The sequence below is a fragment of the Lactuca sativa genome, chromosome 9, assembly GCF_002870075.4.
Source record: "Lactuca sativa cultivar Salinas chromosome 9, Lsat_Salinas_v11, whole genome shotgun sequence".
NCBI classification, from domain to species: Eukaryota; Viridiplantae; Streptophyta; class Magnoliopsida; order Asterales; family Asteraceae; genus Lactuca; species Lactuca sativa.
The window spans coordinates 202619494-202691582 of record NC_056631.2 but is presented as its reverse complement, the minus strand read 5'-3'; the positions used below and the strand labels follow the sequence as shown (position 1 = coordinate 202691582).

At 36.9% G+C, this 72089-nt stretch overlaps 2 protein-coding genes across 3 annotated transcripts; one reads left to right on the top strand and one right to left on the bottom strand.

Annotated features, from left to right (window-relative positions):
* Window positions 1-36390: 36390 nt before the first annotated feature.
* LOC111903170 (CBS domain-containing protein CBSX1, chloroplastic) lies at window positions 36391-39055 on the bottom strand. The gene is made up of 8 exons (XM_023898955.3): window positions 38635-39055; window positions 37792-37879; window positions 37642-37706; window positions 37515-37563; window positions 37093-37145; window positions 36875-36990; window positions 36723-36780; window positions 36391-36646 (listed from the first exon to the last, which is right to left on the bottom strand). Exons 1-8 carry the CDS (start codon window positions 38836-38838, stop codon window positions 36566-36568), a joined length of 714 nt encoding a protein of 237 aa, XP_023754723.1. The 5' UTR covers window positions 38839-39055; the 3' UTR covers window positions 36391-36565.
* Window positions 39056-53689: 14634 nt separating this feature from the next.
* LOC111903168 (filament-like plant protein 4) lies at window positions 53690-58166 on the top strand. 2 transcript variants are annotated; one of them, XM_023898953.3, is made up of 6 exons: window positions 53690-54045; window positions 54711-54843; window positions 55045-55186; window positions 56160-57420; window positions 57490-57550; window positions 57683-58166. In XM_023898953.3, the coding sequence occupies exons 1-6, from the start codon at window positions 53756-53758 to the stop codon at window positions 58076-58078; spliced, it is 2283 nt and encodes a 760-aa protein (XP_023754721.1). In that variant the 5' UTR covers window positions 53690-53755; the 3' UTR covers window positions 58079-58166. The 2 variants fall into 2 exon arrangements, with proteins under 2 accessions (XP_023754721.1, XP_023754722.1); XM_023898954.3 differs by having other exon boundaries at window positions 53693-54045; window positions 54740-54843.
* Window positions 58167-72089: the final 13923 nt, after the last annotated feature.

Genomic DNA, 72089 nt, shown 5'->3' with positions numbered 1-72089 from the left:
TATATCGGTGAGATGTGTTGTACGGTTGCGCCCCCGGGTGGTCGTAGAATGCCTGGTAGCCTGGGTTTGGGCCATAGAACGCTTGCTTTTGGAATGGCAGTTAAAGGGAGTATCCCGAGGAAATGGGTTGAGGTTGGGCTGGAGGTTGATTCGTTGGGGTTTGCTGCCGGTTGGTGCTGGTGGTAACGATAGGTTCACTCCATGTGCCCGATGCAGGGTAGAAAACCGGCGAGGGGGTTACCATGGTTTGCGCGACTAGTGGTAGCGGAAGCATCGGATGCGTGATCATCAACGTCTGGTTCGGCAATGATGTCTGGGATGGCGGTTAGGCGTTTGGTATTTGGTTTACCAGCAACGTTGTCGGAGAAACTGGTAACTGGTGTTGCATTATCGGTGTGAATAATGGTGGCATTTGGGGTACTGTGAATGGTGTCGTTGTTTGATGGAATGTTAGTGGCGTTTGAAGGGGTGTGAAAAATGGTACCGTCACCTGAGTTGGCCTTGACTGCTGGGATGAAGGTTGCGCGGTAGTACTAGAATTTGTTCCCGACGATGCGGGTGGCAGCAAAGTTGGTTGCTGACTCCCCGGTGGTACTGCCGTTACTATAGAGCTTCCTTCGCCGGTGTGTTCGGCTGTCATAGGTGGCGGTGTTTCTTCCAATGGTGCCATGGAGCGTATGGGGCTGGCTTGGGCTCCTCGAGCTTCGTCGTTGCCGTCGGACGTCATTGATTCCGCTGAACGGTGCTTTTAGTTTCGTTCTTCGTCAGACGAACGGATGGCGCCAAATGATGCGACCTTGCTTCGCATCCTCTTCAAGATCTTCTAATGGATTCTGAATGGGTTCTGCAAGATCAAAAGAAGGAAATGTCGTCAGCCATTTCCCGGAAGGAGGCTCCGACGGTCAAGTTAGGCAGGATTTACGGTTTGTATGAGAATTGTTGAGATGACATTTCTTCCCCTTCGAGATCGTGTTCTTGCCCTTTTATACTTAGCGACCTTGCTCGTCCGTACGAGACAGGATCGCTTTTTGAGGGACAAGGTCAGAGGCATTGATTGGAGGATTGTGCGCCTCTTTTTGTCAGAGCGCTGCCATTGGCTCCGACGGTAATGCTCTTACCATTTGCCTTGTCGCCTGACTGTATCTTTTGTGTTAGCGTACGGAGCGTCCTTGGCGGGCGCGAGTCTTTCATCGGGTCGCCTTTCTCTTAGAGGCACTGGCGGGGCACTGAGCTTGGCTCGACCAGCGTGCCAGGTTCCGTGGCCGGGTGCGACTCTTCCGTGCCGGCTTAGACACGTCATCAGGTAACTTTGTGTGACCTGAGGGTTCTTTTATGCTATCATTGTGTATTTTGATATCCTGCATTATGTCTTTGTTATTTATGTTGTGTATTATTCTGAGCTTCATTGAGTTATGACCGGAGGGTCTTCACTGAGACACATTGACCAAAGGGTCTTTATTGAGATATAGCCAGGAGAGGATAATAAGATTTGTGTGGTATTTTGGGGAACTCATTAACCTTCGTGCTAACCGTGTTATTTGATATGTGCTTCAGGTACATCTCAGGATCGCAGGAAGGCGCCAGATTGATTGTACGCTCAAGGTCAAACTTGGTCAAAAGTCAATGGTTAACGGAAGTCAAAGTCAACAAATCAAACTTTAGGCTGAGTACGCCTGACGTACTCAGGTCGTACGCATTGCGTACTTACCAACCAGAATCGGGACCCCATACTAATACGCGCAACATACTCGAAGGTACGCCCGACGTACCAGACCAAATGGCACTTTTCCAATAAGTGCTTAATCTCTTAAGTCCTTTCATCTAACACTGAGATCTAATCCCACAAGATCATTCTAAGTTGTAACAAACCAAATTTTCCAATAAATTTTTTCATTTATAATTAATAAAATTGTTTCCAATGAACATAAAATACCAATAACAATTGTTTTCAAAATCCACAGTATCAAACATTTTATTCATAATAACAAAGTGTGCCTAATTAAATCGCTGGAGAGTGCATGTCGCACCATCAAGCTAGGCCCTTGCCCTTAGGCTCTAAAATACCTGAAACAACCAACAAACTGTAAGTTATTTGTTACTTCCCCATTTTCACGGCCAGAATAGACTGATTTTTTTATGTTTCGTTTTAGAATCAGAGTAATCGTTTAAAGAAAACTGTTGCGGAATTTGTTCCCAAAACAAAAGTTGATAAGAATTTATCAAAGCATTTCTTTAGAGAAATGTATTTTCATTAAATAAAAAAATCTCGGGATGTCATGTTCCGATACAGACCAAAAGCATAAACAGTATAAAATAGACCTTACGACAGTTATTTTTAAATACTGATCTATAATCCAAAATCTCTCGTCAAGTCCACCAACTTATACTCTTATGCCATTACCTGTAATGCAAAGAAAACTGAGTGGGTCAGACTTGGGAGCCTGGTGAGCATATAGGGTTTTCAATCCACAATAATATAATTATTAAATTCAATTATCAATCAATCAATCAAATTCCCCATCCCCATTATCTCCTTTATTTCTTAAGGATTTATCCTAAGAATCAACTACACTTCATTCATTCGTTCCTAAGGGTTAGCCTAAGGAATTTATCCAAAGTCCATGGCTACCAAGGTTCATACAACAAGCACTACGTCCCATAGTCGCCAAGGTTTATACAATAGGCACTACGTCTCATAGTCACCCGGGTTTATACAATAGGCACTACGTCTCATAGTCATCAGGGTTTACACAATAGGCACTACGTCGCATAGTCGCCAGGGTTTACACAATAGGCACTACGTCACCATGGTTTACACAATAGGCACTACGTCACCAGGGTTTACACAATAGGCACTACATCGCATAGTCACCAGGGTTTACACAATAGGCACTACGTCGCATAGTCGCCAAGGTTCACTCATAACATCTTTCATCTCACACCAACTATTTCATCTACCCATGTTCTACCCAGCATTTATCTTGTAGATATAAAATACACATACAGTTTTAATCATTGAAAAACCGATATAAAACATTCATTCCACCCATCTCAAATAAACGAACAATATATAAACACATAGCACGTATTTCATAGCAAATACTTCATATCTATGCGGTAGAAGAAAGTAACTACACACTCACTTGATTAGACGATGCTCGGACAGCACTACGACTCTTCGAGTAGAAATGCTCCGATGAAACCGGGATATCTTCACACACCGGGCTTCTCGCGGGCAGAGCTTCAGCTCGGAAACTATTTTCTTCTCGGGATCTTCGGGCTACGGGACTCGCTTCGGGTCTCGGGATGATACCGGGGCTTCGGGGGTATTTCTTTGCACGTAAATCGATGCAATACAGGATGATACCGGTGCTCCCAACTCGTGGGCATAAACTTCATTGCATGCGTCATCGTCCACTTGCTCTGTCAGGCTCCAGAAGGCTTCAGAAGTCAGTTCATGTCGTGGTCTCTTACAGTTTTGGAGTTTCACGCCCTGAACTTCAGAAATTTATAACTTTCGCATACGAACTCCGTTTTCGACGTTCTTTATATCGACGCGTAGGTAAAAACAAGATCTACAACTTTCATTTAGACTTTGTCGGCTAATTTTGAATTTAAATTTTATTATATTATTTTTAGTAGGTCGGGACAGGAAAACACCGTTATAAACTCATAACTCCTTCTTACGTCCGTTTTCATCTGTCTTTCCGTCGTTGCACTACTATCGATGAGATCTTCGATTCTCATTTAGAAAGTTTTGGCTAAATATCGCTCGATCGCATGTTCGAACTTTGGGTTGTACACTACTGAGTCGAAACTTCGAAAAAGCATAACTTCCTCATACGAAGTCAGATTTGGGCGTTCTTTTTATGCACGCTCTCGGTTTAACATATTCTACGACTTTCATTTAGATTGCTAAGGCCAAATATCTCTCTAACGTAAATTCACTATTTACGTCGCGCTGTGTCGTGTCGGTTCTGTCGCGAAACTTCGACAGATCATAACTTCTTCGTTATAACTCGGATTTCAGCATTCTTTATATATTCGGAAACCTTGTCACGACCACTAAAAATTAGTTAATATTATTCATTCTAAATATTATTCTATCAAAAATTCGTTTATGACACTTATTGTCTCTTAATTTACTAGCCCTGATCTACGAGCGTTACAATTATCTCCTCTTTAGGATGATTACGTCCCGGAATCATCAACGAAAATAGGGCTTGTATAATGATTCTATACGTTATCTTTCCATCCTAAGTAATAACCGTGATGCTAAATCTTGCACCTGTTCTTCATACTATGTTGGACTTTCATTTGTAACCTTCAAGTTACAAAATAAATCCTTATTGAGGACTCCTTCTTCTTCTTAGGATAAGTACTTTCCTTTATCTATTGTAACAGATCGATGGGTCATTTTCTTGTGACCTCTCATCATATGATGCAACGCTTAGACTCAAGTCTCTTAGAGTCAAATTCCATAATGGAATATACTTTCCTTCATATTCTAATGTGATATGATCACATTTTAGCATGTAGCATTTCTAGCTACTAACTTCTTTAACAAAGAGCGCGATACAATTGATCGCTTTGATTTCAATCTTCCGGCTTAAGTCAGATGCTACATCGAACTTGGTTCTCTGAACCACGTAACAAACTCATCGTAGTCGGACTCAATTTGATATGACCACTAGGGTCGGAATAACAATCATCTCATTAGTCATTACCGAAACGATGGTAACGACATATTTGAAAAAAAATGAGACCAATTACTAGCTTCTTGGTAACCTTGTGACTTTCCCTGATCCAAGCGGGAGTCTTGTGCTTCCAGTAGTATAGATCTCTACTACTATTCACACTTACTCATACTCGTCCCAAGTATTGTCTCGCAGTCCCTAAGTCCTAAAACCACAAAAAAAATTTAACACATAAGAATGTGTCCAATTAATTATAAAAACTTTCCTAGACTCTACTAGGACTTCTTCCATGCGTATCTTCAATCATCAATTCTACTTCAACTCGGTTGGTGATGGACATTCCAGATGATAGGTCAACTTCAAGAATTACACCAATCGTTCCATCATCCTACAATTCGAAGGTGTACTTCAGACGTACCGTACTCCTCTAAACGTTCCGTTATTTTATCAGACATATTCTAAAGGAAAGATACCACTCATACGATATCTTCTTATATGTGTCATTCACTATCATAAGCCTTTCATTTCCTCCATTTACTCAGTTCTCTACGAGTCTTCACCATAATGTTTTGTACATCCAAGCAGACGTTCGATGTACCGGGCGAGAATTTAAGATAAGAAAGCTTTATTTACGATAGACATATAAATCTCTTTATCACTCCGAAACGTTTACATGCTAGTTCTAATATCGTAGTCGTACGTTTAGAATCCTGAACACATAAGGTTTCCAGACCCGGTCGGCAACAGACCATAGATCCGAACAAACAATATCATACATGGAAAACATATAGCCTTTAGCACATAAAATCATTTTAGGCATCTTTCCTAAAATATACTAGTGCTTGTGTCTTAAAATATGGTAGACACTCATCTCACAATCATCGCTTAGCATTCTAAGTTTAAGTCTACAAATCCTACAAATTCCTAGTTCGCTTAAACTAATGCTCTGATACCAACTGTGACATCCCCATTTTCACGGCCAGAAAAGACCGATTTGTTTATGCTTCATTTTAAAATCAGAGTAATCTTTTAAAGAAAACTGTTGCGGAATTTGTTCCCAAAACAAAAGCAGATAAAAAATTATCAAAACATTTCTTTAAATAAATGTATTTTCATTAAATAAAAAAATCTCGGGATGTCATGTTCCGATACAGACCAAAAGCATAAACAGTATAAAATAGACCTTACAACAGTTATTTATAACTATTGATCTATAATCCAAAATCTCTCGTCAAGTCCACCAACTTATGCTCTTGTGCCATTACCTGTAATGCAAAGAAAACTGAGTGGGTCAGACTTGGGAGCCTGGTGAGCATATAGGGTTTTCAACCCACAATAATAAAATTATTAAATTCAATCATCAATCAATCAACCAAATTCCCCATCCCCATTATCTCCTTTATATATTAAGGATTTATCCTAAGAATCAAATACACTTCATTCATTCATTCCTAAGGGTTGACCTAAGGAATTTATCCAAAGTCCATGGCTACCAAGGTTCATACAACAGGCACTACGTCACATAGTCGCCAAGGTTTATACAATAGGCACTACGTCTCATAGTCATCACTACGTCACATAGTCGCCAGGGTTTACACAATAGGCACTACGTCGCATAGTCGCCAGGGTTTACACAATAGGCACTACGTCGCATAGTCGCCAGGGTTTACACAATAGGCACTACGTCGCATAGTCACAAGGGTTTACACAATAGACACTACGTCGCATAGACACCAGGGTTTACATAATAGGCACTATGTCGCATAGTCGCCAAGGTTCACTCATAACATCTTTCATCTCACACCAACTATTTCATCTACCCATGTTCTACCCAACATTTACCTTGTAGATATAAAATACACATACAGTTTTTAATCATTTAAAAACCGATATAAAACATTCATTCCACCCATCTCAAATAAACAAACAATATATAAACACATAGCACATATTTCATAGCAAATACTTCATATCTATGCGGTAGAAGAAAGTAACTACACACTCACTTGATTAGACGATGCTCGGACAGCACTACGGCTCTTCGAGTAGAAATTCTCCGATGAAACCGGGATATTTTCACACACCGGGCTTCTCGCAGGCAGAGCTTCGGCTCGGAAACTCTTTTTTTCTCGAGATCTTCAGGCTTTGGGACTCGCTTTGGGTCTCGGGATGATACCGGGGCTTCTGGGGTATTTCTTTGATGAGAGAATGAGCAACCAAACTTGGCTGCCCCTTCAACTCTATTGATATGTCTTTTTCTCGATTTTCACGTCATGAACCGTGCTCCCACATCGTGGGCATAAACGTCATTGCATGTGTAATCGTCCACTTGCTCTGTCAGGCTCCAGAAGGCGTCAAAAGTCAGTTCATGTCGTGAACACTGATTTCACGTCGTGGTCTCTGACAATTTTGGGGTTTCGTGCCCTAAACTTCAGAAATTCATAACTTTCGCATACAAACTCCGTTTTTGACGTTCTTTATATCGACGCGTAGGTAAAAACAAGATCTACAACTTTCGTTTAGACTTCGTTGGCTACTTTTGAATTTAATTATTAGTATATTATTTTTAGTAGGCCGGGACAGGAAAACTCCGTTATAAACTCATAATTCCTTCTTACGTCCGTTTTCGTCTGTCTTTCCGTCACTGCACTACTATCGATGAGATCTTCGATTCTCATTTAGAAAGTTTTGGCTAAATATCGCTTGATCCCATATTTGAACTTCGGACTGTACACTGCTAAGCCGAAACTTCGAAAAATCATAACTTCCTCATACGAAGTCAGATTTGGGCGTTCTTTTTGTGCACGCTCTCGGTTTAACGTATTCTACGACTTTCATTTAGATCGCTAAGGCCAAATATTGCTCTAACGTAAATTCACTATTTACGTCGCACTGTGTCGTGTCGGTTCTGTCGCGAAACTTCGACAGATCATAACTTCTTTGTTATAACTCGAATTTCGGTATTCTTTATATATTCGGAAACCTTGTCACGACCACTACAACTTAGTTAACATTATTCATTCTAAATATTCTTCTATCAAAAAGTCGTTTCTGACACTTATTGTCTCTTAATTGACTAGCCCTGATCTACGGGCGTTACATTATTGCTTAGTGAGTTCCCCATGGCATACACCACAAAATCTACATAATTGCATAATCCGTATAAGCTCTATAAGCTACACATACCACATTATCCATGCATACAAACATATAAGGATGTCATGGAAACCTTCCAAGGTCTTATACCGAGTGCCACTGGAACCCTCACGTGGTCTTAACTGCCTGTCATGGGAAACCCCCACATGGTCTTCACTAACTGGCACTGAAACCCCCACATGGTCTTGACTACCTGTCATGAGAACCCTCACACGGTCTTCACTAACCAAAGAAATATCATACGAGCTAAACATGCAAACATACTAAGATGTCGCGGAAACCCTCCAAGGACTTATACTAAATGCCATAGGAACTCCCTCATGGTCTTAATCTACTACCACGGGAACCCCCCGGGGTCTTCCATACAAATGTCATACCGGCATACCATATAATTAACTAACAATCCACATAGTCATATAATGGGTCGGCCTTGGTGCCTTGGACCCACGGGTATGGTGAAAAGACTCACCTCTCAAGAAATGTTGAACTGATAAGATAAGTCTCAACTCCCAGCTCCAACTCAACTGCCCACAACCATCATGTGACTAATTTTTTCAAAATCCCGAAATACCAAAGATACCCTCAAAGTCGAACTTAGTTAATCATGGTCAAAGTCAAGGTCAACAGTCCATGTTGACCCCAACTCGTTGAGTGCATCTAGCAACTCGTTGAGTTCCTTCAGTGTTCAGAAAACCGGGAGAAACCCTAGCCAACTTGTCGACTTCACTCAGTATCCAGAAAGCGAGGTAACCCGATCCAACTAGTCGATTTTTCCCATTCTTAACCTATTCAACCCTTTTCAGTCGAATCTAAAGCCCCACACTATAGATGCAGTCCCCTAGGATTAACATAACACATCAAGTTGCTAATTTTACATCCATGCAAGGAAGCAAAGGGATAAAAACGATTTAAACATGCTTATCAAGGGATTTAGAGCATGAAGGAGGGCCAAGACTTGATAAAGTTGTCAACTTTAAGTCCACAAAGGCCTTGAGATAACCAGATCCGAGGCCAAATCTTCATATCATGCTCAAATCCAGGAATAATCCCAAACTAGGCTAATAATGGCCATAAACTTTCATAAAAGAAGATCTAAGCAATGAAAGGCCAAAGTTTCGACTTTATACCTTGATGTAGTTGCAACACTGGAGGAAATCCCCGATCTACTACCTTCTACTCAATTTATCCTCTTCAAGCTTCTAGTTCCTTTCAAATGAGCACCAAAAATCACTCTCCAAGATCACACACACACACTCAAAATGAGAGGAAGTGGGTAAAATAAGGTTTCTCTGGATGATGGGGGCGATAAGGGAGGCTACTAATGAGGCTTAAGTCCTTTAAATAGGGCACAAGCCCCAAAAATTATGGTTTTTCTTTCCAACTTCTACTCGTCGAGTTGGGATCCCCAACTCGTCAAGTAGAGTCCTTAACCCACGTACAAAATGATCCCTACACAACGAGTTGGATCTCCCCAACTCGTCGAGTTCTAGTCCAAAACCTTAAAAAAAATGAGAAATAAATGATACCTGAAACAAGAGTTACAAATCTCCCCCACTGGAACTAGACTTCGTCCTCTAAATCTGTGGTCGCGAACAAATCTGGGTAATGCTCCCGCATCTCATCCTCCAGCTCCCATGTCCATTCTGATCCCCTCCGATGCTGCCATTGCACCTTCACTAGCTTCACCTCTATGTTACGAAGAACCTTAGTTTTCCTATCCATGACCACAACAGGCCTCTCAATGTAGTTCAGGCTCTCATCCACCTGAATGTCATCTAAAGATATAACTGCAGCCTCGTCAGTGATACACTTCCAGAGCTGAGACGCATGGAAGGGGTTGCGAATCTGGCTAAGCTCGTCTAGCAGATCCAAATGGTAAGCTGCCTTGCCCACCCAGGCAATAATCCTGAACGAACCAATATATCGGGGCCCTAACCTGCCCCTCTTCCAAAACCGAATGACACCGTTCCATGGTGACACTTTCAGCAAGACGAAGTCTCCCACCTGGCATGTGCGATTTTTTGTGCTCATTTGAAAGGAACTAGAAGCTTTCAGTACATCCAACCACATCCTCTGTCGGATGTTGAGGTTCTGTTGATGCATCAAATACTTCAAACTCTTGTGATCAGTAAAGATGGTGCACCGAACTCCGTACAAGTAATGCCTCCACATTTTGAGGTAAAACACCACTAACCCCATTTCCAAGTCGTGAGTGGGGTAATTCACCTCATGAGGCTTCAACTTCCTTGAGGCATACGCGATCACATGCCCCATCTGCATAAAAACTGCCCCTAAACCTGAGATCGATGCATCACAATACACTACCAAATCGTCCAACCCCTCAGGTAGTAACATAATCGGTGCCTCATATAACCTCTGTCTCATGGTCTCGAAAGCCAACTGTTGGTCTGGGCCCCATCGGAAAGTCAAATTCTTCTTGGTCAAACGGGCCAATGGTACGCCGATCTTGGAGAAATCCTGGATGAATCTCTGATAATACCCCGCTAGAGCCAAGAAGCTATGGATCTCAGATGCATTCTTTGGTACTTCCTGCCGCATCACTGCCTCGAACTTGGCTGGATCAACCAAAATAACCTATTGGTTGATGATGTGCCCCAAAAAATGCATCTCTTGCAACCAGAAATCCCACTTTGAGAACTTGGCATAAAGCCTTTCCATCCTTAGTGTCTCATATACCTCTCTCATATGTTGCTTATGCTGCTCCTTGGTCTTAGAATAGACCAATATATCATCAACAAAAATGATCACATACCGATCCAACATCGGCCTACATACCCTGTTCATGAGATCCATGAACGCTGATGGGGCATTGGTGAGCCCAAATGGCATCACCACAAACTCATAGTGACTGTACTGAGTTCTGAAAGCTGTCTTTGGTATATCCTCCTCTCTAATCCTCATCTGATGGTACCCGAACCAAAGATCAATCTTGGAGAACCAAGATGCACCCTGAAGCTGATCGAACAAATCATGTGACAACCCGAAATTTCCATTCTGAACAAACCATTTCAATCCAATAGAAGTTAGAACGGTTACAGTGAAAACTTAGATTTCGAGTATAAGTTTGGCAGTTTTCAGGATTTTACACTTAAGAAGATATTAGGAGAGTGGATGCACTAAGGTTTTGTGCAACACTGTTATTCCAGGACTCTAGGACATTAGAGTTCATTCCAGGAATAAAAATATTTTCTACCAAAAATCTCAGGACTATAAATAGAATTCTGAACCAAATTGGTTCATTAGTTGAATTCCAATTAGAGAAAAGTCAAATTCTCTCTCACGGATCTTCGGGTTTTTATCCCAAATCATGAGTATACTTCTCTAGTTGTGTTTTAATGCTTGTTTTATGCCTATTAATATAGATTGTAGGTCTAATATAAGAGATCCAAGAGTTTACCGCCCAAGAACGTTCTTGGGGAGTAAACTCCATTTTAAGTTCCTTGAGGGTTCCAATGACCCTCAAAGCTTTACAACTCGAACTAGGAGCCTCCAATTCATGCTTTATACCACAAAACAATTAGGAATCATGGCTAGAAGGGAGTTTACGGCCAAGGAGCTTCTTAGGCCGTAAACTCCAAGTTTTAAGTGCCAAAATGCTTTGAAACACTTCCTAAGGCTTAGATTAAAGTAGGACAAGTACCCTAAAGTGTTTATAGCCTAGAAAACATAAGAAAACACAAGTGTTGAAGAGTTTACGGCCAAGAGTAGTTCTTGGGCCGTAAACTCCTATTAAGGGGTCAAAGGACACCCTAACTCCTTCCTTAAGCCAAGAGACAATTTGGGCATGTACCTAAATGAGTTATGGACTAGTTAAAACACTTAGAACTCCATGAGTGAGGGAGTTTACGGCCCAAAAGGTTCCAGGGCCGTAAACTCCATAAAATGGTGCCAAATGTGCCATAAACTCTTCTAAAGACAAGTACCAAAGCCTAGATTTGTTTCTAGTTAATTTAGAGGTTAGAAAACACCATAATCACCCTCCCAAGGGAGTTTACGGCCGTAAACTCCAAGGGAATATGGTCTTTGGGCCGTAAACTCCCCAAAGGAGTTCATATGGTACCCAAACACTTGTATAGCCTTGAAACAATTCCCCACTATAGTTGTAGTAATTCTAAGCTTCAATTAGGGACCCTAAGGAGAGTTTACGGCCAGGAGTTTACTCCCCTGGGCCGTAAACTCCAAAAAAATATGGTCATTTGACCATGAACTTCCATTAGGGGCATTGCACTCCTTTGTTGCAACCCATTAGCATCCTAGCACTTGACCAAAAGTGTTTTCCTCGCGTTTAAATGTTTATACTTGTATAATTAGTGATTTAATCTCTAATTATTTATATACATATGTCTTCATATGTAATTAGGATCATTGTGTGTGTCTAAGTCTTCACTTGACACCAAGCACCTGTCCGATCCTTCCGTACGATAACAGTCCGTTCAATTCCAGTCACTTACTGCAGGTGAGTTCATACCTCTTAACTAATGTTTTAAACTATTATTAAATGTTTTATGGGGGGGATACAAGTAGAAACATGCGTGTTATTATATCAATCACATGTGATTAATAAGTAGAATTATGCTAGTTATTACATCAATCACATGTAATTAATATGCAGCATTCAAATGATTTACTACACGTTAGCCGTTTTACCAAACAGTTTTCCTTCAAATGATTTTTATAAACATTTATTATATTTTAAACTCCTTATTACACTGTACCTTGTACTCAGTATACTGCATTTCAAACTTATTTACAATTGTGTTTCAAACAAATGTTTCCTTATACTAAACTGTTTTATCAAACTTATGCCTTCAAATTGTTTTATAGATTGACATCAAGTCGATCTTTTCTTAAAATAATAATTATGTTTCAAATGTATTACAAAACTTATTTATGCTTTTATATTATAAATTGCATGCCTCTATATGTATAGTTATATAAGAAATGTTTAAAAGACTTAGGAAGGCTATCCACCCTATTTCCTTTTTGCGCTTGAGATGTGGTCTGGTGGGATATCGGGTACTCGTCCGAAAGTCGTTTAAATATTAGTTATATATCATGTGTCCATATATAGTCATAAAAGGTCCTTCCAGTTCATCCTATGCCCTTGGGTAGCAAGGGTATACATCCATGTCCATACGTACCAGTTAGATTACTAGTAAGCTACCATATGGGTAGTTTAGGAAGATACTAGAACTATTACTAGAACACGATATCATACAATGAGTCAGTTCATTCATGAGTCAATACTTTCTAGAACATTACAGTACATTACTATACTTGCTAGGTAGAGAGCACGTACATTACAGATAGAACAGTTCGTTACATTACACTTACATTAATACGCCAATAGAATTGTGATCCACTGTATGGGAGCATGCCTTAATTGTCATGACCCGGGTTGTAGCTAGAGTCTCTTGAAGGGAGAGCGTGAGTTTGCGTATAGATCTATACTGGATTGACTATCCTACACCTTACTGCTAGCTACAGTAGGACCGACAGGTCTGCAGGTGCCAAACGTCATACCTTATTTTCGACTATACGTTGTCGTTGTAACCCGTCTATAGTATGATTTTGTGTATGGATCTATACTGGATTGACTATCCTACACCTTGCTGCTAGCTACAGCAGGACCGGCCGGTCTGCAGGTGCCAAACGTCATATCTTATTTTCGACTATACGTTGTCGTTGTTACCAGTCTATAGTATGGTGCAATTTATCACATAATGCCTTAATATAAATCCGGTTTAAGGTAGTTAGTACGGCTGTAGTTCTTATAGCACTACACCATAGTACTAGTTCATTTTCCCATTTCATTCACTTCGTGAACATTCACACGACGCACGGTAATGTAGAGACTATATTTTTGTTAATGATAGTTATACTTGGGAAAACACATACTCTTACACGAGACACACATCCAGACACTAGATGCCTTGGTAGAAGGCTACATTCAGAACAGTTAGGTCTTGGTAGAAGACACCTTCACGTACTAGTAGGAATCATAGGGATTTCTAGGGTTTTTCAAACACTTACAGTTCATATACACTTTCAATACACATACTTACAAATTCTTACATACAAATACTTACATACAAATTAAGACACTAAATACTTATGATCTCACCAGCTTCAAAGTTGATACTCGCTTTCAAAATTACTTGTATCCTCAGGTCATCATAGACAGGTACCGATGCAAGGAGAAATGAAGATGGAGCTTATTCAAGACTTATCTTTCATTTTGATTTATGCTTTAGTGTTTATCAAAATTTGATAGAAAACATTTGTATAATAATTATATTATTAATGCAATGGATGATGTTGTTGCTTGTTTACTACTTTACATTGCTGTTGATATTATACATGACGTCCTCCGCCCCAGAACGTTTCCGCCATTCTTGGTTTTGGGGTGTGACAAATCATCGATCCTCAGGAGCGGATAACGGTTTTTCACCGTTAGCTTGTTCAGCTTCTTATAATAGATATACATCCTGTGTGACCCGTCCTTCTTCTTCACGAACAGGATCGGTGCTCCCCACGAGGAACTACTCCGACGAATAAACCCTCGATCTAGCAGCTCCTGAAGTTGCATAGACAGCTCCTGCATCTTGGGCGGAGCTAGCCGATACAATTCCTTAGCTATCGGAGCGACACCGGGCACCAAGCCAATGCGACACTCTGCTTGCCTTTCCGGAGGCGCCCCATGCAACTCCTCGGGAAAGACATCCCGAAAATCCTGTACAACCGGTACACTACCCAAATCTGTCAGAGTCTAAACCCTCATATCCGAGATATACGCCAAGAACCCCGAGAAACCATGATGGAGAAGTCTCCTATCCTTCGCAGCTGAACAGAAGGTTGGCCCCTGTAAGGCCCTCTCTCCCCGAATAACGAGTTCTTCCCCATTTGGGGTTTGAATTCTCACCATCTGGCGCTCTCAATCTATCATGGCCCTGTTGCCCCCAACCAGTCCATCCTAATGATCACCTTTAATCCTCGCAATGGAATCAGAATCAGGTCGAAACGGAACCTATCCCTAAGCACATCCAGGACACAGTCCTGATATACCCTCGCAACACTCACAGTGCGGTCATCTACAATCTCAACCTCAGTCGTCACGAACTTCCACCAGTCCTTCGCTCCCACGACAATTTGGTTCAGTGCAAACCGAACTCTCGAGTGCTACGGGCATGAACACGTATAGAAACACCCCACAACGTCGGAGATCCATCCCATGGCAGAAATCGGGTGCTGGGTCCCGTCAAACTCTGGTGACAGCAGCATACCGCTCATCAAAGTCTCGATCAGCGTGGTCTTAATAGACCCGAACATCTCTGGAATGGCCTCCCTGATAGTTGCGACCACCTCCTCAGCAATGATCCTGCGGATCTCCTCATCACTGGTACCACCACCCCCGGGGTTGTTGCGGGTAATCACCATAGTCCCTCGGAAACACAAGCACAAAAATCATCAGGTACTAGCTCAAGCTCACACTCAATTACCCACCCCTACATGCTCCTAAACATCCTAATGTTCTTACTTTGGTCGCATACATATCTGGTGCTTTCAGTAGTACGGGCCCAATACTACCTTCCACATCAACCCATAGTCGCCCCAAGTCCTCCTCCTAGGATCCTAATTCACAAGTACTCTATCCCTCACGGATATCAAACTACTTTCTCAGTAGATTCCTCAATGCATATCTAGGTATCTCTCCTACATTACTCCTCGACTCAAAGCTCTCTCTAAAAGGTTCCTGCTATGTACCCCTACTCAGCATACACACGGAGCAAATAACAGATAATATCAATCAATAGCAATCCCCCCCTAGGCTAAGGCATCATGAATCAGGCAACTCTAGCCCTAAATTTCTGAAATACCTAGCCTATCATCTAGCATGCAGCTCTAATATCTCATAAGTATCTCATTTCAAAATATAAACAAATAAGGGTATTTTGGGAAAATCACCGTTCGAGCTCTGACTGATTATACATACTGCTTCATCTCGTTTCCTCTTAAACACTTTTACTCGTTTTGAAAATAATTTCTCTTTAGAAAATTGCTCAAATCCTCAGTTTGAGTCCAGACATACCCGAGGGTACATCTTAATCCCTCAAACTAAGGATTTGATACCAACTTGTAACACTTTAAATTTTCAAATAAAATTTTCATCTTCAAAACCACACAAAACACAGTTTCACATTTCTCAAAACCAAATTTATAAGTTGTTCAAAACACAAGAAAAAAAATGTTTGACAATATCCAAGAATCCTCAAAACATAATCTCTAGCTAGTGTGAACAATCATGTCGGCGCCTTCCCGCGATCTTGAGATGTACCTGAAACAAATTTCACACAACACTATAAGCACAAAGCTTAGTGAGTTCCCCAAAATACCACACACAAATAATTAGCCTATCATGGATATATCTCGATAAGGACCCTCCGGTCATGTGTCTCAATGAAGACCATGCGGTCTCACAACTCGGGTTAGACCCTCTAGTCCGGTATCTCAGTGAGAACCCTCCGGTCTCACAACTCGTTTTGGACCCTCCGATCCTAACTCTATAAGGCACAGAATAATATAAAACATAAATCACGAAGACAAAATGCATGATATCACATAACTCAGTATAAGCACATAAGACCCTTCGGTCAATAACTCAAATAAGACCCTCCCATCACACTATATTACCACTCAGGTAAGTATAGTGAGAAGACTCACCTCGTAAGTAAGAAAGTATGTCTCGTACTCAACGACAGGCCTACACTCCGCCTACATATATCATAATCATTCTAACTAAAAATTTATAATAACAACTCCAAGGATGTTAAACTATTCCTTTACTAACTCTCGGAAAGGGTGAAAGACCATTTTACCCCTCCATGGTCTCCTAAGTCCATAACTTGACCAAACACTAAAAGTCAACAGAAGTCAACAGTCCATATTGACCCAACTCGTCGAGTGCATCTATGCGACTCGTCGACTTCCTTCATTTCTCTGAAATATCGGGAAAATCCAACTCAACTCGCCGAGTTGTCTCACTAACTCGTCAAGTTTGTAACGCGTCCAGACTATCGGGGAAAACCCTAACCAACTCGTTGAGCTCATTAAGCTCAATCACTCATTTATACACTTTTAAGCGAGACTAAGGCCCCAAACTCTAGATCTAGCCTTCTAAGGTTAAAATACCACGTAAAGTTGCAAGCTTTACGTCCATGCATGGCATCTAGGGCTAAGTTTTCCAACACAAAGCTCAACAAAGGGGTTTAAGGCATGGAATTTGGCCAAATCTTGATAAAGCTTGAATCTTTAGGTTTAAGGGACCTGGTATTGTCCAGATCTGAAGTCTCATCTTTAAAACATTCTCAAAATCACTAATGAGTCAAGGAAATGCTAAAATGGATCTAAACTCTCTAATGGAGAGATCTAGCACTCAAGTGATCAAGATAGTGGCTTTTTACCTCCAAATGGACGGTAACACTAAAAGAATGTCGGATTTAAAGACTCCTTCATGTTCCAAGCCTTTTACTTCTCAAGCTCCTTAAATAAATGCACCAAAACACACACTCTTAGCCTCTCTCTCTCTCTCTCTCTCTCTCTCTCTCTCTTTCACAGATGATAATAGCTCGATTAGGGTTTCTCTCAGGGTGCTAAGGTGATAAGGGAGGCATAATAGAGTGCTTAAGGTCCTTTAAATAGGGTGCAAACCCTAAAAATTAGGGTTTTCTCGCTCAGCTCCTACTCGCCGAGTTGGGTCCTCTAACTCATCGAGTTGACTCTAAAACCCACGCGGCTATCTAAATTTCTACTCGACTAGTTGGGGCCTCCAACTTGTCGAGTTGCACTGTCAAAATGAACATAAATTAATTAAATTTTATACTTGGGATTTGGGATGTTACAATTCTCCCCCTCTAGAATCAGACTTCGCCCTCGAAGTCATTCTTCGGAAACCGCACTGGGTACTGCTCACGCATCTCGGATTCCGGCTCCCAAGTCCACTCGGATACCTTCCGATGCTGCCACTGAACCTGAACCAAGGGCACTTATTTATTCCTGAAGACCTTCACCTTCTTATCTAAAATTGCCACCGACTTCTCAATGTAGTTCAGGCGATCATCAACTTGAATGTCCTCCAGAGGGACCATGGCCGTCTTGTCGGCTACACACTTCCTCATCTGGGTCACATGGAAGGTGTTATGGATCTGGCTCAACTCTGCAGACTGCAGGCAGCTCCAACCAATAAGCCACCTTACCTATTCGAGCAATCACTCTAAAAGGACCTATGTATCTAGGGCCCAAATTGCCTCGCTTCCTAAATCGGATCACCCATTTCCATGGGGATACCTTCAGGAGGACAAAATCGTTGACTTGGAATTTTAGCTCGTAACATCTCCGGTCTACGTAACTCTTCTAACGACTCTAGGCCATCAGTAACCTCTGTCTGGCCTTCTGGATTTGCTCTGTCGTCTTGAGAAATATCTTAGTGCTCCCCATCACTCTCTGCCCGACCTCTCCCCAACAGATGGGTGTCCGACACCTCCTCTCGTACAAAAGCTCAAAGGAAGGCATCCCAATACTAGAGTGATGGCTATTTTTTTATGAAAACTCACCCAAGAGAAGGTAGGTGTCCCAACTCCCACCGAAATCCATAACACATACGCGTAGCATGTCCTCGAGTGTCTGAATCGTCCAATCGCTATGCATGTTTGTATGTGGGTGGTATGCGGTGCTGAAATGCAATCGGGTGCCCAACTCCTCATGAAATTTCTTCCAGAACCTGGAAGTAAAACACACATCACGATCTGACACTATCGATGTTGGCACCCCATGCTGTGTCACCATCTCTCAAACATAAATCTCTGCCAATTTCTCCACATAAGAGATCTCACTTATAGCCAGGAAGTGAGCACTCTTCGTCAACCAATCTGCAATCACCCATATCGCATCGACACCTCGCGCAATCCTCATTAACTTGGTAATAAAATCCATGGATATCTATTCCTACTTCCATAGGGGAATCTCCAAAGGCTGCAACTGTCCATGAGGACGTTGGTGCTCTGCCTTGACCTGATGACAAGTCAAGCATCTCTCGACTACCCATGCCACATCTCTTTCTTGGATTAGTGTCTAAGTCCATAACTGTAATTGGTATGTACTTAACCCGAGAGTAGCATGGTCCAGTTGGGTAGCATATCATCAGGACAATTTGATAGGATGGACTTTTGAGAAGTGGTTATTTATGATTTATTAATATATCATAAGTTCTAATATATTAATATGAAATCATATTATTTAATTAGTATTGATCAAGAATTAATTTGGAATTAATTTTGTGATCAAAAGAGACAAATTAAATATATGGGGATTGATTATGTAAATCATTCATTCTTGTAATGTGGGCTTATGATCCATAGTTCTTTATGTTGGGCTAAACCCATGTGGTGACCCATGGATGATCCACGAAGATTTAAATCCATGAAGCATGAAGAATATGGAAATTCATGCACATTAGGGTTTACATGGTGTAACCCTAATGTTGCCACACTATATAAGAAACCCTTATCTCATGAAATCAGCCCATGCATGTGTTCTTGGAGAGCCATAGCCGATTTTGAGTGTAAGACTTCCTCCCTTAAGTTATCCTTTGTCCTAGATGTGTTGTGATTCCATTTTAGGCATTCATACTATTGGTGCTAAGCTCTTAAAGGTTCAAGGCTTCCAACTACACTAAAAGGTATGTCATCTAACTTGTATTTCATGTTGTCTATGCTTCATGGTATGCTAGTTAGGATGATGCTTTGGAATATTGAATGTATACGTGTATACTAGAGAAAACATAGATCCAAAGCATCTAGGGTTGCATGTACACCATAGGAGTGTTAGAATGCTCAAAACCCTTCACTCTCTTCATACAGGGCCACCAATAATCCTTTTTCAAGTCCAAATACATCTTGGTGGTCCTAGGATGGATCGAGAATCTTAGCCTATGGGCCTCCTCCATCAAAATCCATCGAGCTCCACCCGAATATGGCACCCATATCTGCCCATGGAAGGTCATAAGCCCCCGGCTATCCGTCTCAAACTCAGAAACCTGCCCAATCACCCGCTCTCTCTAACGGTTCTCTGGTCTCATGGACACCGCTTGGGCCTCTCGGATGGTATCTAAGACCGGAGTCATCACCGTCATCCTCATACACACATCTCGGATCGGAGCACTCGCTGCCCTACGACTCAGGGCATAGGCTACCACATTAGCCTTTCCAGGGTGATACAAAATCTCATAGTCATAGTCTTTCACTACATCCAGCCACCTCATATGTCTCATATTTAGGTTGGGATGATCCATAAGGTATTTCAGGATCTTATGGTCTGTGTACATGGTACATCGGACGCCATAAAGATAGTGGCGCCAAATCTTGAGGGCGAATACCACCGCCCTTAACTCTAAATCATGGGTGGGATACCTCGTCTCGTGAGACTTCAGCTCCCTCAATGCATATGCTATCATGTGCCCCCTATGCATCAATACGACACCCGTCCCAGATATGGATGCATCACAGTAGACTACAAAGTCCTCTAATCCCTCCAGAAGATCTAACAATGGAGCTTCGCACAACCTCTGGCAAAGAGTCTCGAATGATGCCTGTTGCTCAGTCCCACAAGTAAAGATACCACCCTTCCTGGTCAATTTGGTGAGAGGAACAGAAATCTTGGAGAAATATTTGATAAATTCCGATAGTAGCCTGCCAGGCCCAGAAAACTCCTGATCTCGAATGGGGATCTCGTAACCTCCCATCGCATAATTGCCTCAATCTTGGCCGGGTCGACCAAAATCCCATTATGGTTAACAAGATGTCCTAAAAATTGGGCCTCTCGTAGCCAGAAATCATACTCAGAGAATTTGGCATAAAGTCTATCCATCCTCAACACCCCAAGAATCTCCCAAAGATGCTCCTCATGTTGTTCCCTAGACCTCGAGTACACCAAAATGTCATCGATGAACACGATCACCGACCGATCCAACATGGGCCTGCACACCCGGTTCATGAGATCCATGAACATTGTCGGTGCATTGGTGAGCCCGAAAGGCATCACCACAAACTCGTAATTCCCATAACGAGTACGAAAGGCCGTCTTCTGGATATCCTCCTTGCAAACTCTCATCTAATGATACCCAGATCTCAAATCAATCTTGGAAAACCAAGACTCCCCCTCCAACTGATCAAAAAAATCGTCGATCCTCGGTAGTGGATAATGGTTCTTGACCGTCATCTTGTTCAACTCCCGATATTTGATGCACATCCAGTGTGAACCATCTTTTTTCTTGACAAAAAGGATCGACACTCCCCACGAGGAGCTACTCAGCTTAATGAAACCCTTTCCCAACAACTCCTTGAGCTGCGAGGATAACTCCTGCATCTCGGGTGGCGCAAGGCGATAAGGTGCCATGGTAGTAGGCTCAATGCATATCTAGGTATAGAGCCTAGATTACTCCTCGACTCAAAGCTCTCTCTAAAAGTTTCCTGCTATGTACCCTTACTCAGCAGACACACAGATAAAATAGCAGATAATATCAATCAATAGCAATCCCCCCTAGGCTAAGGCATCATGAATCAGGAAACTCTAGCCCTAAATTCCTGAAATACCTAACCTATCATCTAGCATGAAACTCTAATATCTCATAAGTATCTCATATCATAATATAAACAAATAAGGGTATTTTGGGTAAATCACTGTTCGGGATCTGGCTGATTGTACACACTGCTTCATCTCGTTTCCACTTAAAAACTTTTACTCGTTTTGAAAATCATTTCTCTTTAGAAAATTCCTCAAATCCTCAGTTTGAGTCCAGACATACTCGAGGGTACATCTGAATCCCTCAAACCAAGGTTTTGATACCAACTTGTAACACTCTAAATTTTCAAATAAAATTTTCATTTTCAAAACCAAACAAAACACAGTTTCGCATTTCTCAAACCCAAATTTATAAGTTGTTTAAAACACAAGAGAACAAAATGTTTGACAATATCGTAGAATCCTCAAAACATAATCTCTAGCTGGTGTGTACAATCATGTCGGCGCCTTCCTGCGATCCTGAGATGTACCTGAAACACATTTCACACAACACTATAAGCACAAAGCTTAGTGAGTTTCCCAAAATACCACACACAAATAATTAGCCTCTCATGGATATATCTCGATAAGGACCCTCCGGTCATGTGTCTCAGTGAAGAACCTGCGGTCTCACAACTCGGGTTAGACCTTCCAGTCCGGTATCTCAGTGAGAACCCTCCGGTCTCACAACTCGTTTTGGAACCTCTGGTCCTAACTCAATAAGGCACATAATAATATACAACATAAATCACAAAGAAAAAATGCATGATATCACATAACTCAGTATAAGTACATAAGGCATGTCGGTCAATAACTCAAATAAGACCCTCCGGCACCAAAATGTCATCGATGAACAAGATCATCAACCGATCCAACATGGGTCGTACACCCGATTCATGAGATCCATGAACGTTTTCGGTGCATTGGTGAGCCCTAAAGGCATCACTACAAACTCGTAATCAACACTCCCCACGACGAGCTACTCGGCCTAATGAAACCCTTTCCCAAAAGCACCTGAAGTTGCGAGGATAACTCCTGCATCTCGGGTGGTGCAAGGCGATAAGGTGCCATGGCAATAGGCTCAATGCACATCTAGGTATCTATATTAGATTACTCCTCGACTCAAAGCTCTCTCTAAAAGTTTCCTGCTATGTACCCCTACTCAGCACACACTCAGAGCAAATAGCAGATAATATCAATCAATAGCAATCCCCCCTAGGCTAAGGCATCATGAATCAGTCAACTCTAGCCCTAAATTCCTAAAATACCTATCCTATCATCTAGCATGCAACTCTAATATCTCATAAGTATCTCATGTCATAATATAAGCAAATAAGGGTATTTTGGGTAAATCACTGTTCGGGCTCTGGCTGATTGTACACACTGCTTCATCTCGTTTCCTCTTAAAAACTTTTACTCGTTTTGAAAATCATTTCTCTTTAGAAAATTCCTCAAATCCTCAGTTTGAGTCCATACATACCCGAGGGTACATCGGAATCCCTCAAACCAAGGTTCTGATACCAACTTGTAACACTCTAAATTTTCAAATAGAATTTTCATTTTCAAAACCAAACAAAACACAGTTTCACATTTCTCAAACCCAAATTTATAATTTGTTTAAAACACAAGACAACAAAATGTTTGATAATATCACAGAATCCTCAAAACCTAATCTCTAGCTGGTGTGTACAAACATGCCGGCGCCTTCCTGCGATCCTGAGATGTACCTGAAACACATTTCACACAACACTATAAGCACAAAACTTAGTGAGTTCCCCAAAATACCACACACAAATAATTAGCCTCTCATGGATATATATTGATGGGTTTTAGCGATAAGAACATCTCATGCAAACCCTAATGCTTGGATCTAGGTTTCTCAATTGTACATGCAATTCATCCAAGACTTTAAACCCTAGATCTAGCATACAATAATGATATTAATATATGAACTAGGGTTTAGATCATACCTTGATTGTTATGTAGTAATAACAATCTCAAATCCTCCTTGTAATTGGCTTTAGAAAGCTTAGAGTCACAAGTGTCACTCCTCTAATGGTTCACAAACACCAAGAGCAAGAGGATGAAGAATGAGAAGAGAGGAGGCACCCAAAAAGTGTAGAAACCCTAAGGAGTTATTTGGCCACATTTTTAGTGCCCTAGGGGTCCTTAAATAGTGAGGCTATTAGGGTTATCTAACAAGGAAACCCTAATTTGACTACTTAGGCCCTAAGCAACCCATGGACTCCCTCCTTAGAGGCCTTGGACGATTTCTAATGGGTTTCCCCATAGAATTCGTCCACTCCATCCTCTATGGATTCCATTAGCCCAATATTCAACTATCACACAATTGACAGTTCTAGTCCCCTTTATTTAATTAATGTCCTTTAGCCACTAAATTAATTCTTATTAATTCTTGACTAATATTAATTAAACAATATGATTTCTCCTTTAATATATTATTCTCATAATATATTAATAAATCATAATTAATCCTCTATCTCCATAATTCATCCTATCAAGTTGCTTTGGAGAAGGCAACCCAAAAGGACCATGCACCATCGGGTCAAGTACATACCAAAATAGTTATGAACTTAGACACTAATCCAAAAGTCTCCCACTTGGATAAGTCTAATAACTATTCTGCATATGACTTTAGATCCTGATCTGCAATCGTAGCTTTCAAAAGTCGCTGTCAAATCTGATCTTATCAGATACGCGTCCTTTAGATAAGGGATCATGTATTCCTCCATTCTAGATATCGTATAGACTGAGACATAGATTTAAATCATTCTCTCTGTCTATGTGTTGTTTCCCGATTTCCGATTTACGACGACTGACAACAGACTACATTTGAACACATCAACTTAGTCCTGGCTTGGTCAAGCGCTTAGGGTGTCATCACTAAATCATCGAGGGGCCCACAGATATCGCTTTTATCCCACTTTGGATAAAAGGAACGGATAAACTTTGATTCAATACTTGCTTGCACTCACTCACCGAATCACACACAACAATATGTTTTATAACACCAAGTTACTGGTGCGTTTACATATTATCAATGTGTAACCGACTCGTAAGATACAACTCACACATCTCAGTTTCAAGAATATAAGATATTATCGTCTCACCAATCCCTCGTGATAAAATCCATGAAGCGATCCAAGTAAGTGTGGGTTTATTCCAATACTCTATTCCTATAGCAGCACTCATGAACCCTGCATCAAACTTTTGCTATGTCTAAAACACTTTAGACAATCTACAGTCAGATTCATGACAATCTTCTTTCATTCCTGCTTCCAAAGAATGAGCGAATGTGGAGAGTTTGAAAAATCTTATTATTCAGGAAGTCAAAACATGCAAAGTGAAACACAAGAATAATACTAATCCTATATGGCCCCAATATAAATAAAACACATTTTATTTAATCACCATATTGATTACTCATTATTTGTTGTTTTGGGTAATCAACTTCTTACTTGAGTTATAACAACAATTGTCCCATGCTCTCAGCATGCACACTATGTTTACCTATGGTCCTTACTTTGTGAAATAGTATAATTGAATAACATTTTCAATCACACTTATTTCACAATTCCTAATCCATTAGTGTAAGAATACAAAATTCTTGCCACTACTAGAATATGTTAGATTCTAACATTTTATGCAACAGTCCTTTTCGTAATGTCATGACAAAAAAGTCACCAAGACTCGACCAATGAAATTACAAAATACTCTATTGGAGATTGTTACAAGACAATTCCATAGTCACGAAGTCTCGTATTCAAAGTACATTCCTTTGAACATCCTTCTTGCATAAAAGTTTCTAATCTAGATATTGATTCTCGATATCTAACTCCCAATATGGAAACATTTCCATATTTTCCAAATGACAACTCATTCTACATAGAATCGTATCTATTCATAATAATGTCAATATGGTCCATTCATTACTATACTTGCGACAAATCCTTGGCGAACCTTAGATTGTCCTTGGTAGTTGTTTAATTATTTTAGTCAAAAACCGGTTCTATTTCCTTTTTCCTTCTAAATGCCCTAGGCATTTGTAAAATTTTAGAACGGTCGAATATTATAGCATATGCAATTGATCCTATACCCGAAGCGTATGGGATATAATTCATAATGAAAAACGTGATATTTTACCAGTTTCTTACTATAATATCGTCATTATATTTCTATTTGCCGTGTTCTCAAAATTCGAACTACGAAGAGGGATGCCGTAATCATAATAGAACTTTGAGAATGCAAATAATAAATATATCCTTGACTAAATTCAATTAAAATTTCTCGATCTAAGCTTTTAGATTATTAACAAAGTATAACATTCTCTCCCTTAATTATAGTAAAAACAACTTTTCAACCCCTGCAACTTTGCAAGGTGAAACTTTTGTTTTTCTATAATTAATATTGCCAACTTGCAATACTAAATAATAATCATGCTCCCACTAACATGATGATTATATCCATTCCAGCATAACATTTATGCTCCCACTAACTTTGACACTTATTTAGAAACTAGCTTAACTTCTAAAAAACAGTACTTATTGATTTCCAAAGTTCATTGGTTATGCTTCGATTAGCCTTTATCTAAGCTTCTCAAAATCACACACCTTTCCTTAGACAGCTCACATGTGTGTTCAAACTAATTCAGAACTTATTTTACTAAGTCCCAAATGTTCAGACTAATTGCCAAATCTTACAATTCGAACTATGAAAAGGGATGCCGTAATCATAATCGAATTTGGAATGCAATTTACATAATCGTTGTCTCCTTAAAATCTCTCTTAGTGAAAGCGTTTCCTCACAATCATTTTCATGAAGGAGAGAAACCTTATGACACTTAGATTTTATGGTGTATGTGTTTCTATCCATGTGAATTTTCCAAAACCATAATCGAAAGATAATGTTTGTGACAAATTCAAACTCTTATGGATAGAACTTTGTTCATTCTTAATTTCTTGCCATCATGGGTCCCACCATTGCTTCCAAGTTATCAAGTAGCTCACCTATTCCAGTCAATGTACTTTCATTGAATAAGGTGCTTGCCTTATGCGATCTAATGAGAACTCATAGAACTCATATGCAGAATCATTCAGAAGGATTGGCACAAAAAATAAAACACGATAGGTTACAAACCTCAAGTCGTGTGCTGGTGTTTAATAGGTTTACTTTTGATTAGTTCTTGAATCTTTTCAAGATCTTCAGACTCCCACTGACCTATTGACATATTAGATTCTCTTATCAAGAAACATTTCTTGATAAACAAATATCCAAGAGTTATTGTGCGTCTATATCAAGACACAACATTGCACACATTTGGTCTTAGTTGGTCCTTGTCTTCTACAAGACATCACAACTCACCAATTTCAAACGTGCAAGATAAAGAAAAACAATTTTTCTACTTCACATTTGATGAGTGTGTGTCACTCAATTCACAATCTTGGAATATCTAAGACTTGATTTTGGAACGAAGTGTGACTCGTCCTTTTAATTTAACCATTTCAACAATTTCCGATTCCTCTTCTTAGCCATACTAGTGCACTAAGGTGTCCTTAGAGAATCAATTGTGATATAGTTCTTAATCATTAAGACGATCATAAAATCCGATACAAAAGTACTCTCCCTTCTTCTTAGATTGGAGAAACTTTTATCTTTCTGCCTTCATTGATTCTTCTTAGATTGAAGAAACCTTTCAATGATTCAGAATTACACTTAATCTTGTAAGTATAACCACATTTACTAGACCTTTTGGTAAATCATGACGAATAGTCTCATTGTTATTTGTGGTGGACTTGATTAGTGTACAACATTGTGTTCTATTCTTTTAGTCCTTTACTTGACTCACATACTTGTGTGATCAAGGAATTAGTCTTAATTTCCTAAGTCCCAAGATTTCCATACATCACATGATTCAAATCATATGATTCCAAGTTTCTATCCAATTGAAACTTGGGCTATGAGAATCTTTCCTTACTTAGAAAATTTTGACACTACCATAAATAACATAACTAGGAATCACATCCATTTATAGAAATACACAAACATCAATTTTTCACAACGATTTCATTGCAAGGATATACATAAATAAAGTAAATCAAAATTTTATTTTATTCATAAAAGCAGGGGAAAACATCTCCTTACAATGCCCAATCAACTTGAAAAACTATGTAATCAAATATTCCTAACAACTCTATCATAACTTTCTAAGCTCAAAATCTGATCTTCGAATCCATGCGATCGTGATCCTTTTCTTCATGAGCAGACTCATCTTGTTCTTCCATCAAGCTTCCTCTCTTTTCTCTGATCCTGAAAAACAATCAAATGCAATCTTATCATATTATGTATTAAGTATCAATGAATAGGAACTTAACGGAGTTACATAGTGGATTTTACCTGAAGTAGAGCCAAACGTTTTGACTCTCCCATCTCTTAGATCTCTTAGGTAGATTTGGCAGCTTCGTCTCCAATGCCTTTTCTCTTGGCAATAAAAGCAAATTGACTTTTTTGGAACAGCACACGGAACTACTTCAGACTTTGCCTTTCTCTTATGATCAAACTTTTCGACCATGGCATGCCTTTCGTTGCCATTGTCTATATCCATAGAGGTCTGGAAGGCAGATCCACCAATCAACTTTGCTTTTGCAGTGCGCCAAATCATTGTTGATTCAGCAGCAATAAGCATATAAGTGAGATCGATGAGGGTCACGTCGTGGTTCATCATATAGTACTCTCTTACGAACTCACTATATGATTCAGGAAGCGACCGAAGAACCCAGTCAACAGCCAGCTCCTCACATACAACAGATCCCAACATTCTTAACCTATCAATGTGTGACTTCAACTCTAGGACGTGTGCACACACTGACTTTCCTTCTTCATGTTCACTTGCCAAAAGGGCTTGAGTGAGTTTGAACTTTTCAAGCCTTTGAACTTGTGGGTTAGGGAGAACAATAGGAGGGGGTGGAAGAAGTGAAGCATGATCTCGTGTTCCTCATCGAATCGTGGAATATCATCTTCATGTGGAAAACTTGTTCCACGGGAATTGGGAAGACCATAGTTGTCATACTTTGACATCTACAAAACAGGAGAAAATTCAAGTTAGTTGATTGATTGAGTCCTTAATAAATCACCCAAATGAGATATTAAGGCTAGGACCCAACACAATATTCTACAACTTGGGAGAGGGATGTTGTATCCCAAATTGCAGAACATTTGAAGGTAAGTGAATGACGATTCACTAATTTTCCACCATAAAAAACGAAAAGGAGATTAAGTTTTAAATGTATTGAAAACTCCTAGATCCTTTGAGATTCATTGAACTTTTCAATGGCATGTTTAAATCTAGATATGTCCCTCGATTTGTGACTGGGATGCCGAGGATCACAAAACTGGGTGTGAATAAGCATGAAAACTTACATGGTTCCCCCAATGTTACAGTCACCTATTCGATGTGCCGGTTAACCACACACGCTCCACCAAACTATGAAAAACATTGAGTCACCCTTTGCAACCTTTGTTTAGAACCATTTAGTGTGCCGGTTAACCACACACGCTCCACTAACGTCTTCGCAAGGGTACAAAGTGTAATTTCATGGAATTGCATCAAATTCACTTTTTTCTAAAGTAACTAAGATTGGGAATTTTGTATAAAACATTTAGTTACTTTATACTTCATTATACTTTTAATGGAAAAGTTTTGCCCTATCCTACCCGTTCGGCTAACGACCCTCCACCAATCAAAGAAGCGGTGGGTGAGAATGGACACCCATTAAACGGCCATTTTATAGGCCATAACCTTATACCCCCCTTATAGATTGGCTTCGTGAATGAGGCCTACTAACGGTAAGACTAGCAGTTTAAGTTATACATATATAATATTAGACTTTTAATGTTATATATAGTCTAAGGGTGTATTTTACACTTTGAAAATACTAGGTGGTCTAATTTAATAAATTATACTTTTAATTTAATTAAATGTGAACCATATCACTATGGATTTATTAACTCTCTTTTAATTATACACTTAATTAATTTAATAAAACCATAGGGTGCAATTTGAACTTTTTCAAAACTTAAGGTCTTAGAATTCAACATTTTAAAATTAAACTTTTAATTAAAATTTAAATTCCAAAAGTTTAGGGCAAGTTTTGAAACATTTCAAATCATTAGAGTTTAGAATTTAAATATTTCAAAATTAAACTTTTTAATCAAAAATTTAAATTCCAAAACTTGAGGGCAAGTTTTGAAACCTTTCAAAACTATTAGATCAAAATACAAATAAGCCAATTAAACAATTAATTGGTGATTATCTAATTATGACCTAATTTACTTTCATGTAAGATAATGTCAAATAATTCAAATAATTTAACATTTATCAAATAAGGTAACAATTATCTAATTAGATGACCAAAATCTTTTATTTTGACAAAGATAATCATAAGGAATCAATAAAATTCGTATTTTATTAATTTTAAACAATTATGACAATTATCCTAAGTCAAAATAGGCAAAAAAAATCCCGAAAATCCGCCTGTCTGACAGCTAAACTCGTCGAGTCCACTTTGGAACTCGTCGAGTTCAACAGGCAGAAAGCATAAAATCGATTTTAAAGCTTGAACAAATTAACAAGGCATCAATACAATAGAAACCAATCAAGGCTTTGATACCACTGATGGGTTTTAGCCATAAGAGCATCCTATGTGCTCATGCAAACCCTAATGCTTGGATCTAGGTTTCTCAATTGTACATGCAATTCATCCAAGACTTTAAACCCTAGATCTAGCATACAATAATGATATTAATATATGATTTAGGGTTTAGATCATACCTTGATTGTTATGTAGTAATAACAATCTCAAATCCTCCTTGTAATTGGCTTTAGAAAGCTTAGAGTCACAAGTGTCACTCCTCTAATGGCTCACAAACACCAAGAGCAAGAGGATGAAGAATGAGAAGAGAGGAGGCACCCAAAAATGTGTAGAAACCCTAAGGAGTTATTTGGCCACGTTTTTGGTGCCCTAGGGGTCCTTAAATAGTGAGGCTATTAGGGTTATCTAACAAGGAAACCCTAATTTGACTGCTTAGTCCCTAAGCAACCCATGGACTCCCTCCTTAGAGGCCTTGGACGATTTCTAATGGGTTTCCCCATAGAATTCGTCCACTCCATCCTCTATGGAGTCCATTAGCCCAATATTCAACTATCACACAATTGACAGTTCTAGTCCCCTTTATTTAATTAATGTCCTTTAGCCACTAAATTAATTCTTATTAATTCTTGACTAATATTAAATAAACAATATGATTTCTCCTTTAATATATTATTCTCATAATATATTAATAAATCATAATTAATCCTCTCTCTCCATAATTCATCCTATCAAGTTGCTTTGGTGAAGGCAACCGAAAAGGACAATGCACCATCGGGTCAAGTACATACCAAAATAGTTATGGACTTAGACACTAATCCAACATATATCTCGATAAGGACCCTCCGGTCATGTGTCTCAGTGAAGACCCTGCGGTCTCACAACTCGGGTTAGACCCTCCAGTCTGGTATCTCAGTGAGAAATCTCCGGTCTCACAACTCGTTTTGGACCCTCCGGTCCTAACTCAATAAGGCGCAAAATAATATACAACATAAACTACAAAGACAAAATGCATGATATCACATAACTCAGTATAAGCACATAAGACCCTTCGGTCAATAACTCAAATAAGACCCTCCGGTCACACAATATTACCACTCAGGTAAGTATAGTGAGAAGACTCACGTCATAAGTAAGCAAATATGTCTTGTACTCAACGGTAGGCCTAGATTCCGCCTACATATATCATAATCATTTCTAATTAACAATTTATAATAGCAACTCCAAGGATGTTAAAATATTCCTTTACTAACTCTCGAAAAGGGTAAAAGACCATTTAACCCCTCCATGGTCTCTTAAGTCCATAACTTGACCAAACCCTAAAAGTCAACGGAAGTCAACCCTCAAGTCAACAATCCATGTTGACTCAACTCGTTGAGTGCATTTATTCGACTCGTCGAGTTCCTTTGTTTCTCTGAAATATCGGGAAAATCCAACTTAACTCCCGAGTTGTCTCACCAACTCATCGAGTTTGTAGCGCGTCCAGACTATCGGGGAAAACACTAACCAACTCGTCGAGTTCCTTCAGCTCAATCACTCATTTAGACACTTTTAAGCGAGACTAAGGCCCCAAACTCTAGATCTAGCATTCTAAGGCTGAAATACCACGTAAAGTTTCAAGCTTTACATCCATACATGGCATCTAGGGCTAAGTTTGCCAACACAAAGCTCAGCAAAGGGGTTTAAGGCATGGAAGTTGGCTAAAGCTTGATAAAGCTTGAATATTTAGGCTTAAGGGAACTATTATTGTCCAGATATGAAGTCTCATCTTTAACACATGCTCAAAATCACTAATGAGTCAAGGAAATGATAAAATAACCCTGAACTCTCTAATTGAGAGATCTAGCACTCAAGTGGTCAAGATAGTGGATTTTTACCTCCAAATGGCTGCTAACACTGAAAGAATGTCGGATTCAAAGACTCCTTCTTGTTCCAAGCCTTTTACTCCTCAAGATCCTTCAATAAATGCACCAAAACACACACTCTTAGCCTCTATCTCTCATAGATGATAATAGCTCGATTAGGGTTTCTCTCAGGGTGCTAAGGTGATAAGGGAGGCGGAATAGAGAGCTTAAGTTCCTTTAAATAGGGTGCAAACCCTGGAAATTAGGGTTTTCTCGCTCAGCTCCTACTCGTCGAGTTGGGTCCTCCAACTCATCCAGTTGACTCTAATACCCGCGCGCCTATCTAAATTTCTACTCAACGAGTTGGGGCCTCCAACTCGTCGAGTTGCCCTGTTAAAATGAATATAAATTAATTAAATTTTATACCTGGGAGTTGGGATGTTACACCATCATCACCCATCTTGACCATATCATTCCACTCTTTAAAGGAGTCAAACCAGTCACAATTATAATTTATTTGATATGATGCTCCTGAGTCCAAGATCCCAGCATCAACATAACTTGTTGTACATATAGTCAAAACCTCACCATTGTCCCTTCATAAAAATTTACTTGAACAAAAAACGTTGCATCTAATACAACCTGTTTGTTAGAGAATTGTTTTGATACTTGTCACACAATTTCTCACAAATCTCAGATGCACTCGTTTGATCCACGACCTCTCGGTACTTTATCTGTCAAATTCAACAGAACAATGATATGTGCTCTTGCCAGAATATCTACCTCCTTGTTAGGCTGCATGTCCTTTGGAATTTTCTCTTCTCTGTCCAATGTCGTTGCACATCCTTGTTGACCTAGAAGAGCCTTCACATTTACCTTCCCTAAAGTGAATCATTTGAACCATTTAATTTTAATGTATCGAATTTGTGAGATGCCATATTCAATCAACATAACACCAACCACAACTCTGATATCACTTGTTAAGAAATCATATGACACTTGTCAAGAATCAGAATAGATATGATGCCACTTAGCAAGCTCTGATGACCTTTGTTAGGAAGTAGTATGGATAACACACGAAACTAAAAGCACACAAAGACATAGTATTCACATGGTTTAATCAAGGTAACCTACGTCCATTGGCAGGAGGGACTATTCTTATTCATAGAGTTCTCAAACAGAGATTACAAGTATAACCATCATAGATTCGACCTACTCATTAAGGACACAAAAGACACAAAACAAATTACTAACATGCATCCCTATTTATAAACTAGGGATCAGACCTAAAACCCTAATAGGCCAAGCCCATTAATCCACAGGCCCATGAAAGATGTAAACCAATAACAATCCACCATGTTGCTGCTTCTGGAACCTTCATCCTTGAGAAACATTTTGTTGGCACGAGCAAGGCACCAATGGAACATCAAACTTCATTGAGTGGCACCTCTTTTCATTTAGTGGCACCAGAGTACATGACACTTATTCGAGGTGTCTTGACATCGCATCAAGTGACATTGAGTGACACGTTGTCACTTAGTGAACCTCACGTGCATGGTACTTCTTCGATGTGTCGTGACAACACATCAAGTGCCATTGAGTTGCACCTTGTCACTTGGTGGCACCTCCTATGCATGTAACTTCTTCTGATGCTCCAGTCTTCTTTTAGATACTCCATCCCGAAGATTGCCATCACATTCGAGGAATGCCATCATAACCAGGAGTGCCATCATATTCAAGATGCTCCGTTGAAACCAGATGCTCCAAAAGTTCAAGTCACATTTAACAAGATATGTATGTGAGATTGGTTTCTTTATTGAAACTGGAGGAGAAATTAGTATTATTTGTTTGATTTGATTGTATAACATGAAAAATGAATGTTGTGAGTTAAGTTGGGTTCGGTTAGCATGATGATTTGTGTGATTTGTATGTTTATCTAGAAAATTGATTAATTTCTCACAACTAAATCACAAATTAATGCGTAAAAAGGGATAGCTTAACATGATTATTAGTTTGATTTGTATGTATCTCTATAGAATTGATTGACTTGTAGCAACTAAAGGAGAAAATAATATGTAAATTAGGTTAGCTATAGAATAATTACCAACAAGCACTAACAATAAAATCAAGAACAAGTAGCACATTCATCGAAAAAAAGCTAGAAAGTTATCAGGTTCGTCATGAACTAAAATAAGTGTGGTTTTGTTCACGGTATTTGAATGATTTAATGTAAATTATAGTAAAAATATGTTTGGTTGACAAAGTCAAAGGAACAAAATTTCTTTAAATTCCATTAAGTTCTACGTTTGAAGAAATTTGTCATTTGTCGAATGATTAAATGTAAATTATAGTAAAAATGTGTTTGGTTGACAAAGTCAGAGGAACTGAATTTCTTTAAATTCCATTAAGTTCTGCGTTTGAAGGAATTTGTCATTTGTGGGCTAAGGGCAAAGATTTTAGATTCCTTATGTCTTATTAGAAAGAAAAAAAAAATTCTTCACACCACCTCTTTGATTTAACCACAATTTATTAAAATGAAAAAATTTATAATTTTTTTATTAAAATCAAAACAAATTTCATTCCTTATGTCCCTACCCCGCTCCCACCCATCCCCTACTCACCCACCCATATATGTCATATCTCTCTCTCTCTCTCTCTCTCTCTCTCTCTCTCTCTCTCTCTCTCTCTCTATATATATATATATATATATATATATATATATATATATATATATATATATATATATATATATATATATATATATATATATATATATCACACACATACACACACACACAAAAAAAAAGCTTATGGTGACACAACACTCATGCCCACATCTACCCCTACCTCACCCCCACCCTTATACTTAAACCTACCTTACGCTGCCTTCATACATGTGCCCATACATTTACACGTACTCACACCCACACCCACATCATACACATTCACACGTGTTCAAGCCCACACACATTTGTACATATTTTTTTTTTCTAGCTTTAACTCTTCGAATATGGATCCAATTCCTGAATAAGCGACCCTAAATCTCGCCCTAAGTAAGATATCATTGTTTATTTTTTTATAAAAAATGGAATCTTATATTTTGTTTTGAAAAACTCTATTCTTTTTCTTTCTACAATATGTGCAAATTCAATAAAAAAAACATAGGCTTTAACGGGCAAAGTTTAATTAAATGAAATTTTTTTTTATCATTTTTATTAAAAATAATAATAAATTACAAAAAATCAATAAAATTATATTTTTGTCATATTATATAATTTACTTTCAAACCAAACAATACCATATTCCATTCTATCTCAACAAGAAAACATCTTCATACTCCAATTGTAGATTTCATTCTTTCCAAAAACATGTCATCTAAATAATTCAAAATATCTTAATTAATTTGTGGAAAATAGCAAAAAAAAACCTCAAATTAAAAGTTTAGCCATCAAAATCGCAGATGGATTAAGTCCATCTGCGATTTTAGCAAGCCATCTACGAACGTACAAGTCACTAAAGCATATCCATGCTTTAGCGACTTGTACGTTCGCAAATATTTTTTTTAGTTTTTTTTTATTATTTTTTCCATATAAATACCAACATATCAGACTAAAATCATATTAGTTCATCTGTGATTTCCTCTCCGGTCCACCTGCAATTTTGTTTAATTTTTTTTTTTTTAATTTTGACTTCATATATAATAAGTGATAATTTTGCAAAAAATTATCATTTTAGTCGTTATATCTTTAGAAAACTTTATATATAATAAGGTTGTTTCGTAGTCAATCCCTATTAATTTCGGAGTAAAAAGAAACACAAAATCACAGGTGGACTGGAGAGGAAATCGCAGATGAACTAAGTTCATCTGCGATTTTAGTTTGATATGGGATATTTATACGAAAAAAAAATCAAAAAAACTAAAAAAGAACTCATCTGCAAACATATAAGTCGCTGAAGCACAGTTGTGTTTTAAAGACATATACGTTCGCAGATGGCTTGCTAAATTCGCAGATAGGCTTAATCCATCTGCAATTTTGATGGCTAAATTTGTAATATTGGTTTTATTTAGCTATTTTCCACAAAGTAATTAAGATATTTTACTATATTTGCAATTTTTTCTTTATAATAAGTTAACCATGCGACTCCTAGTAGTTTAAGAAAACAATTAATAAAAAATTAAATCAAATCAACCAACTATAATCAAAATAATGCTAATTCCTAACTACACTTTCAAAACACATAACTAAAAATGTGCCCAAAATTAAGGAAAATAGTCTCAAAATGGCATCTCTCCAAAACTCAAAAGCCTAAGAAAGTATGTCGTCATTAAATTCAAATTGAAAAACAGAAGCAAACCAAACAATCATTATTCAACAAGAAAATCAAAACCACTGAAGAAAAGTCGCCAAAACTCTTTTTTTTTTAACTGAACTATTATATACTGTATAATAAAATAATTAGGAATACAATTGTCCAAAAAAATGTCTATATTTACCATATCTACCTATCAAAATACCTCATCATGTTGCTTAATGCTGATTCACAAATGACCAAATAATAATCTTTTTCACTCTGATTGCATTTTCTTAATATCATGTTTTATCTGAAGAGCAGCCCTAACAACATCTCCCCTTGTAATAAGTCCAACCTATTTATCAAAATCACAACAAATAAATAAATAAATAAAGTCCTTCAATAAATATTTATTGTTTATAAAATCTCACCAGTTTCCCATTATCATCGACTACTGGCAGCCTACGGTATTTTGTTTCAAGCAACAACCTATTTTTATAAAAATCATTATAGTTAAAACAAAAAAAATTAAAAAAATAAATACCAAATTTAATTGGAAAGAAAAATTAAGAGTGATTAATACCTTACAGCTTCTTCAAGATTTGTGGTGTCATGAACTACAAGTGGAGCAGGTGTCATTAAATCTCCCACAACTTTTCCATCAGTTTTACCAAGTAGTTTTTGAATCTCATTGAATGTCTTTAAATAAAACAAATGTGTTATATTTTATATAATAAATCAAGAACAAAAATAAAACAAAAGTGTCATATGAATCTTGAAAATTAAGGATTTTTGACATACTTTCCAAGAACTATCCACATCAGGAAACAAGCTTGTGTCACTGTGACTACCACCTGAAAAACAAAAAAAAAAAAGTTCAAACAAATCAAAATCATAAAACAAAAAATAAAAATATAAATCATCATTCACATGGATACTTAAAGTGGTTGAATGGGTAATGAGTATGTGTCTGTTTCTTTTCTAAACTAAACAAATCGTCTGAACGAGACTAAATGACCATTTTACCCTTATATTCTAGAAAACAAGTTTTAGGTTACTCATCGATTTTAATGCAAAAGGAGTTGGGGGGAAAAAGAGGGGCAAATAGGTAAAAGGTCAAGTGTCTTAGTATATTAAACTTAGTTTTTTTTTGGCTTAACCCATTAAGTCATTATGTCCAGATTAAGTCAAGAAGAAACAGTTCTTAATAATAAAAATAGTACCTGATATTGAATCAAGCGCTAACAAGTCATAATCTGAAACGACACCAACCTGAAGACATTTAGAAAGAGAAAAAGTAATGATAAGTCAAGCTAAAAAAAAGATGGAGATATGAAGGACATGACATACCAAATTCCAATCAGCATCAACCACTGGAAAGCCTGTGATTCTTTTCTCCACAAGAATCTCTAATGCTGTTGATATAGAACATAAAAATGAGATGAAATGTTTAACCTGTAAATTTCCATAGCAAAACTTTGAAATTATCATTATGCATACCCTTATCAACTGTAGTTGTTGGTTCTACCACAAGTAAGTTGGCCTTTCTTGTCATAAAATCAGCAACTGTATATGTTCCATCTCTTGTCTGCAAATTGATGTAATGAAACATATCAAAGAAAGAATTATGTTGACGTGACATGTAGAACAAGTTTGTTAACTCTTCTCTTAACAGGCTAAAATCATCTCATCTACTAACAATCAGCCTACTAGAGTCTGTCATATAAAATAGCTAGTAAGATGCATGTTTATGGAGATGAAGTGTTAAAATATTAGGTATAGAAGTAACAAGCATATTCAAATTTACAGAAAACTTCAGCATCTAACATACTATTTAATCAAAGCTCTGTTATTTAGTTTTGAAGTGAAGATCACCATTTAATCAAAGCTCTGTGATTTAGTTTTGAAGTGAGGATCCCTTGCTACAAATTCTAGAGCTGTAAAAGTTGCTTCACAACTGCTACAAATTCTAGGTGTTGTAGGTTTGTAACCAATTTTGGTTCATTTTCGAGAATCATGTAAGCTTGTAATACATCTGGTTAAAGTTCCCTGTCGTTCACTATTACAGAGAAGATAATATCTCAAGTAAAAGCAAGAATGGCCAGCGTATTGCACAGAGACATGAAAGTAATGCGAAAACGATTGAAAAAGACTTTAATGAATGAAATCGCTCTTCATACAGACTCTATAGCACCTGACACAAATCATTCACTATAAAATAAAACAGAAACTACAAGTCACTTTTAATTTGCATATCAGATCTGAAAGGTAAAGCTGACAACGACATCACATTTACACATAAACAAATTCCGGGTAAAAAACTACAACAAACATCATCCTTACAGGCGTGGAATTAGTCTTATCAGCAGCGACAGAATGAATGGCAGCCAAACGGCTATGATCGCGATCGGAGAACCGTGGTAACGAACGAGTAGAGAGAAATTGCCGCACGCTAGTCTTTGAGGTTGTACACGGTATTCGACGACGATCTCCTGCAGCGGATACAACGCCGGAAATACAGCCCGCCGGTAGGATGATCGAGTCCATTAGAAATTTCGCGAATCAAAGAGAAATTGCGTGTGTAATTGTGTCACAGAGAGAGAGAGAGAGAGAGAGAGAGAGAGAGAGAGAGAGAGAGAGTCACATTATGTGCGCTGAAGGTGTGAAAGTAAAGTGGGGTTTGAACAGAGAATTGGATGCGTTTCCGTGGTGAAGGTGGACACCTATCGACAGTGAAAGCCTCCAATTAGGTCGCTGAAAATTCAAACCGCCAAACAACAAAAGTTTCTTTGGTTCATGATTATATCACAATATTATATATACAATCTGCAAAAGAACCACAAGAAAGAATAAAAATGTAAGAATTGTTGATCTTGTTTTAATGTAACAAGTTAGAAAAAATTGCAAGAATGGTTTGTGGTAAGTCAAAATTAAACTGTCCAAAAGTTTCATTTTCTTGCAATTTTGTTTTTTTATTTCATTTTTTTGTAAATTTATCCGATTTGGTTTGAATTTTTTTGTAAATACGATTTTGCTCCTTATTATTTTATTTTCTATTTTTTTATTACAATAAATAAAATAATTAAAAATAAACAAAAATAAAATACATCTCTCTCTCTCTCTCTCTCTCTCTCTCTCTCTCTCTCTCTCTCTCTCTCTCTCTCTCTCTCTCTCTCTCTCTCTCTCTCTCTCTCTCTCTCTCTCTCTCTCTCTCTCTCTCTCTCTGAGTTTGTCTTCGATAAACACCCAAGAACATAATCATAAATTCAAGAACATCTTCATGAACTCAAGAGCATCTTCCGCCACCTCCATCTCCATCTGCATATCTGGCATTGTAACAGATAAGAAACCAACAAAAATCACCACTCATCTCTAAAAAAATAATAAAAAAAATAAAAAAAAAATCATCATGGTTCCATCTTCTTCAACGAACTCACACCATTATCTCTATATTTCCTTCTCAGCAAACATCCTCTAAAAAATAATTTCTAAAACCTAATCTTAATTTGAATCGATTTCTGATGTGAACCATAAACCTAAAATCGATTTTTGTAGATGTAGGGTTGATCTTCACCTAAACAACCACCAAAATTCTATATATGAAAAAAAAATATGGATGAACACATGAAAAAACACAAAACTTAAACACACCGAAAATTCTATATATGAAAAAACCTAGAAATTGAAGATAATCTTAAACAAGTATGTATCAAACCATATAAACACGTTAATAAAACCATAAAATTGAATTAGGGCAATAAATGACAACAAAAACCCAATCCATCTCATCACCTTCTTCTCCAACATCAGAGAATAAGGAGAGGCAACGAAGGTTAAGTGATGGCGGCGAAGAAGGAGAACAGTCGTCGGAGATGTGATCGAAGATGGGGATGTAGCGATCTGAGGGATTTCTTGTGGCGTTTATCTTTCCAGCAACTGTAGCGATATGAAAGAAATCAAAAAATCGATGCATATTCACCTGAATTCATACCCTAGAACATGGTCGTTCATGTTTCTTGTAACTATGGCAATCGATTCTTATGAGGTTTTCTGGCGACAGAGCGATAAACCAGTAGATGGGCTGGTGGTTTCTAGTTGCTAGGGCTTACAGCGGCATATCGAAGTCGATCTGCAGGTAAGAGGAAAAAGGGTGGAGTTGTCCTTCTTGTTTTAGCTTGCAAAGCCTTGTTTTAGAGTTGTAACAACATTGCCGAAAAAGGAGAGAGACGGGCGACTAAAACCCTAAACGATGACGGATAATCACTTGCTTAAGCTTGCAAACCCTCGTTTCAAAGAGCTAGAACATCAATTGTTTAACAAGATTAAATGAGTTTCCTTTAAAATCCCAAGACCACAAAGATAGTAAAAGTTGGTAAATGGAGGGGTGGATGAATAGCAGAAGATTGATCAAAGAAAACAAAAAAGCGGCAACCTTGACTTTCTTGGTGTTAGAGAGAGAGAGAGATAAAGAGAGAGAGGGAGAGGAAGGGAGGGAGGGAAGTATTTTTTTTATTTACACAATAAAAAAAATTAAAAGGGAAATACCAAGGGTAAATCCATCATTTTAAAAAGTTTCAAAAATTTTGGACCAAACTTGCAACAAAATAAAACTTTTGGACCACCCTTGCGAGTCAAAACTTGTTTGTACCAAACTTGCTAGTTTTGACATACCATAGGACCATTCTTGCAATTTTTTCAACAAGTTATATTTTGACATTTATATATGCATATAGATTGTCTTATTAAATTCATTTCTATCTGTCACATGTTTTTGTTTAAAGAAAAAAAAAAGACAAATTTAGTCTAAACTCGTAAGTCATAATCATATTCCAAACATATAGCCAAATATTAGTGGTTGACCCTAGGCGTGTACAAAAAAAACCGGTTCAGGAACCGAACCGGTCTCTGAACCAGAAACCGGTTTAGGCCTGAACCGGTTCAATCAAGAACCGGACCGCATGTGAACCGATCCGACCAATCCAACCAATTCGCCCATTTTCGCTTTGAGACCGGTTTGGAACCGGTTTTTTTTATCCGGTTTTTGAACCGGTGATGATCCGGTTTTCCGAACCGGTTTGAACCGGTTTTGAAATGTTACCGTTTTTTTGTCTTTTCCTAACGGCTATATAGCCGTTTGAGGCTGTTAAGGACCCGAATTTGGCTCTTTTTTGACCATATTAACCATTCCTTATAGTATATATATGTATTAGATGTTTAGGTCTCCACTTTACCTTAACCATTCCTCAAAAAACCTCTCTTAGTTTAAAAAACCAGCTTAATTCAAACATTGGATTCGGCTTCCATTGGTGTTGGGGATTCATCAAACAATCCTACTGTTGTTAGCATCAAAGAAACAAATAGAAATCCGGTTATTTGGTGCAACTATGATTTGTGTGTAATGTCGAACGGTACAAAAAGAGCGCGATGCAAGAAATGTGGTGCTTTTTTTAATGAAGAAGAGAATTCGACAATGAAAACTCATATGACCAAAAGATGCCCTGCGGTGAAATTTGGGCCGGGACATTCAAACAACAATGGCGAATGATGTAACATTGTGGAGTTACGATTTGAGTAAAGTTCGGGATAGGATGGCGAAGTTCGTGATTCAAGAATGTTTGCCTTTTGACCACTTCGACAACAAACGATTGACTTCACTCATCCAATATACTCTCCAACCACGATATTGCCATGTGAGTCGTACTTCTATTAGACGTGATTGTATTGAACTCCACTTGCAAAATGTTTGAATGTGCCTTACGTCAAAAAGATACTTTAAAAATGTTCCATGACAACCTTGCGGACCGTAATAAGGTTACGGCTTATCCATAATCAAGTTGGGATACTATCAAACTTGTTACGGACATGCTTGATGTTTTTAAAAAAGCAACTACTTTTTTATCGGGTGTTTATTATCCTACAAGTTGTTTAGTTTTAAACCAAATTTTTTTAATGTGTGCGAAAATAAATGAGTTTGAAATGAGGAGCATAATGTTTGCTAATATGATGAAACCGATGAAAGCAAAGTTAAAAAAATATTTTCAAGAAATGTCTCCCATTATTACTTGTTCCGCCGCTTTGAATCCGGCTCTAAATGTTTGGGGGGTTGAGACTTTAATTGAAAATATTTGTTACGATTTGGGTTTAATGGATGATGACATGGATTATGCACCAAAGGAAGTTTCAAAATTTAACAAAGTTTTTCAAAATTTGTTTGAAGTTTATTTAACAAAATATGGTTCAACAAACATTCATGACATGATGCAAAATACGGGGGCATCCGGATCCACTTCTCACAAAAATAACGAAACAATTAGGTTTTATAATACTTTGAGGAATGAAAATTCCAAACGAGCTCGGTCTAACACCCCAAGTAGCGAGCTCGGGAGGTACATTGGTTCCGATTTCTTGTCTCAAATGAGTATTCAAGAGTTTGAAAATTTTGATATCTTGGCTTAGTGGAAAGGAAAGGAAACCCAATTTCCGATTCTAGCCGCTATGGCCCGTGATCTACTAAGCTCCCAAGCTTCTATGGTAGCTTCGGAATCGGCTTTTTCTGTTAGTGGCAGGGTAATATCAACAAGAAGAACAAAACTAACCCCTTTGTCGGTGGAAGTGTGCATTTGCTTGAAACGCTACCTTGATGGCGTGGAAAGGATACAAGACATTGAAGTACTAGAAGGCACATCGTTGCATGCCGAAGCACGAGTACATGAGGAAGAAGTAGCGATGGGAATGTCGGTACCACTCACCCTAGAAGAGATCGAGTATGAGAGAGGATTACGCAACGACATGGCGGATGACAAATAAAAAAACAAAAACAACAAAAAATTTGGATGTTTTGTGATTTTATGTTTGAAGATGTATTAGTTTGACAATTTGAATGTTTTGTGTTTTTATGTTTGAAGTTGTATTATGTATTTCCAATATAAAAAAAACAAAAAAAATGAAAAAAATGTTGAAAATTACTCCAAAAAATGTGTTGATTCAAGTTGTACATTATGTTTTACTACATATACACAAACATCAAATTTAAAACAAAAAAAAAAGTTAATACATGAAAAGATATGTATATTATTAAACAATGAAAAAAAAAAAAAACCTTTTGGACATGGTCCATATGGACGTGTATGTGTATGTATATATGTAAGGCTTATAAGCCTTTGCCTTCCTAATCCCCCAAACCACCTACTTTGAAGCCAAAAAAAAAATTGTTTTCAAGACAATCTAGTGTTTTATACTCTAAACAAAAAAAAAAATTCATTTCTATTTTACACTTATTAGCCAAAAAACAAAAAAAAAAATTAGAAAAGCTTATTTGCGTCGAACCGGTTTTGAACCGTTTTTGAACCGTTTTTTGGACCGGTTTTTGAACCTATTTTTGAACCGGTTTTCTGAACCGGTTTTTGCTGAACCGGTTTACATATGTTCGGATATTTTTGAAACCGAACCGGTTTGGACGTGAACCGGTTTTGACTACTTGGACCTGAACCGAACCGGTTTTCTGAACCGGTGCGGTTCATAAAAAAAACCGGTTTTTGCATGCCTAGTTGACCCAAAAGAGCTAGGTGGGCTTCCTACTAAAATACATTTTTGCTGCGAAATTGTTGTAATTCCACACTTATTTTCACAAGTGTTCTGCAAAAATATAGTGGCCCTATAATTTTTAAGTATAAAAAACATAAAATTTATATTTTAACTTTTCTTTTAAAAAAATGAATTTGAATTCTCTCATACAAGGCCGAAACACTTACACGAGAAGGTCAAATTACAAACACTTATCTTAGAAATTGTAAAGTTGCATTCGGCAGAAACACCACAATTAGGGCTGAGAATTCTCGACACGATCCGCGACACAACCCGCAACACGACACGAAATAAATGGGTTTGAGTTGAGTTTTTCAACACGTCAACCCGCTAACCCGCCAACCCGTTTATTAAACGAGTCATATATGGGTTTCTCAAAAAATAAACGGGTTGACCCGCCAACTCGTTTATATTTTTAATAAAAATTTTATTTTATTTTTAAATGTATTTATGTATCAAGTGTTAATATTTAGTAAGTTTTATATAACATATATCATTGATTCATAGACCATTTGATTTTTGACATTTTGACTCGTAGTGGATGATCTAAGATTGTAAGTCGTAATCTGTAAGGCTAAGTTTGTAACATGTTTCTATGAATGTTTTTAATTTTAATTTGGATATTTAAGACTTAAATGTCTAAAATTCAGATATGTTTTCATCAACCATCAAGAATTTATTCATGTTTAATTGTCAATTTTATTTTTGAAATCTGACCCACGAACCTGCCAACCTGTGAACCCGTATAAATAAATGGGTTGGTGGGTCATATATGGGTTTATGTTCCAAACCCGCCAACCCGTGACCTGTTTATTTAAATGGGTCGTGTTTGGGTTAACATATTTTGACACGTCAACCCAAACACGACACGATTGTCAGGCCTAACCAAAATCACTACAAAAATATAAAATGTTGTGTTTCAAATTTAATTAATGGTGTGGTCACAGTGCAGTGGGGTTATGGGACTTGTATGCCTCATAGCCTAATATCTTTTCAAATTCGATAAAAGTGATATAAAAGAAAAATAATTAATGTTGTTAGATCGGGTACACAAATTATTTTTGAATATCATCCAAATAAAACAATAAATTGCAGGACCAAATTTGCAGTAACTTTAAATTTATTTAAATTTATGATACACATTGGATTAGGATGATACATGATATTTTATTATTCATAATTAATCAAAGTTTTTCATATAGATTTCACGATATCATGATGATTCACAGAAGGTTACATTGTAGGTTAGGCGATGTTACAAATTGGAAACGATTATAAAGTGTGGCGATAAATCAAGTTCTTCGTGATCATATTGTTTATGATATTTTATAATAATTTGACCTTATATTCGCTCGAATATCATAAATTTTGTAGTAGCATAGTCCAAACAAATGATAATTTCATTTTTAAGCAAAAAAACAAGAAATCCTTTCGTATGCAGATTCTTATGCTTCTAATGGAATCCGGTCATTTATTCTAATACTTCACAACAAAACAAAATAAAACCCATCATTTCAAAACTATAGCAATAAAAATAAAATAAAGAAATAAAAGATGAACACATCTCATGACTCATAATCTTTACCATTGCCCAACAAGGAAACTAACTGCATAATTACACAAGATGCTAAATAGTTACCCTTTTTATATCACTTCCAAATTACATAAACATTTTATGTATTTATGCTCTTTCCCTACCCTCCCACAACACAAACCATATTCACACAATCTAACATTTACAACAATATCACAAAACCAACTTAAATTATGGTTTAATCATGATAAACAACTAGTCTCCTGTTTATCTTCGCCAAAATTACGAAACCTCTACCAATCAAATGTCGGCAATTTCAGTCTTCTTAATAATCGAATTATGAAGGTTAGTCAACCACACATGAACTGCTTCACACAAAGCATAACAAACTAAACCCAAGGAATCCTAACCATGTGTACCTAAAGACCTTTGAGTTGATCACTAAAAGGTATCCAAATACACGAAATACCCCTCGAGCTAATACATAAGGTATTCATCGTGTAACATCCAAAATTCATGGAGCGGTGAGGAAACTGAGACAGAGGGCCCAATCTTGGTATAGCAGGAAAACGAAGCTTTCGTCCAATGGGACCCATGTTGGTACGATTATTAAAAGCTCAAAGATGGGACCAATTAATAACGAGAATATGATATTTTTTGGGCATTTCTTGTTTTTATTTGTTTAAATATACATAATGAGGGTATTTGGTCTTTTACTTGAAAAAAGGAATAAAATGTTGAAATCCTTTAAACATGGAATTTGAAAGATTTTGAAGTAATTGAATTGTATCCACATGCCAGCTAAACGCGCCATAGAATGGAACCTTGAATTTCAATTTCGTCAAACTTCATCATAATCCCAACCAAGCACACCTTAAGGGACGTTTAGTTTGTGGATTCCAATAGAATTTTACGGAATTGGAATTCAAGATTCCATTCATGACATGTTTGGTTGCTAATGGACAAAATTCAATTCCTTCACTCCAAGATTCATCTGATCATGCAATTTATCATTCCATCCAAGTTTCGAAGGAATTCAATTTCATTCTTTCACTTGTTTGTTAAAAGACCAAAATACCCTTCATATTAAAAAAAAAAAGAACCTATCATAAGTTATATCGGGCCGTGTAAAAGTAAGATACTTGAGAGCTCCAACTAAGTTGCAATACAGAGTGGGATTCTAAACATGTTATCCAAAGTCTTCAAGTTTGGCGAAAGAGTTAGAAGACAAACAATAGATGTGGAAAGAGGAAAACTAATAGACATTTTCGAGTAGTTATTTTGTATTTGGTAAATGTTTAATGTTTATATATAGATTATGGATTTATGGATGTTATCATGTTAAAATTAATGCTTAGTTGGTATTTAAACTACAATTATACCATTGTTTATGTTTATTTTTATTTTAAATGTTTTTTTTTTATCTCACAAGAAAATTTGTTGTTCAACTTGTTTTAGATGTATACCTGTATGTATAAAAAATACAACACACTCAAGATTTTGTTCACTTCATATTAAATAATATATTTTTATAACTTATAACTTTGTGATGATCGATTAATACCAGATCAAATAACCAAAGATAATGATGTAACATAAATATGAAATGTTTATAGTTATCTACATAAAGTTGAAAAAAATGAATCCTTAGGCCGGTCAGTAGCAAGTTCCATACAATGCAATAGGTAACGTGTCATCGTGTTTTTTTTTTAACGATTGAAATATATTAACGAAAACAACCTAGCAAGGAACTAGGGAAATATAATTACAAAGAGACGTGGTGCATTAGGTTTTGTAACCATGATGTCCAAGTTATGGTATAGTTACTACATCTATGAGAAAACCAATCAAACGAATGTAAGACATTGTTATAAAAAAATAAAGCTTATCTTCAGCTTGATGCTTTGGAACACAACACCATTTCGAAACGTCCAGATCGTCCAAATCGTTGTAAGAACAATGACCTTTACCGCCTTCTTCTTCGAATGCAACAAACTATTTGAATCCATCCAACTTCAAATATTAGCAACATTGTTGAATAAAAGCAAGGGTAAATTAAGACACTTTAACACTCTTCTCCAAACATTCATGGCTACATCATAGTGAACAAACACATGATGGGAATCGTCCACTTGTAACTCACATGAAGGACAAATAATTGAAGGAATATCAACTTTTCTATCCGTCAAGTTTACCATGTAATGAATTCAATCCAACAACACCCGCCATAAGATGATATTTAGTTTTAAAGGAACTAAACAACACCAATGAGTCACACCTCCACCATCCTGCAACAAAATATCATAAATATAGCATCACATGGATTAACCACAAAAACACCATCCGGGCCTAATTCTCACCCCCATCCATTCGTACAGTTCTTATTATATTACATGTCATACACACAAGGGAATCTAGTCATTAGAAGACCATTTCCAAGTCAATTTTCATCCCAAAAACGAGCACCTTCACCATTACCAATGCACTTTCTAAAATAAAAAACAGGGATAATATTCCTTTCATGCAAAAAACTAAACAGTTTGCTCATCGGAATCCACACACTCAAACCATTTGGCTTTTTATTCAATTGGTCGAGCCCACCATTAAAACCGTGAATTCTCTAATGACATTTTCCCATACCGAGTTTAGTTCATTAAATAATCTATATTTCCCATTTAACAACAAAGCATAATTAAAAGCCTTCAAATTTCCAATTCCAAGGTCACCCTTACCCTTAGAGTTAAGAACCTTGTCTCACTTAACCCAAGCTATTTTCCTATCATCGTCTACGGATCCCTAAAAAACGCGCCTTTAAGCTCTCAGGAGCTTTAATTACAATTGTAGGCACCTTGAAAATCAAAAAGTAGTAAATAGGCGAACTCCTAATCATAGATCTGATTAAAGTTAATCTGCCACCAGATGAAAGCAAGTTAAGTTTCTAATTAGCCAGACACTTTTTAAACTTTTGAACCACCAAGTTCCAACTATTAACACGTCCCATATTAAGCCCAAGAGGAATACCTAAATACGAAAAAGGGATAAAAGCAGCCGAACACTTAGTACCAACAGCTATATCTTCGACATGATGAAAATCAATCCCAATCCCATATAAATTTAATTTTTGTAAGTTAATACACAACTCATAAGTTAAAGAAAAACAACTGACAATAGTTATCAAATTCTCAATGTTACCTTTATCCTGATCGCTCAAGAAAAGAGCATCATCGACATAGAAAAGGTAAGAGACATTGTGCCCCAAATCCCCCCACCTCTATACCTCCGAACAACCCTTGGCTAACAACATCATCCATAACAACATGTAACCCTTCCATTGCTAAGATAAATAAAAACAAGGATAAAATATCAGCTTGCCTAAGACCTTTTTTTTAAGAGAAACTCCTTTGTAGGACTGTCATTTATAAGAACTGAAGCATGCAAAGACTCCAACCAAACTTGAATCCACCTTATCCATTTGTAGTCAAAATCCATTAACTCCATAATTTTGAAGAAATAATCCCAAGATACCGAGTCATAAGCCTTATCAAAATCCACTTTGAAACTCATAGCTTTATTGTTCTTTTTTTGCACCACTTAATGATTTCATTTACCATAAATAGACCATTTAAGATTTGTTTGCCTTTGACAAAAGCACACTGCACCGGGCTAATAAGATAATCAATCACCTTTACCGATTTATTAGCAAAAGTTTTGCAATCATTTTGTATTGTATCCCAATTAGGGTAACCGATCTATAATCTTTAATAAAGGAAGGATTGTCAACCTTAGGAATCAACATAATAAATGAAGAATTAAACCCTTTTGGAATATCTCCATTACTAAATAATACCCTTTTAGATCAGACCTAAAACCCTAATGTGCCAAGCCTATTGGCATGTAGGCCCATGAAAGGTGTCAACCAATAAGAATCCGCCATGCAACAGCTTCTAGAACATTCATCCTTGATTTACATTGCATGAGCACCAACAACACACATGATGGAGCATCATGATCCATAATGGCTCATCATGATGTAAAAGTGGCACACCAAGATCACCATGGCTCATTAACTATCATTGTAGCACATCAAGCAATAATCCTTGATCATCTTTAACATCTGAGCAACCTTGAATAATCTTGAGCGTCATAGAGGGCTTAATAGTATGCGTGGCTCACCAAGGGATAATATGGCTCATTAGGAACACATATGGCACTGTAGGAACACGTGTGACATATCAAGCCACCTGATGACGCATCATGATGCACAAATGACGCATCATGATCATTAGTTGGTGCATCCATGCTTCCGCAACACATCAATACTTCGGAGTACTCCATGGCATGTTAGAGTGGTGCACCTTGCACCAAGGTGGTGCACCTTGTGCATGAATTGCTCACCTTGTGCCCAAGGTGGCTCATCTTCCTTCAACATGACACATCTAGCTTCTAAGTGGAACATCTTCTTTCAAAAGTGGCGCATCCACTTCAACATGGTGCATCCTATTTCACTAATGACACACTCTCTCTCCAAAATGGTGTGTCCTTGCTTCATGGCTTGTGACAATTCTGCAAGTTGTCGCCGATCGTTAATAACTAAAAGTGACAAACGTCAAGTATAATAGAGTTAATATGTAATATTTATAAATCTAAGATAAAAATACAATATTTCGTATTAAGATACATAAAAAAATCACTCAAACCGTCCGTAATCTAGAAAAATAAGTGCGCGGAAAATTATATTATTTTGAAGAAATAATAACATATTCCGAAAGTACACGTCTTCCCGATCTCGAAAATATAAATTTCTTAAAAATTTGACTCCATATGAATTAAATACGAATTTTATAAAATATAAAAATCTACCGTGCATAAAAAGTTACAACGTAAAAAGTTACGAAGCAAACGATTGACATTTAGCTAAAGTTACCAAAAGGAGAATCGTAGTCCTCATCTGGATAAATGTTTCACAAATCAGTTTTGATTGATTTCCCTTTACTCTTATTTCTTTTAGCAATTATTTTTTAAATATTTTTATTTTTTCCTTTCCTCGAACACAAATTGGTCCCAAGTTCCCAACACTCCCGACGTGTTGTCCCGTTAATTCGTAAAGTGCGCTTCAAGGGTGAGTTCACAGCGCCACTTTTACGATTTTCAAATGTTTTACCAGGGGTTGGGAGGGGAGGGGGGGGGGGGGGGGGAGGGGGATAATGGTAGTATACAATGGACATCAGATAAAGTAATATATCAATAGTAGTTATAAATAGTAAGAAATTACCCTAAAACCGTAGAGGCCAAAATACTTTTATAACTAAAAAAATAGTTATATAAAAAAATGTTTTCAAACTATAATGCGAAACCTATAAACTTATCAGACCTTTTCAAAACCACATGTATTCCTAAGTAACCAAGAGATGAAAGATTGCGCTCCCTGAAGCAGCAGTTGATCAATGGAGCTACCAGAAGTCAATTATCATTTATTGTTATGCCTGGATGTTAAAGACACCTTTTGTATTAGAAATTATAGTATTTCAAAAACATATTCTAATGTACTATTTTTATCCATAATGGAAGTGATATTTATGTTATTATATTGTTTTGTACAATTCAATGTATGTTATCTGTGATGCAACATTCTAACATCGCACAACCCGACGTTTTCGCCGTTGTCAAGGATGCTCCATTCCCTTTTCAAGTGCTTCATACCTTTCTCAGGTGCTCCACATCCTTCTCATATGGCTCATTCTCTTTTTGTGATGATCCGTTCATTTGTCACATGATCTGTTCCTTTATTACATGATCCATTCCATTGTCATATGATCCATTCATTTGTGACATGCTTCATGAAATCCAAGTATTCTATTGAGTTCCAAATGTTCCACTAAACTCAAATGCTCATGAATGCTTCAAATACTCAAGTCACAATTAACAAATATATTTTATTTGAGGCTTGTTCTTTTACCAAAAAATAAATAAATAAATAAATAAATTACCCGGATCATAGCTATCAAAATACTTTTAACTAATTATGAATAATCGATTTTCAAAAACCTTTAGGTGCATTTAAAACTCAAGTGGGATTTTTAACACCAAAGAACAACACCTTAACCAAACCAAATGACTGTAGACTATTCGGTTCAATTCCCTACTATAGTTAGAAACACAGTTTTCGGTTTAATTGTCAATCAAACATTTTTCTTCAAAAACCAATTGTTGTTCGTGCCAATAAAGAACCAAGACCGAATCATCAATTTATTTCTTAAATAATAAACAACGTTATTTTACGTTTAAAGACAGACCCAATCAATACCTAATCAATGTAGATCGATTCGATTTTCACTTCCAACATCTTCCATTTTTCGAATCCAGTATAATTTAGTTCTAACTAGATACATGGCCTTGAGATCCCTTTGTTTAGTAAAAGTAGATATAAACGTTAAGAGGTCATGATTTTGTTGGTTCCACCTTTCTCATTTCAATTTCATTCCTTTTCACTTTTTGACCATTTCAGCTTACAAAAGCTCATGATTTATATCGTCTACATGGACATAAAGTAGCGGTGCCTCATAAAAGGTTTAAGTAGTGAAATTTACTCAAAAAGAAAAATAATGATACATATTTTTATTATTCTTTTAATAAAACAAATCATTAAATTCGAACATTTGTTACACACAATTATATAAAAACAAAACTAGCAAGATTATTATTATATATACTTTAATTTGTAAAGGATAATGTGGGTCTCCTCAAGAAATAAGAACAGGGTTGAGAAAAACAAAGTATGTTATGTTTCATTATAGAAGTCTTTAAAGGCTTCAAAAGATAAGCAAAATGCCGAGACTTACTATTTTTACAAATATATATATGATTATTGTATAACATATGAAAATGTTTTTGTAAGACCATATCTTTATTATCGGTCTCATAATAGACGACCTTTTTTAAAGTTATTATTTTATCACTTATATATGAATTCGTTTATCATATTAATTTACTCTAAACTAGATATATATTTTAAATAATTAATTTAATTAAAATTTTATATTTTTAAAAGTTTAAACGATATATTAAGTACTAAATAAAATATATGGTTTGATATATGTTATAATTTTGTCATTATTAAAGTATTAATCATAAAATATAATTATAGAAAAAATTACAAATATAACCACAATCGTTAATTACTTTGTAGAAAATAGCAACAAAAAAAAAATACAAATTACAAAAATAGCCATCAAAATCATAAACAGATTAAGCTTATCTGCGATTTCATCAAGCCATCTGCGAACATACAAATCGCTAAAACACATCCCTGCTTTAGTGACTTGTACATTCGCAGATGATTTTTTTTGGTATAAATATGGGGTACAAGTGACTAACAACTATATTATATATAGATTATTGCAAAAAAATATCAATTTTGTTGTTATTTCTTTGAAAAATTTGTTTAAAATCTTTTTAATAAAATGAATAATATTTTCTTTTGTTTATAAAGAGAGAGAAAGTTCTCCAATGAAAAGTATGAAAAATGAAACCAACAAAAAAAAAATTACATTTTTATAGCTACAAAAAAGATGAAATCGCAGATGGAATATGAAATAGCAAATTAACTAGTCCATCTGCGCACATACAAGTCGCTAAAGTATGGATGTGCTTTAGAGACTTGTATGTAATTGGGGTTTGACTATTTCTTACGATGTAATTAGCGGTTTTGATTATATTTGTAATTTTCTTATAATTATATTATAAATAATTAAGTTATACAGAATTATGTACTTTTGTTAAATCTTTTTGTATCGACGGCCTAAAATACTCGTACACTTAGCTAAGTGACGCTCCATGATGATAACTAACTGACACGTAGCTGCACCTACTGTCCCCTCCTTTTTGTTTCACTCCAACACCTCCTTTCTCTTTTTTCTTTTCATTTTTACCAATTTTGGTTCATAAAATTAAAATGAATAACACATTTAAATTAAATGAAAGGTCCCATAAAATACTAAAGTAAATTACAGTATTGGTCTCCATGTTAGTATTAAGTTTTGCACAAGTTTAGTTTAATTTCCAAAATTTGACACCACTCATTTTCATGGTTGGCAATTACATCGTGTGTCTATCTATATATCCAAGTTACCGTTAATGTCTTTGCTTTAAGTACATAAAAACCACAAAAATGTCCACATTTTTGTCTTTTTTGTCTTTTTTTATTTAAAAAATTATTTAAATTGGTATTTTCTTATTTTTAGAACTATTTTTATTATAAAATAAAAATAGTTCTTTATTTGGCTACACAATCGGGCACCGCTTGGGTTCACTCGCAGGGACTCTGTGTCTGAGACACTGTACGAAGAGATGACTTTTATTTGTCGAGCCTTTTCCTTTTTCTCTCCTTTCGCCATGGCCACACTCTTTTTTTCCCACTCAATTCTTCCACCACTTTCTTCACCCTTATCAAAACAATTCATCTGTCGGTGGGTTTGTCTCATTTCCACCAGAAGTTCTTCACAAAATCGTATCAATTCTCTGCTGCACTCTAAGTGTTTGTTGAAAGTCCTCTACCAAATTTTAACTTATATCGTAGCTGTATATGGTTGTTTGAAGGTGAAGACACGCTCAATCTTATCTCATTTGGGTTCATACAGGTAAGCTTTTAATTAATCTGTGTACATTTGTAGAATTCTACTTCTATTTCTATTTTTTGTTTCGTTTTACTGCATTCATCTTTTTTCCTCCTGGGTTTATATGATCATCAAGATCTTCCCAACTTGTTCAGAAATGGCTGAAACATTGTGATGCGTTCTTGTTTTTTTGTTTTTCATGGATGCTTTGAATGAGCATTGTGGAAAGCTTTGGGTTCTTTTAACACAAAGTTTCTATAAACCAGACATCAATGAGGAACAGAGAATAATCTTTATATAATTAAATACACTAAAAATGAAGATGAAGAGGTTACATCAAGTCATTCGATGCAGACAAATCAGTTATTTTTAGTGTTTATATTAATATATCTTCATGCAGTAGGGACACTTAAATGGAGAAATTCTTGGAATATGAGTTCTTTTTTTTATATATCTTTCTTCTTCTATTTGGATCCAAAGTGATACCCTAAGCTAAAGCAACCTAACATTTCTTTATGTACTTTTCTTTTTCTATTTGTATAAGAACTTTGAGTTAAAACTTAATATCCGGTTTTAACGAGTTGCAACATTTTTCCCTTTATAAAGGTGCAACCTTTTTATTAATTAAGAATTCTTTTTTAAAATTTCGTACTTTATTTCCCTTTTTTTTCTTTTCTCTTTGTATTTAGTTGGAAATTTGTGGTGTTATTATCATCAGATCAGAAAATCATGGACCAAAAAACATGGTCTTGGAGAAAAAGATCTGTCCATAAATCCGTCGATAGTGAAGCTGGAATCTCTATAAAAGGAAATGAAGAAGAGGTATATAATTAATAATATTCCATTAATTTTTACTTCAATTTTAATGTAATAATTTACTAGTTCAGTAGTTCTTCCTTAACAAAAATGACAAGAAGTTAACTGGTCAAAATCAATAATTCCCACCAAAAATATTGTTGTTTTCTTTTTTTTTTTTTTTTTTTTTAATTTTTAATTTTCTTGTTTGTGTTTTACATTACACAGAGGATTCAGTATGATAAAGAAGCAGCTTTGGAGAGGACTGTGAAAAACCTCCATGAAAAGATAGCTTCTCTCTTATGTGAGTGCAATTCCAAAGATGCCCTCATATCTGAACATGCAAAAACTGCACAAGAAGCCATTACAGGTCATCATTACCTCTCTTATTCTAAATATTTCAAAGATCTTAACCCGTGTTTGTTACACTGAACTCAACTGAATTAGACCCGATAAACCTTTTCGGAGAAGGGGTATTTTCGTCTTTTGCCCTTACAAAAGATCCGGATTGAGTCCTACCCTACCTTTTTCATCTTTTTTGGTGGGACAAAAAAACTGCAACTTTTATTACACTGGACTGAAATGAACTGAATTTGACAAACTTTTTAGGAGAAGGGGTATTTTTGTCTTTTTCCCTTAGGATTGAGTCCCTACCCTACCTTTTCCATCTTTTTTGGTGGGACAAAAAAGCTGCAACTTTTATTACACTAAACCGAACCGAACTGAGTTTGACAAACTTTTTAGGAGAAGGGTATTTTCGTTTTTTGCCCTTACAAAAGATCCGGATTGAGTCCCTACCCTACCTCTTTCATCTTTTTTGGTGGGACAAAAAAGCTGCAACTTTTATTACACTGAACCGAACCGAACTGAGTTTGACAAACTTTTTAGGAGAAGGGGCATTTTTGTCTTTTTCCCTTAGGATTGAGTCCCTACCCTACCTTTTGCATCTATTTTGGTGGGACAAAAAAGCTGCAACTTTATTACGCTGAACCGAACCGAACTGAATTTGACAAACTTTTTAGGAGAAGGGGTATTTTCGTCTTTTGCCCTCACAAAAGATCCGGATTGAGTCCCTACCCTACCTTTCCCATCTTTCTTGGTGAGACAAAAAAGCTGCAACTTTTATTACACTGAACCGAACTTAACAAACTTTTTAGAAGGGGTATTTTTGTCTTTTGCCCTTACAAAATATCCCGAGTGAGTTCCCACCCCACCCATTCCATCTTTTTGGGTCGGACAAAAAAGCTGCAACTTTTTTGTCTTTTTACATCAATCTGGCATTACAATAATTTGTTGTGTGGTCATGTTAGGTCATGTCATGTTTTTGATTTGTGTTTAAACAGACCGGGATAAAGTTGTTGAAGAATTGGCCCTACGAAATCAAGAACTAGAATCCATAATTAAGCAAAAATTAGAGGCTAACGAGAGATTAGTCCACTTAAATTCTGCATTAAAAGATTATCGCCAACAACTAACTTCTTTAAAAGAAGAGCAAGATCAAAAAATGGTAAATGAATCCATGGAAGAGCTCAAAAGGGCAAATAAAAGATTAGAAGACAAAGTCAACGAGTCAAACAAAGATCTCGCAGATCTAACGGTCCAAAACGCTCGACTTTCCAACACGCTCATGATCAAAGATGAATTAATCGAAGACATAAGCCATCAAATGTCACAAGCCACAATCGAATTCAACGACCTAATCACACGCCTTGATTCAATTGAAAAAGAAAACGGGATTTTGAAATACGAATATCGGGTCTTAGAAAGAGAGCTCGAGGTACAAACCCGGTGTGCTGACGTGGCGTCCGGGCAGCAGAGAGAAAGCATGAAACGGGCAGCGAAGTTGGAATCGGAATGTCAGAAGCTTCGATTGTTGGTGAAAAAGCAAATCACCGGGTCGGGTCTTGAAGGTTTGGATAAACGAATGGGGTTTTTGATAAACCGGTTATACGAAGTGGAAGAAGAAAACAAGATTTTAAAAGAAATAATAAGAAAAAAAGACGATGAGATTTCCATTTTGCAAAGTCAAAGTAATCGCATGGGTCAAAGTCAACGTTCGATGATCGGAGACACGGATATGAGTTTGATGGATGATTTTGTCGAGATGGAGAAATTAGCTATCGTTACTTCGGACACAAGTAATCTTGATTCTGTAGGGAAAGAAATCGTTTCTTGTGACGCAAGTAATCTAGTCCACGTGGCATCCGGTGATTGGTTAACAAGCATTGTAAACATGATTACGGAACAAACTCGTGTTTCGGAAAGAAGTTTCGATCAAGTATTGAACGAGATTAGAAAATCTTTACAATGTGATGATTCTGTTAGCGGTTACATTACGTGGAAATCTCCGGAACCGGAAAGAGGGATTCCGGAGGTGGAAACGGAATTGGAAAAGGTGAAAGAATCGAAGGCGATAATCGAGGAGCAATTGGAGAATCAGAAGTTGGTCAACGAGGATCTTGACCATCAAATTTCGGTTGCTAGATATGAAATAAACGAAGCAAATCAAAAGATATCGTCTCTTAAAGTCGAGTTGGAAGATAGATGTCATTGTTGTGAAGAATTAGAAGCAACATGTCTCGAATTACAACTTCAACTAGCAAGGTAAAAATTACTATTTTACCCTTTATCCGATTTTTCACTTTTGATTTATTTAATATTTAAATTATGCAGTTTGTCCGACAATGATACGGAAAATGTAGAAGTCAAGCAAGAGGCGAAACCACTCCAAACTGTAAGAAACTTATTAATCAGTTTCTTTTGTATGTATAAATTCATATTAAACTTCAATAACATAATTTTTAAATATTTTACGTCTATTTATTTTGTAAAAATAATACAAAATTTTAAGTCATGTTTTTTACAGGGATTGGAGATAACAGCGGCTTCTGCAAAACTAGCAGAGTGTCAAGAAACAATATTTAGCATCGGCCGCCAGTTGAAAGCACTAGCACCGCCACCGCCACCGGTGGCGGCAGAGTTGACCGGTGGTCAGAAGTCAAGGCGGCATTCATGTTTACGTGACCATATGGAGGCGGCAGAAGGCGGTGGTGAGGAGGATCCGGTGAGCTCTCCGAAGACGAAAGAGATGGTGAGTGTAACAGAGAGAAAAGCGGGACCGGTTGTTCGTGTTGGAAGTTGTAAGACACGAGTTGTACCTGGTGCTTTGGCGATTGTACCTAGTAAGAAAAGGGGTAAAGGAACTGAGATATTGAGGAAGCTTTTGTTTAGAAAGAAGAAGGTACTTACGATTGGTGTCTAAACTATAGGAAATGTGGTTGGTTGTGTATTTGGTGACTTTGTTTGTGAGTTCGGTTATATTTAGTATTGAATAAAAAAACTTTGAGAAACTGTCCTTATTATTCATTAACTAACCGGATGATAAGTCATACGTGGTGCTCAGATATGCATAATATCTACTATGGTATTCAGATGTAAATGCATAGGTGATTAATCTTTTACATGTGTTATTATCGACTAGGTAGGTAGATATTTATCGATAGTTTTTGGACCAAATGATAGATGTTTAGGAAATATATCTGTTGTATGTTACTTATTATTATTATTTTTATTGGAAAAACGACACATACGCCCAATGAAGTTTCTAGGGTTGACCTTTTTAGTCTAACTTTTTTAGTGGTTTTTTAAGGGAACAAATTTGGTTTTGTCGGTTCTAATAGGTCCTTTTTGAGAAAACGAAGGGGTAACCCGGTTACCCCCTTATGTCACCTCATTTATTTTTATATTTTAATAAATTAAAAAAACTAAAAGGTCTCTCTCTCTCTCTCTCTCTCTCTCTCTCTCTCTCTCTCTCTCACAACTTAAATCAACCTTGCTCCACCATTGCCATCACATTCTTCACTGGAAACCACCATCGTCCGCCATAGAACCACCGCAGCCTCACCCCAAACAACATAGATATATGAACCTTATTTCCTATTCGATCACCGTTGGATTGGGAAGGCGGAAGCAGCAGAGCTGTTGTGCTACCACCACTCGTCGCCGCTGCCGTGGTGGGTGGTACCCATCATCACCGGTGATATTCAACACCCATCACTCCTGCAGTTCTTGGCTCTAATAGGTGACGACCAGAAGAGAGTAATGATGACGAGGAGCTTGCCAGAGGAGACCCGTAGAACTACTCTTTTTTATTTTCGACCTAAACACCTCCAAAACAGAAAAACAACGGAATAAGGAATTACATATATCTGTTTAGGACTGAACCCATCACCGGGACCATCCCGTCAGAACTGTTCATGTCACCGGACACCATGGCAAGTGTTGAGTGTTCTTGGAGATTCTTGAATGAGTTCTGAACAGAAAAGAAAAAGGGTTACCTAAGATTGATGGAGGAGTAAGGAAAAATGATTGGAAGTTGCTTGAAGGTCGAAAAGAGATGAAGACAGGAGGAAAAATGGTGATTCTCGCCGGTTCTTCTTCTCCGGTGAACAATGCTGATGGTCCTCTTTATGGTCGGAGGCTTGCTTTAACTGGCCATGGCGGTGGTTTGGTGGTGATTGGACCAGTCTGCAATCAAAATAGAATGAAGACGAGAGGATGGGCTGAAGAAGGCAACATCTCTGGTTTTTGCTGGGTTTTTTTTTTTTTTTTTTTTTTCCGAGAGAGAGAGAGACAGAGAGAGAGAGAGAGAGATGGCCCCAAATTTTGTCTATATACCTCTAAACTGGCTAAAACAAGTAAATGAGACTAAGAGAACAGGTTGCCCACAACTTGGTTCCCTCATAAAGCCACGAAAAAACTTAAGTGACTAAAAAGGTCAACCCTAGAAACTTCATAAGGCGTATGTGTCATTTTCCCCTTTTTATTACATAAACCTATACGTTTATCTAAATACAACAATGTATGTTGGTTATATGTGACAAAAGTACTAATTATCTTTTGAAACTATTGAATATGAAGCCAAAAGTTTCGATGTGTTTGGGGTTTTGTTATGAAGATCTCTTTATATAAATGGTGGCAAATGTTAAACTTTCTTCGATGAAATATCAAATCTATAAGGGAGGAGAGAGTCATTCTCTCCCAACCCATTGAACCCACTGTCACATTAGCTTTTCTCTTTTAATTTTCTTTATCTTTTCGAACCCACAACACACGGAAATCCAGTCTTTCTCAATCCACTCAATTAAAAAAAAAAAATATACAAAACAACTAAGATACAAGTTTTGAAACACATGGTATAAAAGAAAATGTGTGTGTGTGAGAGAGAGAGAGATGGCCCCAAATTTTGTCAATATAACCTCTAAACCGGCTAAAACAAGTAAATGAGACTAAAAGAACAGGTTGCCCACAACTTGGTTCCCTCATAAAGCCACGAAAAAACTTAAGTGGCTAAAAGGGTCAACCCTAGAAACTTCATAAGGTGTATGTGTCATTTTCCCTTTTTTTTATTACATAAACCTATACGTTTATCTAAATACAGTAATGTATGTTGGTTATATGTGACAAAAGTACTAATTATCTTCTGAAACTATTGAATATGAAGCCAAAAGTTTCGATGTGTTTGGGGTTTTGTTGTAACGTCCCAAAATTCAAGTCCAAAAATTTCAATTTTAATTAAATTGTTCATAAAACTTTCACTAGAAAATATTGAATCAACACGTCATCTCATAAAATCAAGTATCATGTTTTAAACCCACAACATAAGCAAATAACATATCAGAGTACAATCCCAGAAAACACCGTGCGGAAAATAAAATATGTGTGTGTGATGCCATGCTACGCCGCCGGCTCCTTCCCCTTAGACGAAGAGGTACCTGAAACCAAAAACTGAAACCGTAAGCACAAAGCTTAGTGAGTTCCCCCATCATACCACATACCATAAAATACCATCTATATCTTTCAACCGGTAATCGTCATCAGTATCTTTCAACCGGTAATCGTCATCGGTATCTTTCAGTCGGTAACTGGGGACTATCCCACCCCTACCACTAGCATACAATAGCAAGATATAAGCACACAATTATGCATATCAGGGTACTGACCTACCCCTTGGTTCTAAGGACCACTATCAAGGAAACTATCCCTATCATGTAACATATCATACAAACATAACTCATAACCAAACGCATACCAGACCAAGATAAATTATCACAAAGACAATTATCTTCTAAATACTCCTCATTGGTGGGCCGGCATTGTGACCTTATACCCACCCCTACTGGAAGGTAACTCACCTCATACAAGTAGCTGCTGATAATCAGTGCGGGAAACCTCCGTCCGTTGCTGCTCCGGAAATCCTCCGGCTACAAACCCCACAAACACTCAGTTAGAAACTGATCTCTATACTTAGGGTAAAATGACCATTTTACCCTTAACCAAGTCAAGTCAAAGTCAAAGTCAACTTCCAGTTGACCCGACTCGTTGAGTTGGGCCATCAACTCGCCGAGTCCCTCATTCTCTACTCGTCCCCATCCGCGACCCTACTCGTTGAGTTGGGCCGACAACTCGACGAGTTCTTCTCCTATTCGAAAGCCACAAGTAAACTCATCCGATTCGCCGAGTCCGGGAACAACTCGCCGAGTCCCACGAGTAGATCCTCTACTCGCTTCCAAATCCTCACCAAAGCATCCATCTTGAGGATTTAGGTTTCTGGGGCTATCGCTGCTCGATAAATTGCTAATTCCGCGAGCAGTGACGAAGGGTTGGACCTTCTACACTTAAACCCCTCTTAACTTAGTAACTGTTCATATGACTCGCCAAGTTTGAAGAACAACTCGTCGAGTTCCAGGCAATCTTCATAGGACTCACCGAGTGGTTCATCCAACTCGTCGAGTCTAAGACCATCTTCATAGAACTCGCTGAGTGCACTTTGGCACTCGCCGAGTCCATTCAACTCTCCTCCCATACAGACCAAATCTGAGACATGCAATGGTTCCAAACCATAGATCTAAGCTCCTAGGGCATGCTTATCACGTAAAGTTGCAAACTTTACGTGCATGCATGGCCCTATGAGCTCCAAAAGGCAATTCCAAGCTCTTTATGAGGTCAAACACTTAATAGGGACCTCAATCACTTCAACCACATAAACTTTACACTTCTAAGATGTCCATAAGGTCCCGATCTGAAGCCCTTTCAGAACATAGAGCATAAACACATAGAGTTTGAGCTTTTAGGGCTTAAAAACCACAAATTAGGGTCAAAAGGGGATTTAATGAACTAGAGATCAAGGTAGGAACTTTTCTACCTGAATGAAAGTCTTTCACAGAGTAGATTTCGGATCTACTTCCCCTCCTTGCACCCTTCAACCTTCTCCTTCTTCTTCTAATCTCCAAACTTCCTTCACAAAGCCAAAATCACTCACAAGAACAATATGAGGGCTAGGGTTTCGCTCTACAGCTCTTCTGGAAGTGTTAGGGGCAAGGGAGGCCGAGTTAGAGTGTTTAAATAGGGTGCACACTCCTGGATTAGGGTTTTTGTCCGAACAACAGCTTACTCGCCGAGTCCGAGACCCGACTCGGCGAGTCCACAACTTAAACCCCGTGCCCATTCCCGTTTCTACTTGGCGAGTCAATCCTTTGACTCGCCGAGTCCAAGGCCAAGATGCAAAATGCACAAAAAATTAAATAAAAGAATACGTACCAAGAACCAGGTGCTATATTTTTTTTCGTGAAGAAAAACTATGAAGATCTCTTTATATCAATGGTGGCAAATGTTAAACTTTCTTCGATGAAATATCAAATCTATAAGGGAGGAGAGAGTCATTCTCTCCCAACCCATTGAACCCACTATCACATCAGCTTTTCTCTTTCATTTTTCTTTATCTTTCCGAACCCACAACACACGAAAATCCTATTTTTCTCAACCCAATCAATTAAAAAGAAATACAAAACAACTAAGATATAAGTTTTAAAACACATGGTATAAGAAAAAATGTGTGTGTGTGAGAGAGAGAGAGAGAGAGAGAGGATGAAGTGGGTTAGCGAAACCAATTAAACAACCCGCTGAAGAGGTAGTGGTACCGACGGTAACTCTATTGCTAATTAAGATTTTACCTTGATTGTTTTGTATTTTTTTTTAATTGAGTGAGTTGAAAAAGATTGAGTTTCTGTGTGTTGTGGGTTGGGAAAGATGAAGAAAAATAAAAAAGAAAAGCTTATGTGGCAGTGAGTTCAGTGGGTTGGGAGAGAGTGACTCCCTCTACCCTAAAGAAATTGTGTTTATCGGATATCAATAATCGAAAATGGGATATTAGTTATTTTACAAAAACTTAATAGTTACAAGTTATTTTTAACGGTCTTAGTCATAAGGATTATTCGTGCAATGTTTTAAGCTTTCAAGGATCATCCATTTTAAAAATTCTTCAAAATGACATATGGTTGTATTTTATGCCAACCACAAGGACCACTTATGTAATTTTGTCTTGTAAAAAGGTTTAAAACTTAGGCAAAAAAAATATAAATTTGTAAATAACATGGTAAAACTTGTAATACCAATTTAAAACACATAAATCTTAAGTTCGATATCTTTTATACAATAAATTGAATTTGTTGGCAACTTGAAAACAATTTGAATAGTTTGTTTAATAAAATAAGTAATATCCTATAATTAAAAATATAAATATATTAGTATATTATTCATTTTTTTTTGAAATTTTGGTTACATTTAATAAAGTTACATGTCAAAGTAACCGATGTTTACGATCGTACTCAATGGCATTTATATATATCAGTGTAAGCATGTAACTATTTTTGTTTGTTTGTGTATAAATTTAGTTGCTATGCATTTATCATATCTCAACCTCTATATAAGATCCTAATGCAAAACCATTTTGAAACCAGATTGTGAATGTTAAATCATGAATATTAGGAGAAATCCTTGTCTCATCTTCTTTATCCTTTTTACTTCAACTTGTTGCTTGACTACTATTACATCTGGTTGTTTTTTCACCAAATGGACGACTTATATTACCAATGGAATCTCGGATACAATTACAGTTCATATCAAATCAACAGATCATGATCTTGGAAATCATACAATTCCATTTAATATGGTTTATAATTGGACATTTTGCGAAAAACTTTTTGGTTCACGTTTTACTGGTAATTTTTCGTGGGGGCCACGATTTCAAACTTTAGCTCTCATGGATGCCGAAATTATGGACCGTTGCCGCGTTAGGGAAAATGGTAGTAAATCGTGTTTCTGGTTAGTCAAGCCTGATGGATTTTATCTTTCATCTATTAATGCTCTATTCCCAAATGGTTGGGTGAAAAAGAAATCATGGTACTAAATTGTAATCATCTTTTTTTATTTCTTTATGATGATGCATCGGACGCAGGTTTATAATTATATAATAAAAATATTATTATGCTTATCATCTCTAATAAATGAAGAGTTTTTTTTGCTACTTGTCACACTCTTATTCAATTTGCCAAATATCATTTTATGGTTATTTTGAATTAATTTTTTTCACATGTTATTTTATGAGTTTTTATATTTTATTAAATTTTACATAATATTTTAATGTAATAATTGCAATAAATATAGTAATAAATGAATATTAATTTCACTAATAAACTTACCTTTTAATTTCAAAATTTCTAAAATTAAAACTCATTAGTTTTTATTTATTTATTTAAATTTAAAAGATAAAAAACATTTTCATTATAATAAATCATTATTTTTCTTATTTTCTTATAAATTTAAAATTCTCAAATATTTTGACATTTATATTCAATTTTTTTTTAAATTAACCCATATAATATATGGGTCTCACGTCTAGTCTTAGTATTATTATAGTTATTATCCTATGTGTACATAGTTGGCTTATGACCAATAGATATATATCTTTACCAACACATAAACCTCACCATCATCGGGTTGTGCATTCCTTCGGTGTTGAAGGATAAGGTCACTTATTGTATGTTGATGTTTGTTGTGGGTTTCTTGATTTGATAAAATTCCCAAATTACCAAAACAGATTATAGAGAGAAGGTTATATCAATCAAATTGTTTGAAAAAAAAAACAGGGGAATCACAATCCTGTTGTAATGGATTCTTCTTTCCATAGACAACCAAATAAGTATTTTTCCAACCGAATGGAATCATTCATTCCAATCCTCTGTTTGGCTATACCGAAGAGGCACTTACGTGTTAGTTTTTGGAACCACATTCCATTGATACTAATAAATGTTTTTTTTGAAATAATTAATTTGGTGCTCATCTTTCTATACAACTTTCATTTGGATTTGCTGTATATCCTTGTTTGGTATAACACATGAATCATTTCTAACAAATTTATACATGGTTAGTCCTATTGCTTTGATTTTAAATACTCCCCAGTATTCCAAAAAAAAAAAGGCAAACACAGCGTTCATGTAATTTTTAAATTTATCTACAACCATCTTTCTCGCCAAGATTTTTTCTAATTATGTCTTTAGTTTTGTAGGATGCACATAAAAAAGGCTTATCCTTATATACATCATTACTACAAAAATAACCGAGAGAATAGAGATCAAACTTTATCTCTTTTTTATTTTTAGACCGGTGGGTGTGAGCAACATATTATAACATGTTAAAGCACCAAAAAAGTGCCACCTTACATGCTGTTGGGAATACAACAAAGCAAGTTAAGTATTTCGGACAAAAAACGATAAATGATTTCGGTAACACATACGGAATAAAAATATTGAAAAACTGCAAACGAAACTGAACACAATTTTTAATGTGGTTCGGTCTAATCTGAACTACATCCACGGACGAACGAGAGAGAGAGAGAGAGAGAGAGAGAGAGAGAGAGAGAGAGAGAGAGAGAGAGAGAGAGAGAGAGAGAGAGAGAGAGAGAGAGAGAGAGAGAGAGAGAGAGAGAGAGAGAGAGAGAGAGGGGGGGATTTATTAATACCATAGAAAATTACAATCAAGGCTAAACTGAGCTTGTAATTTGATCACTCACTGTAAGATATCACTCGTATTTTTGGCTGCCAAAAATAAGTCTCTGCACAAAAATATTGTTTCACTCTTTCTTATCTGTGAATTGCTTGAGTTGTGGTGGTGCATTACAAATAAAAAAAGGGAAACCTATTTATAGGATTGTTGAGTCGAAACTCACTTCTTCCACACACACACACACACACACACACACACACACACACACACACACATATATATATATATATATATATATATATATATATATATATATATATATATATATATATATATATATATATATATATATATATATATATGAATGTGAACTCTACATTTTGCTAAAATTTGGACTTGTGTTCTACTGCATGCATTGTCCTCCTTTTCATACATTCACACATAAGGTAAAAGTCTCATTGCTACACATAGCTCATCTTATTTTCTTTACCTAAGAACTTTTGACTAAAAGTTCACCAACCTTAATCAAAGCCTTCACACCTAACAATCTTCGACTTGAAGGCTTGGACAACTTAGTCTTTCTCTACCATCTAACTATTTCAACATTTCTTATCACACTCTCTCTCGTTCTCTACCACGCCTTTATCTCAAACTTCTGAAAGGCAAGTTGCAGCTATACAAAGCTTCAACTTCTCAGTGGTAACCACCTTGGTGAACATATCTGCTGGATTCTTCGTTCCAAGGATTTTCTTCAGATTCAAAGTTCCATTATTAATTAACTCTCGAATGAAATGGTACCTCATTTGAATGTGTTTAGTTCCACTATGAAACACCAGATTCTTTGACAGATAAACTACACTATGGTTGTCACAATGCAATACACAATCAACCTGCTGCATTCCAAGTTTAGATAGAAAGTTCTTTAACCATATAAGCTCTTTGGCCGCTTCTGCAATAGCCATATAATTTGCTTCAGTGGTCGATAAAACAAAACTCTTTTGTAACCTAGACATCCAGCTGATTGTCGTACCTTTGATTGTGAACACATAACTTGTTGTGCTTTTTCCCGAATCCACACATCCACTCAAATCTGCATAGACGAACCCTTCTAAGACCACCCCTTTCTTCTGAAACATAGGGAAACCTCAAGTGTTCCTTTCAAGTAGTGTAACAACCACTTTATTCCCTCCCAATTCTCTTTTTACTGGATTTGACATGAACCTACTCACAACTCTCACTAATTGAGCAATGTCTGGTTTGGTGCATACCATGGCATACATTAAGCTACCAACCGCAGATGCATAGGGACCTTTATCCATATGTTCCTTGTCTTCTTCCGTCTTTGGCGATTGTTTCTTCAAGATTCTTAACTGACTTCCTAAAGTTGTACTTCTGGCTTTAGCATTTGCCATGCTGAACCTTTCTAAAACTTTCTTGATGTACTTTTCTTGTGATAGTTCTAGTGTATCAGTAACTATATTCCTAGCTATGCTCATGCCCAATATTTGCTTAGCAACCCTTAAGGCCTTCATCTCGAACTCTCTGGATAACTACCTCTTAAGCTTATTGATCTACTGCGTTTTGGGCCCAACGATCAACATGTCATTAACACACAATAACAAGATGATGTGAGGATTTGAATTTCTTTAAGTAACAATAGTGATCCATTTCACATCTGCTGTACCCAATCATTTGCATGAAGCTATCAAACTTCAAGTACCACTGTCTTGGAACTTGCTTCAATCCATATAGACTTTTCTTCAGTTTACACACTAAATTTTCCTTACCAACTATAGGAAAACCTCTAGTTATTCCATATAGATGTCTTCTTTCATATTACCATGGATAAAAGTTGTCTTCACATCTAGCTGCTCTAGATGGAGATCTTCAGAGGATACAATACCTAAGATAATTCAGATTTTAGTCATCTTTACAACTGGAGAGAAGATCTCATTGTAATCAACTCCTCTCTTTTGTTGAAACCATTTGACCACCAACCTTGCCTTGTATTTTTTGGTGCCATCAATCTCATATTTGACCTGAAACACCCGTTTGTTCTGCAGTGCATTCTTCCCTGGTGGGAGCTTGAACAAGGACTAAGTACGGTTCTTGTCAAGTGTAACATCCCAAAAATTAAGGTCAAATTTTTATTTTTCAAAATGAACAAAAAATCATAAATGTTTACAAAACATAGTTTCCAAAGTGTCAAAAATCACAAATCAGAGTATCCCAAAATCAATCTAAAAAAATCTAAAGGATATGCACAATCAAGCCTTTCCTTGCCCCTGTCTTTTGGAGTACCTAAAACATAACAATCAAACTATAAGCCAAAGCTTAGTGAGTTCACCCCAACGTACTACACACAACCAAACAATATATATAATGTATGCTGGGTCCACATTCTCCAAACTGGATTATCCTGGCCTATAACCTCCCAGTTGGATTGCCACTCTGGCCTATAATCTCCCGATTGGATTGCCACTGGCCCATAATCTCCCGATTGGATTGCCACTCTGGCCCACAATCTACCGATTGGATTGCCATCGGGTTTGTTGACCGACAACACAAAATAGTGTAGCCTCAACCCAAACCACACTATGTCGACATATGCAATAGATAAATTATATAACAACATATAGATCTCAATAGATCACTACAACATAGTAGGATACATAATGTACTGGGACAACATTGGTGCCTTCTGATGGGTTTTATACAAAAGAACATCCTATGTGCTCATGGAAACCCTAAAGCTTGGATCTAGGTTTATCTATTGTACATGCAATTCATCCAAGACTCAAGAACCCTAATCTAGCATATGTATTTCGAAATTATCACATAAGAGCATATCTAGATGATTGGCTTGAATCTTCTTGTCTTTGGAGCTTAGAGTCACAAGTGTCGGTCCTCTAATGGCTTACAAACACCACAAGCAAGAGAATGACTTATGAGAAGGAGGAGGAGCACCAAAAACGACTTAGGGTTCTTCCAAGGGAGTTCATTATGTTTTTGGGGCCATAGGGGTCTTTATATAGTGAGGCTATTAGGGTTTTCAACTAGGAAACCCTAATTTGACTGCTTAGGCCCTAAGGAGCCCATGGACTCCCTTTAGAACACCCCTTGGACGAATTCCTTATGGGCTTCCCATAGAATTCGTCCAACCTATGTTCCAAGGTGATCCATAGCCCAATTGCAATTATATTATAATTACAATTCCAGTCCCCTAAGTTTAATTAATGTCTTTTCGTCACAAAACTAACTATCAATTAATTCTTGACTAATATTAATTAAAAAAATATGATTTCTCCTTTTATATATTATTCATATAATATATTAATAAATCATAATTAATCCTCTTTCTCCATAAATCATCCTATCAAGTTGCTTTGGTGAAGGCAACCCAAAAGGATCAAGCACAACCGGGTCAAGTACATATATACCAAATATAGTTACGGGCTTAGACACTAATCCAACAGTCTCCCACTTGGATAAGTCTAGTAACTATAATGTAAGTACAATCCGATTAGCAATCGTAGCTCTCAAAGACGCTGTCGCACTTTGATCTTATCAGTAACCTGTCCTTTAGATAAGGGATCATATATTCCTCCATTCTAGATATCGTATGAACTAAGACATGGATTTTAATCACACTCTCTGTTCATGTGTTGTTTCCCGATTTCCGATTTATGAAGACTGACAACTGACTACAATTGAACACATCAACTTAGTCCCGGCTTGGCCAAGCGCTTAGGGTGTCATCACTAAATCATCGAGGGGACCACATATATTGCTTTTATCCCACTTTGGGTAAAAGGAACAGATAAAATTCGACTCAATGCTCGCTTGTAATCACTCACCGAATCACACACAACAATACGTTTTATAACACCAAGTTACTGGTGCGTTTACATATTATCAATGTGTAACCGACTCGTAAGATACAACTCACACATCTCGGTTTCAATAATATATAGATATTATCGTCTCACCAATCACTCGTGATAAAATCCATGAAGCGATCAAGTGAGCGTGGGTTTAATCCAATACTCTATTCTTATAGCAGCACTCATGAACTCTGTAGCAAACTTGTGCTATGACTAAACACTTTAGTCAATCTACACACAGATTCATGACAGTCTTCATTCATTCCTACTTCTAAAGAATGAGCGACTGTGGAGGGTTTGAATAATCTTATTATTCAGGAAGTCAAAACATGCAAAGTGAAGCACAAGAATAATACTAATCCCGTATGGCCCCAAACCTTTGAGTATAAATAAAACATTTTATTTAATCACCATATTGATTACTCATTATTTGTTGTTTCGGGTAATCAACTTCTTACTTGAATTATAACAACAATTGTCCCATGCTCTTAACATGCACACTATGTTTACCCATGGTCCTTACTTTGTGAAATAGTATAATTGAATAACATTTTTAATCACACTCATTCCATAATTCCTAATCCTTACCACAAGTGTGAGAATACCAAATTCCTGCCACTTATAGAATATGTTAGATTCTAACATTTTATGCAACAATCCTTTCGTAATATCATAGCGCCAAAGTCACCAAGACTTTGCCAATGAAATTACAAAGTTCTCTATTGGAGATTGTTACAAGACAATTCCATAGTCATGAAGTCTCACATTCAAAGTACATTCCTTTGAACATCCTTCTTGAATAGAAGTTTCTAATCTAGACATAGATTCTTAACGTCCAACTCCCAATAGGGAAACATTCCCATATTTGTCATATGACAACTCATTCTAAATAAAGTCTTATCTATTCATAATAATGTCAATATGGTCCATCCATGACTATACTTCCAACTGTCCACAAGCAACAAATCCTTGGCGAACCTTAGATTGTCCTTGACAGTTGTTTAATTATTTTAATCAAATCCGGTTCTATTCCCTTTTTTCCTCTAAATGCCCTAGGCATTTGGAAAATTTTATAATGGTCGAATATTACAACATATGCAATCGATGCTATACTCGAAGCGTGTGGGATACGATTCATAATGAAAAACGTGATACTTTACCAGTTTCATGCTATAATATTGCCATAATATTTCTATTTGCTGTGTTCTCAAAACTCGAACTATGAAGAGGGATGCCGTAATCATAATCGAACTTTGAGAATGCAAATACTAAATATATCCTTGACTAAATTCAATTAAAATTTCCCGATCTAAGCTTTTAGATTAGAAACGAAGTATAACATTCTCTCCCTTAATTATAGCAAAAAACAACTTTTCAACCCCTGCAACTTTGCAAAGTGAAACTTTTGTTTTTCTATAATTAATATTGCCAACTTGCAATACTTAAATAATAATCATGCTCCCACTAACATGATGATTATATTTATCCCAGCATAACATTTATGCTCCCACTAGCTTTGGATCTAGGTTTATCTATTGTACATGCAATTAATCCAAGACTCAAGAAACCTAATCTAGCATATGCATTTCGAAATTATCACATAAGAGCATATCTAGATGATTACTTCTTCTTAAATGGCTTGAATCTTCTTGTCTTTGGAGCTTAGAGTCACAAGTGTCGGTCCTCTAATGGCTTACAAACACCACAAGCAAGAGAATGACTTATGAGAAGGAGGAGGAGCACCAAAAACGACTTAGGGTTCTTCCAAGGGAGTTCATTACGTTTTTGGGGCCATAGGGGTCTTTATATAGTGAGGCTATTAGGGTTTTCAACTAGGAAACCCTAGTTTGACTGCTTAGGCCCTAAGGAGCCCATGGACTCTCTTTAGAACACCCCTTGGACGAATTCCTTATGGGCTTCCCATAGAATTCGTCCAACCTATGTTCCAAGGTGATCCATAGCCCAATTGCAATTATCTTATAATTACAATTCCAGCCCCTAAGTTTCATTAATGTCTTTTCGTCACAAAACTAACTATCAATTAATTCTTGACTGATATTAATTAAACAATATGATTTCTCCTTTAATATATTATTCATATAATATATTAATAAATCATAATTAATCATCTTTCTCCATAAATCATCCTATCAAGTTGCTTTGGTGAAGGCAACCCAAAAGGACCATGCACAACCGGGTCAAGTACATACCAAATATAGTTACGAGCTTAGACACTAATCCAACACCTTCAACCCATAAGCATAATGAGGAAAACTTACCATTACTAGAAAAACAACCTTTTACGACGCTCATTGCGCGTCGTAAAACGTTCAGACGACGCGCAAATGCACGTCAAGAAAGGCCCTGTCATAAAGAGAGACGACGCGCATTTACGACGCATGGTTATGACACGCAATGCATATCAAGAAAGGCCATGTCATAAAAGAAGACGACACGCATTTGCGTGTCGTAACCTTACGACACGCGTGTTTATGACACACAATGCGTATCAAGAAAGCCCAGTCAAGAAAGGTCATGTCATAAATG

Bases quoted from the DNA above. Each gene is read 5' to 3' on its own strand.
- LOC111903168 (XM_023898953.3), top strand. From the start codon at position 53,756: ATGACTTTTATTTGTCGAGCCTTTTCCTTTTTCTCTCCTTTCGCCATG. The intron at 54,844-55,044 runs GTATATAATTAA...TACATTACACAG, and splicing joins TAAAAGGAAATGAAGAAGAG to AGGATTCAGTATGATAAAGA. The intron at 57,551-57,682 runs GTAAGAAACTTA...TGTTTTTTACAG, and splicing joins AGGCGAAACCACTCCAAACT to GGATTGGAGATAACAGCGGC.
- LOC111903170 (XM_023898955.3), bottom strand. From the start codon at position 38,838: ATGGACTCGATCATCCTACCGGCGGGCTGTATTTCCGGCGTTGTATCC. The intron at 37,564-37,641 runs GTATGTCATGTC...AAATGTCTTCAG, and splicing joins TTGATGCTGATTGGAATTTG to GTTGGTGTCGTTTCAGATTA. The intron at 36,781-36,874 runs GTATTAATCACT...TTATAAAAATAG, and splicing joins AATCTTGAAGAAGCTGTAAG to GTTGTTGCTTGAAACAAAAT.